At 42.1% G+C, this 72,089-nt stretch overlaps 1 long non-coding RNA gene across 1 annotated transcript; it reads right to left on the reverse strand.

The window, feature by feature from the left end:
* Window positions 1–15,722: 15,722 nt before the first annotated feature.
* LOC122448803 lies at window positions 15,723–44,740 on the reverse strand. The gene is made up of 3 exons (XR_006271761.1): window positions 44,607–44,740; window positions 40,271–40,417; window positions 15,723–16,350 (listed from the first exon to the last, which is right to left on the reverse strand). It is a non-coding gene; the product is annotated as an uncharacterized LOC122448803 (long non-coding RNA).
* Window positions 44,741–72,089: the final 27,349 nt, after the last annotated feature.

Here is a 72,089-nt window from a genome sequence, read left to right on the forward strand (position 1 = left end):
TCCTTTGGAAATGGCTGTAACTGACTTGTTCCGTTCTTGGGACGGGAGGGCCAGGAAGCCAATGTGTCATGATGAGTGTGTTCTTAGTTCACCACAAAAGATAAGAGGCTGAAATATAAAGTAGGTCCCGCCAGGCTTAAGTTGATTCTAGGATGACAGGTCTATTACATCAGCTCAGTTAGACAAACAATATAAAACATCGAACAGGAGGGAGAGCGTCCCCGGAAGCACAGGCTAAGGCTCCCATGTTTGGTTAACTCTTCTCAGTTACTGGAGGAGGATGCACCCATGTTTCAGCTCATCTGACTTAAGGTGAATGAGGATGAGTTGGGAAAGAGGAAACATATGATCATGATTGAAATTTTGAAATAGTAAAGTGCTAGACATACAGGCAGAGTTTTAAAAAACCAGAATGTCAAAGCTGCAAGTGAAATTAGAAATAATCTTATTTCACTTTCTATTTCAGAGTTGAAGGAATTACAACCAGAAGAGTCAAATTGCTTCTTTACTGCCCTGCAGTTAGCTAAATTCAGAAATGGCACAAATACTTTCTTGCACTAGTACAGTGCATTTTTTATGGCAGCAAGGCTCCACCTGCAAATATCCATGGGAGTAGAAACAACCTGGAGAAAAGAGAATAGGAAAACAACACCTAGCTACTTATGAAGTAGGAGGCATTTAATAATGAGTCCACTAGAGAAGTCAGTAGCTGTGAGTAACAGAAGTCAACATGCATAGCTAATCTGACAAATTTCCAGAGGGGAAAGTTTTTAGGAAACCACTGTGTGGCTTTGTTTTGTACTCACTTACTCAACCCAGGTGGACTGAATTTGTTCTATAAAACAAGGGGACAAACAAAGATGAATCACTTCACGATGGGTCAAAACCTTAGCACCTTTCATGGACCACAGATTTCCCCACCCCCAGTCACATGAGGCTTGTAACAACATTCTACATCATCCACATTCATAGAGGCATCCATATTCTACATCATCAGAGGAAGAAGACTGTGCGTATACGAGTGCTCAAAGCACCCTGGCTGCTATAAAGTCATTCAGTTAACACTTGGCTCTGACTTCCAAGAAAGCCATGTTGTCCCCTCTGCCTCTGTCATCTGCTGTCTGCTGCTGTGTTCGGATGTCTGGGCTGGAAGCCTCAAGGAGTACCAGCGCTGTCCCCAGGTTCCAAAGTGCCCCAGGGGGATGTCAAGAGCATCCATGGGAAGCCTCCAGGTGGCCCTGCACCAGCCCAGACAAGCTGCTCAAGTGCGCTGGATGTCCGCTCCTGCCTGGCACACAGTACTTCTGTGTAGCTCTGTCCATCTGTCCTTGGCGCAGCCATGCCCACCATGCTGGGTGTGGAAGCCGGGCTCAGGGCTTTTGATACAAATTAAAGCTGTGTCTTGAGCTGTTTGGGCTGCAGTAACAAAGTACCATCCACGGGTGCCTTTCAAACAACAGACACGGGTTCCTCCTGGTTCGGGAGGAAGTTCAAGATCAGGCAGATGCCATGGCCGGTGAGAACTGTGTTCTCACTGTGTCCCCAAGGACTGGAAAGCTCCTGACAACTGGAAGAAGTTCCCTTTGCATGTATGTGTCTGAGCTCAGATGTGACCCCATGAGTCTTAGTAAGGATCGTTAAGTATTGACCATCATAGGGGAACACAAAAGGTAGCCCTCTAGGGACCAGGCATACACCGAATCCTTAGCCAAGGATGGGAGGAGATAGAGATGGCTCTGGAGGTATACACGGTGATGGGAGGTCATCTCGCTCACAGCTTCCCTTTGTGGCAACCTCTAAATTCAAGTCCCTGTGACCTCTCACCCTTTGACTCCAGCATCTTTCCAGTGTGTTTGCACTCAGGACCCTCTATTCTCACAGAGCAAATTCTGAGTACTAGGAACAAAACCAGACACTTGAAAATATGGGGAAATATCATCCAATGCAAAGAAAAAAATACCCAAAGCTTCAGAGGTGGAAATAAGCTTGATGTCCTCTCAAAATATGAGAGCAGAAAAAGAGGAGAAATCAAAGAAGCACACGGGAGCCTGATCCTGTTGGGTGCCTTGGGCCATGGAAAGGAGTTTGGATTTTATTCTTCGTGTGTGTGAAACCATGAGGGAAGTGTACTTGGGAAGGTGCCTACTCTGGCTCAGGTTTTCAAAGAACTCTCTGGTGGCTTCATGGAGAACATGGTCAGGGGAAAGCTATTGTCCCAGCAAGAGGTCGGATTTCATGCGCCCCCCATCAGGGCAAAGCCGCGGATTTACTGTAGTCGCTGTGCATCCTCAACCACTTAGCCTGTGGAAAACTGCTCACATTTGATGCATTTCCTAGCTTCTTCAGGCGTCGCTGATGCCTTGTTTGAGAGCTGGGTGTTGCCCTGGATGCCTTGTGTTCCAACTGCTCAATTCAACATGTACAGGGAGTGTTAGAACACAAGCTCCCGGACAGCAGGGCTGGGGTTCAAGCGCAGAGGCAGAGCTGGAGACGGGGCCCGGGGTCTGGACGGGGTGGTGGGAGGCCATGTGGCTCCCCTGATCTCCTCTCCTGGGCTCCCAGGCTGTTGCCTTTCCTGCGTTTGCTCCCTCCACCACGAGCAGCTTAACATCCCAGCTTCCAGCAAAGGGCCTGGCTTGAAGCGTGACTTCTCAATTGCTGCCCTAGCTGTTCCCAGTACGGTACATGCCTTCCTTCAGAACCCTGATCATCATGAACAGAGTGGAGTTTACTGCCAGTTAAAATTTCAACCAAGTTATGTCCAGGCATTAAACTCATTTTGTTTTTAAAATGTGTGTGCAAATGCTGCTCTCCTCTCTCTCTCATTTGATTTTGATGTATATTTTTGTTGCATCCTGAGGCTCTGTTAAGCCTGTCCTGTGAAATTCTCAGAATCGTTCCCACCTCCTCACTCAATCTAGCAGGTGTGGTCCACCCACATCAGTTAAGGGCCTGAATGATGACTTCTGACCTAGCTATTATCCAAGGCATTGACAGGACCCATGGGAACCCTGGGTTTCCTGAATGTTGTCATTTAGTCACTTTGTCATGTCAGGCTCTTTATGACTCTATGAACTGCAGGTCTCCAGGCTTCCCTGTCCTCCACTATCTACCAGAGTTTGCTCAAACTGATGTTCATTGAGTCAATGATGCCATCCAACCATCTCATCCTCTGTCACCCTCTTCTCTTCTTGCATTCAATCTTTCCCAGAATCAGGGTCTTTTCCAATGAGTCATTTCTTCACATCAGGTGGCCAAAGTATTGGAGCTTCAGCTTCAGCATTCCAATGAATATTCAGGACTGATTTTCTTTAGGATGGACTGGTTGGATCTTCTTGCAGTACAAGGGACTCTCAGGAGTCTTCTCCCGCACCACAGTTCAAAAGCCTCAATTCCTGGGTGCTCAGCCTTCTTTAGGGCCAGCTCTCACATCTGTACATGACTACTTGAAATACCATAGCTCTGACTACACACATCTTTGTCAGCAAAATGACGTCTCTGCTTTTTAAAACGTTGTCTAGGTTTGTCAGAGCTTTCCTGAATGCTCACATCTCCAAAAGTTCATGGTGAAATCTAACCCCCAATGTGATGGTGTCAGATGGGGAGCCTTTTGGGGGTGATGAGGTGGAGCCCCCAGCATGGGATTAGCATCCTTGTAAAGGAGGCCCCAGACAGCTCCAGCCCCCTCCTCCAGGTGAGGACACAGAGAGAAGATACTGTATGAATCAGGAAGCAGATCCTCAGCAGACACTGAGTCTACTGGACCCTTGATCTGAGAAGTAAACATCTGTTGTTGATAAGCCATCTGGTCATGGTGGTTGGTCATTGCAGCCTGAAGGGGCAAGGACAAAACTGAAACACGCCTTCTGCCCAAGGAGGCAGAGTTCTGGCCTGGGGCACTGTGCCCTTCTCCCCCAGGCTTGAGAGCAGCAGTGTCTATGGAGTTGGGGCTGCACCAGCTTAGAGGGTGGGATGTTCAGGGCAGAACAGGTAAGGCAGTACCCTTATGACTGCCTCAACATGACAGCCCTTCTCCAGCCATCCCAGCGCGAAGGAGGGAGAAGGGGTATCCACTCAGGTGTTCTTCTTGGACCTTCTTGTTTAAAAATTTGGCAATGATGTGGCTAGCACAGCAGCAGGAAATTTCAGATCCTGAACCTGAGGCTTTTGAGCTCCTGTTCTTGCTGAGGACAGGAAGGTGACAGGCCCTTTACGCCCTCTTGCAATGAGCTGGGGTTGTGGAGCATGGAGCGGGTATGGGTGGCCTTTCCCAGTGATCCTTGAAGACCCCTCTGCTATTTTCCTCCTAACACACTGCCTCATTTCAGTCTCCTTCTGTCCTTCATGGTCTCATATAGCACCCTGCTTTCTCTGGATTATGAGGTTGGCAAATGCTAATAGAGAACTGCCACCCTTTTCTGTCTTACAAATCCATCGATAAAGATTGCTCACCCTCGCTACCCTCAGTCCCCTTAACAGATTGCCCTGAGTCCTGGATGCTGTCAAGGAGACCCACCTGAGTCCAAAATCCTTAGCAAGAGGGCTGCCTTCTTGCTTCGGGATGTAAACTTCCACGTGTATTAACAATCACTCTGTCCATTCTCTGGAGGAAGGTTACTATATTTCACAAGCTGTTAAAAACCCCGGGTGTCAAAGGCACGCTTTATAGCATCAGCCGAGGCAAACAGATCACTGTCAGGCTTACTGCAATAGCCTCTCTTTATGAGTGATGGATTTTATTTCCAAGTTTATGACAAATATCTGAAACCTCAGGTATCATGTTGTAATCACATTTTATAGACTTTGGTCTTCTCCCGTTCTCCAGAGGGTCACGCACACCTATGCCTGGGATTTAGAGAGGCTGAGACTCAGACCAGGATGCCCTGGGAAGCCTTGAGCATATCGCTCAAGGTCTCTGCTTTGCATCTTTATAAAACCTCCTTTGTACAGATGCAATGAGAATTGATTGAGCATTAATGCTAATGTTCTTTGAAGATGTGGAAGTGCTCTATGTGGCCGTCATTTCAGCAGCTTTGTGAGTTTGGGTCCTTTTTACTGGTTTTCACTGATTGCTCCTTTTCTTTATTTTATTAATTCATGAAAATTAACCCCAACACGAGACTGTTCCTGTTACACTTGCTGGTTTGTAGTACGGTGTCTGTTTGGAAGCTGATGGAACAGGGTGCCAGCGTCACACATGTGGGCTGCACTGCCCCTCTTCGTTCTCTGCTCCTGGAGGGTGAGAGCTCTGTCTGCACCCAGCTGTTTGGAACAGACCCTGAAAAATGGTGGGTCTCAGAAGTGCCGATCGACGCATGTGCCCAGGCAGTTATGTTTGAGCACAACCTGGGTTGTCGAGGAGTTGGTCCATCTCCAACAGGATGTGTTGAAAGACAGTTCAGCCAGCTGTGAAATCAATCACGCTGCATCTCTGAGTGGAGAGATGTCCACCCTGGAGATGGTCTGTCTGGTGGGAGGGCTCAGGGGTCAGAGCACAGTTCAGTGCTCTGTGGCTTCTACCCCACTCTCCCTCTGGAAGGGCAGGCAGTGCTGAGCCCACCAGACAGTCACAGATGCCCCTCAGAAGTTCCACAATGAGCCTCGGAGGATGGGAGACCTCGGTTCTCTGCGTCCACACCAACACAGGGATGAGTCAGGCACAAGGGCAAGTTCATCAGGTTTCTAGACAATGTGCCAACAGCCCCGGAATCCAGTTCCACCCATGCACCTGTTTGCTGCCTTGAGTAAATTCTACAAATCGCCTTACCTCCCTGTCCTCACCAGTGGAACAGAAGAAAATAACCTCTCCCAACTTTGATGTGAGGATGGAATGCACTCACATTCCGAATCACGTGTTGTTAAGAAGAGGCTGGTGAAAAGTTAATTGTTTCAAAGCTGAACCATCTAACGTGAAAAAGGGTATTTAAAAGGCAAAGACATCACCCAAAGGCAAGTAAATTATTAAACTAGATTTCCATGTGTCTCCAAACACAATGTCTCAGGAAAATACCAGCACAGCTATTCGCTGCAACCACCTCTTCACTCAGCGACTGACGCCCTCAGCTCACAGCTTCCTGACTCCATTCCAGAAAAAGCACTCCCCCACCTCGCTGTCGGCACCCTGCGTTCCACACCGTTTGCTTCTGAATTTGATATCTACAGTGTACCTTTAAGTGGGGCAATATGACAACCAAGAGAAGCCATGATGACAAATCGCTGCTCCTACATCTCTCACACATTCAAAGGTATACCTCGTTTGGTTGAACACATTCCAATAGCAAAACTCAAATGAATTTTCAGCGTTTAATCTGGAACCTGCAGCCATTGTAAAACCTGTCATCATCGCTAAAATTAAAAGTGTTACATACTCAGACATGAGGTAATAAAGGCATCAGGATACGGATAAAATGTCTACGAGAAATGAAAACTCACCTCAGCTATTTAATTCCTATTACATTTTGGCCGAGCGGTAGGAATGGAATTTTTAAAAGCCTAAAGCGTTTTCATTCTATTTGCCTCGAGCTCTTCTCCTTGTGGATGTTATACCAACCGAGCTATATTATTTATTTGCTGAGTTTCTGCTCTCTATATGGATTCTACTAACTGGGATATACACGTTGTCACTGTGAGTCAATTAATTGCTTAAGCCTCGTTATTTGTGTCCAACAGGTGAATTAAAAATATTTAAAATGTGGTTCTAGCTTAAAGGAGCTCAACAGTATATTCAGGGAATGAAACAAGCCCATGATTAATAATAAACGGACAGCAATATGCTTACTGGCAATTTAGGTTCACAAATAAAATAAAGTGCTGATGGTGCCAGCCAGACTACTGTCAACTGGAAATTCATTTAACAAAATCCAAAGGGTGATACGTTAAAAAAATGAAATGAGCTGAGTTCAATCACAGTAAGCTTGCACTGCTGAGGTTGATGCTCCTGGTCAAGGAAGGAAGGGCCGGAGTGAAGCCCGAGGTGATGATATGAACTCAAAGCAGGACAGTCATAAGCCCACTGCCCTCTGCATGTCGTCCCACTAGGAACCCCTGACCCCAACTCCCTGACTCCTGGAACATGACCGTGAGATCATGGGAAATAGTTACTGGTCTCTGCCCCTTCCCCCACCCTCACCAGTTCCTGACGCAGGACTCGTGAAACCTTTGGAATCCCTGGGTGATGGGGTATCTTTTCTTCTAATGAGGTGACTCTGGGTGGGCTCCTGGATGAAGGCTGGTCCCCAGGAAGACCCAACTGTGATTAGAAGCTTGGAAGTTTCAGCCCCACCTCCATTCTCTCGAGAAAGGACAAGGGTTAAAAAATGGAGTTAAAGGTAGATCATGCTTACATGACGAAACCTCCATAAAATCCCATAAGTACAGGTTTCGAGAGTGTCTGGGGTAGGCGAGCATGTGGAAGTGCTGGGAGGGTGGTGCCCCCAAAAGCATGGGAGACCGGCCCTGCCCTGCACCCTCCCCGGGCACCTCTTCCATCTGGGTGTTTATCCAAATCTTTGTCCATGTTCTTTCATGAACTAGTGAACATGGGTATTTCCCTCAGTCCCCTGAGGCACTCCTGCAGATTAATCACATCAGGGGAGGCTGTTGTTGGCACCTCCGATCTACAGCCGTTGGTCAGAAGGACAACCTGGCCTTGCGACTAGCATCTAAATAGTGTGAGTGTGTGTGTGTGTGGCGGGGGGGATGGGTTTTCTGTGAGGCTGAGCCCTAACCTGGAGATCTGACACTATCTCCAGATCAACAGTATCAGACTGGGTAGATTGTGGGACACCCAGCTGGTGTGGAGGGAAACCTTCACACACATCTTTGATGACCAGAAACATCAGAAGTGAAGTATTGTGAGTGTTTTGTGTGAAGAATAAAGGAGCCTCATGGGAAAGAAAGACAGGTAGGAAGAGCCAAATTTTCCCTCCATGGGAAGGAAAAAGTTGCTGGGCAACTCAGCCTTGGCTTCCTGATGCTAATTTCATAAAATATCCTTTCACCCAAGCTTACTGAAGAAGAGAATTCACCATGAGGAAGAAACTGGTGTTGAATTGCAGAAAATCAAAGAAAACAAGCTCCATCTCAGTGCTCTCTTTTGAGGTTCACAGAAGGCTCCGGGGACTGGGATGGCTTCACACCCAAGTCTAGGAAACTTACTCTATGGACTTTAACATGGATCTTTTCTTCTGTCTTTTTGCCTCTGTGTACATGTCATTTTCTGCCCCAAGACTTCTCCATCCACCATCCTGCACATGAACAATCCCCACCCAAGTCCCATTTTCCCCAACAATGTCAGCCTAGACATCACACTCTCATGCTGTCTTCTCTGGGCCCTCAGCCCACCCGAGGGCTCCTGCTGACAAGCTGAGGGACCCGGTTCCTGCGAGTGTGGTCTGGGAGCTTGTTAGAGCCCCATCCCAGACTGTCTGAGTCAGAATCTGCGTTCCAACCAGAACCCCTGGGGGGGTCTCTGTGCACAGCAAGGGTTGAGAGGCAGTGGTTTTGAACCCTGGACCCCTTCCTCACAGCATCTGTAGTTATCACCCACTGAGGCCTGTCTGCCTCTCCCTGGCATGCTCAGAGCAGTGATTGCCTCCCTGGTGGCGTCTCACTCCCCCTTGGACAGCGAGTTCTATGCAGGAAGGAACCTATTTGCCCTTGGTGCCTTGGCAGTACATGCCTGATGCCTGGCTGAGTGTGCTGTGCAGTAGATGAATGAATGAATGAAAAGCACTGGGGAAACATCCTATCCCTCTACTGCTGGAGCTGTGGCCCCCTGTGAGGGTGAGCATGACATCATAGGCAAAACAAGAAGCAGCTAAAACAAAACCCACCAGAGGGACAGACGACCACAGGAGCTAGAGAAGTGCAGCAGTCCGCCAGGTCCTTAGTCAAAGGAAGGGACTGACAGTCTTAGGACAGCAAGCACCCAGGTCCTCGGTGGTTTCCCAACCAAATAAAAGTTATGCCTCAAATTACTTCCCAAATTAGATTGAAGCCAGTCGTCTCTCTGCTTATCCCTGGAGCTCACCTCCAGGCAATTTTTTTTCATTTCATCAAAATACTAATGCTAGGGGTGCCCTTTCAGTAATAGAAAGCTTTCTCTTCCCTGCTTGAGGAATTCAGAGGCTGTTTACACTTAATACCTTGGACCATCCAAATAGAAGCAAGGTTTGTTTGATCAAGTAGCTCATAGTGATGCTGCAACAGACAACAGGATAATAAATAAGGGTGCAATCTCTTAAAAGAAGTCAATGTTTGTGCCATTGGCTTGTTAATGAATGCTTCATCTCAAAGGCAAAATCAGGAAAAGAAAGGCCAAAGTCCTGGTTGGAAAATACATACTTGGGAGCACCAGGATGAATGAAATAAGAAAGTAAATAAAGGTACCTTCTTGGGCTATGCATGTGTGCATGCTCAGTTGCTAGTGAGTGAAGTCATTCAGTCGTGTCCGATTCTTTGTGACCCCACGGACTGACTATAGCCTACCAGGCTCCTTGGTCCATGGGACTTCCCAGGCCAGAATACTAGAGTGGGTCGCTATTTCCTTCTCCAGAGGATCTTCCTAACCCAGGAATCAAACCTGTGTCTCCTGTATTGGCAGATGGATTATTTACCACTGAGCCACTTGGGAAGCCCACCTTCTTGGGCTGTAGCTAAACCAAAACATTGTTTTCAAAAAAAGACCAATTATTGTGTGGTTGAAACAACATGGGGGATGTGCTCTGAAACTTAAAACTATTACTGATTAAGCATGATCCTATTTTTTGTGTGTGTGTGGTTTTGTTTTTTTTTTTTTTTTTTTAATCTTAGAGGTGTTAACTATGAAAAAAAATCTACCATAATCTAGTTTTAAGCTAGAAATTGAACCCACAGTTTGCTAAACAAATTCCCGATCACTTGAGGATATTTCACTGTCTAGATAGCTAACAGTTGAGAATCATCTGACAGACGCTCAGAAGTCCCCCTCTTCACCTCTGAAATCTATGAGGAGATCTCATAGTCTACTATTTCTATCTTTGTTCGGTCCTCTCAGCATCATGATAGCTCTTGAGGGCATGGCCAGATCACATCTGCTCATGGGTGTTTGGTTAAATGAAATCATAATCTAAAAAGCAAATACTGAAAACTTGCCATTGAAATCAGACCTTTCTGGTTTCCTCTGACTTAGCAGAGATGAGTTTTCATCCCTAGTCACACACTGAGCCTCTGACACTAAGGGTGCACATGGTGTGGAGAGCTGGGGTGGGGGTGCAGTGGAGATGGGGACCTGCATGTGGTCACCACAGAAAAGCTTTAAAGTTTATTTTTGCAGCTTTCTAGAGTTAGAGTCCTATGGTGCCATCATGAAAGAGGAAATTCTATTCTTTCCATTACATTTTAAAAAAATTGTTAAAAGTACTAAACTGCAGCTCTATTTTTAAAGTAAATATGGACAGCAGTCAGACAAGTGTACGTTGAGATGGATTGCAACCAGGAAAGATCACCAGCGAGAAATTTTTGTAAAGGTACGTGCCATAAACACATGCCCTTTTGTTCGGTGAGATACTCAGATGCCTGAAGCAACAGTTTCAGAGCTTTTTCTTTGCTCAAAATCCTATCAGAAATTTGGCAAGAAAAACTAGCAAGGAATTCAATCCTATTTTTCTCAAGATTCGCATATGCCATCAATTTGGGCCTGAAGTCATGCTCACCCCTGGGTTGTCCCATCAAAGTAGCGTTTTATTAAAAGGACACATTTGTACACCCTTGCATATGCATTCAGTCACTGAGTCCTGTCCAACTCTTTGTGACACTATGGACTGTAGCCCACAAGGTTCCTCTGTCCTTGGGATTTTTCAGGCAAGAATGCTGGAGTGCATTGCCATTTCCTCTTCCAGGGATCTTCCTGACCCAGGAATTGAACCTACATCTCCTGAATCTACAGGCAGATCCTTTACCACTGAGCCACTTGAGAAGCAGATACACACACACGTTAGACCAAAAAGGAAGCCACGGAGAATCCACCTTCCATCCCTGGGGAGAAGAGAGCCTGCTAGTAAGGGGCTCTGGTGGTAGAATTATAACCTCTTTTCAGAAGTACTGGACTGAGAAATAAAGATCTATTAGGAAAGCAATCAGTGAGTCTTATTAGGGATTACTCTGTGTGGTATTTGGCCTCACCAGCATTTTAGTCTGTTTGTAAACAGTATAATGTGGTGTAGCTTTTTTTTGCCAAAGGATGCCAAAGGATGTATTACTTTACATCTGAAAGTAATAAAACACATTTTTTCTTTGCTAAGCTGAGGCAAACACCCTATTTTACTTTTTTATTTTTTTTAAGGAGATCAGTATGAGTGTCATCTATTGATTGTGGCTTAAGGCAGCAGTTTGAAAGTTCTAGCCTGTTCATGAAATGATGAGAGAGCAAAACAAGACAACTCGCAATGTCTATGTCCAGTCGACTTCCTAAATTATCCAGAGACTTAAGTCTGTGCTCATAAAGTGATTACTTGGTACATGAGCATGAGTGTTTGCAAGCAAACCTTCAAGATTGTGCCATTAGGAGGCAAAGTCTCACTGCTGAAAGAACACAGGGTTCAGAGTTGGAGCCCAGTTTCTTCATTCCTGGGTCACCTATTTGGGAGAGGCCAAACCAAGGATCACTGTGAATGGTTGACCAGCATCCTCTTTGTGCCTGTGGGATGTGATTACACCATTTCCCTCCAGGAAGCAGAGCATAACCATTCTATAGCCCCAGTCCTTAAAAATCACAAAAAGACTTTCTAGTCTGAGTGACTAAACTGATAACTTCATTCAATCAATAGATATTGACTACAGTACATACAGCATATATACTCAGGTAATATATGAGAGAAATGCTTTTATTTGCAAAACTCCAAGCTCCCAAACCAGGCTCAGCTGTGTGGCCATGGTTAACATTGTCACAAGCTTACAGTGGAATTTGGTTTGGAAATTCTTACAGTATAATCAGGAATTTACAACTATTCTGCAAACCCCTAGCCACGTGACCCTGTGTGACTGGTGAGGAGATGGTAGTATAGTGTCTTGGATGCTATGTAATTCTCTTTAATTCCTGTCAGCATACAGAGGTGACATATCATAATTCATTTATTTAGTGGGTAAAAGAGAGCAAGAACAAGAAAAAAGTAAACACAAAAGCACATTAATTAAAAAATGAGTTTATTTTTATATAGACACTAGTTTATTTGTATATATAAAACATATCATTAATATATTAATTGCTTAGGAAAAAGATAAATCTATATATGCATAAGAATGAAGACCATCATTATGAAGAATGTCAATACTATATTATAAGTTGCTTCCTTTTTAATCAGAAGTTTGTAGTAAAATATTTGAATCATTAAAATGCTATTGAAGTGGAATCGGAAAAGAATGGTGGATTTTAAGCATTGACTGAAATCTCAGAAACAAGATACAAATGACTCAAATTGCAAAAATTCTTTAAATGTAATTATTACAGAAATGTTCATATTTTCATTAACCAATAATTTGAAAAAGTTGTTTAGCTTAATAAAGCTTCTTACATCTTCCTTGAGAAATGATTTGCTCAACAAGTCCAGAAGATAACACTGTAGTTTTTTAGAAAGTCAGGAAAATTCAACACCAATTCAAAGAAAAAAAATGGAAGAAGCTATTGAATGTCTTTAGGTAGCAATACTTAAAATCAGTTGTGAGTTCTTCAGAAAAACATTCTTGAAGAACATGGATTTTCTGCACAAGATTAGAATTGGACAGTGCAGTCCACTCTGAGTACCGAAATGGTCTCCTCTTGGGCACGCCCATGATCTGGGATTGTTTTCTCAGAATAACAGGAAAGGGAGGAGAGTTGAGCTGAAAAACCCATCTGGTTCTAATTCAACACTCCCAGTAGATTCTTATGCACCAGATCCAAAGAACGAAAGCCAAATTAAAATGGTACTAATTTGAGGGAACCAGTGGAATGGACCCCACTTCCTGTCGTAACGAACGTCCTGTGGTGAAAGGTCTGGCTAGGGTGCCAGTCCAAGGGAGGAGAGACTGTCCTTTGAATGTTCCAGTTTGCCTGAGAATTAGAGTATATCATTCATGACATCTTGTCAAACTTAGATCTAAGCTGGAGTAAATAAAATCCTCGTTGGATGTGGCCATGGGTCTGCCATGCTCCTGGCCAGATGCTCTCCCATCCAGGCCTGAGAACCCACAAGGCTGCCCCTGTGCCTGAGCCGTGTCCTCGCTTTACTGGGGTTCAGGGTAAACAAGACTAACCCATAAACATATCAGAAGGTTAAGATTTCTGGTTGTGAATGCTTTCCTCCCTCCACTCAGATGCTGGCTTAGGCAGCACTCCACAGGGCCACGTGGTGAGGGAAGAGATGCAGTTCTACAGGACAGCTTCTAAGCTTTTGAGCCTAACATAATCTGCTAAGTGTCTTGGCCGATGTATGGGATTTCAAAAGACACATGTTCCCACCTGACATATAGAGTGTGCCTATGTATCTATATGTCATGAGGATTATGTACACTTATTCTCTACTGAATCTTCATGGATTTGTACAGAAACAGAGAACAGTCAAGATTTAACGTAAGCGAGAAAGGAAGCTTGAAATATTGGGGGGGGGGGGATGACAAAACTTGAGTTACATTAGCACAAAAGAGTATTGAATTTCTTTAGTTTCTGCCATTTAAAGGGCAAAGTAAAGGTACTTGACCTGGAGTTCTTCAGTGAACTGTGGAGTAAATTATGCTTTATCATTGGCAAATGAATGTTTAGACTCTATGTTTGAAGAGCATAAACATATATGGGAGAGCAAAGACAACCATGAACAGAGCCAACTACAGACTGGCCCTCTGGGGGTCAGTTCATTTGATGCCACTTCCTACACAACCATATTGGGAAGTCTCAGTTCTGACATGGGCCATTGTTAATAAAGTTGAAATGCTGCCATCCAGGACACAGGATCCAAACAGAACTGACACAGCAAGGCGCAATTAAAACCCAACTTCCCCATTACTGTTTGAGTTTTACTGTCACTTAAGATAATATTCTAACATTATTCTGATTGTAAGAAGACATGATTTACTACAGGAAAATGTGAAAAGAAAGAAAATGGTACAAAAATGAAAAAACATATGCATAATTTTTTTACTAGAACTACCGTTCATGTTTAAATATAGTTCTTTCAATTCTTATATGTATTTCTAAAAATATACAGATATATACATGGATATACTTTTTAAAAAATTCTATCTGTACGAAATCACAGTCTGGTTTTCTACTTTAGTTTTACTTAATGGTATATCACCAATTTCCCTGTAAATTTAGTTTAAAACAATGGCTATATAATATACCATTGTTTGATCACTATTGCACTATAAATTCCTCAGTAAACCCATTGTTTTAAAAAATATACACTGTTTAATTTTTGTCACTATAAATTATCCTACAATGAATATCTCTTTAAATACAGATGTGGATATAAAAGTATATATAGGTGTAGATACATAGATATGGGTATAGCTAAAGATATGGACGTAGATATGTAGATATATAATCCATAGTAAACGTCAGAAAGAAAACCTGGTAGAAATGAACTATGGAAAGTTGTAACAGTTTGGTGTTTGAATGACATGCACATGTGCAGTGAGAGTTTGATTAGAGATGATGGATAGTGGAAGAGAAATAGTTGCAAGAGCGCTCAGAGAAAATATAATCCTCTGACTTTGCTGAGACCCTGCTCTGGAGTTATTTGACTCCATTTGTTGCCAAGACGGGAACATGAACACGAGGATAGCTGCCTGGACAAATGCTTTTTGACAATAAAGTGAAATATCGGTGATCAAGTTTCAGAAATTAACCCAGGGATTAGAAGTATTTCCACACGCATTTAAAAAGTCAGTAAGAATGCAAAAATATCAATACAATTGAGTTTACTTTTCCTTCTTAGTCAACACATTGAGCTGGTGCCACTTTGGTATTTATAAAATATAATATAGACATATTTCAATTTCCTTCAAAAAAAGTTGTACACAAATTCCCCAGTGTATAAAATCTTATTTTTATTGTCAAATGACACTATAATTTTGCATTGTCCTGTTTTTAATTTGTGCCAAATGAAATTATTTTTTGCTTTTCCTTCTGAGTCATTCTTAAATTTGCACAAAAGATTGAATGGTTCTGCATTAAGATAGACTCTGTTACCACTTCAAATTTTATGATGTAGGATGCTTTGTGTACATTTAGCATAAAACAGGAGTAAACTACAGAATTCAATCTTCTGTGTGTACAAAAATGTTTTTATAACACAAGGAATGTCATCTGAAGTAGCATCCTTAGTATAAAAATGTGTTATAATGATTTCTGGCATTTACATAATATTTGCATGAGATAGTGCTAAATACCATATTTCATTTTTTTCTTTCTAAAATTCATATAACAAATAATCCCATTTCCCAAAAGAGCTGCATATTTCTTTCACCTGTAAAGCAGTACTCATCTTTTAAAGAATTGAACTTTTAGTTGATAGAAAAGTCAAATTACTCTTACTTTAATAAAAGTTTAAAAAATATAAGAAAAACCATTCCGTTTTCTTTTTAAATTATGAAAATATGATAACACATTTATAGGAGACCTGGAAAATACAGAACAGAGTTACCTATAGTTCCACTATATTTCAATTATTTTTTTAAGTAGATAAATTAAAAATTTTAGTTGGAGCTTCAATATCAAACACTCAAAAATTAATAGAATGAATATACAGAGACATAGAAGGATATAGTAGACCCGAAAAGCACTATGAACCCATTCAACATAATTAGGACTTATGCAATTTTCACACAACAGTAGGATACAAACGCTATTCAAGTTCCTATAGACTATAAACTAGAAGACCCTGGAACATATCCGGGGACATAAGCCCAGGTGCAAAAATTTTATGGTCTAAAAGTATTGAAATCATACAGAGTCTGTTCTTTTATCACTGTGGAATTATGTTAGAGATCAATATCAACAGATATTTGAAAATAACCCACATATAGAAAAACAATCCCTTACACTCCAAAATAGGCAATGCAGAGAGATTTTCTAATTTTCTTTTTATTTAATCGGATACATATTTGAAAGCAATTCATCAACCCCAATTTTTTTTTTTTTTTTTTTTCGGAAAACTCTCTTATGATTGTGTAAGGCAATGTTCTCTATGTCGGTAACAAATGGCAGTCATGGAGTTTCGGCAGCAGGCGCTTCACTGTCCACGTGAAATGGATGGCTGGTCCCCTTGTAGATTAGCTCGAGTTACACAATGTCACTGCAGAGAACAAGCACAGAATTCCTCCTGTGGTCCCGTCCTGCATAAATATTATAAAGTTAAGTGTGGGAGTGAGACTAGACAAGGATTCAGGAATGGGGTCTTCAGAGAGAAGGGTCGTGGGGACTGTGATCTTCTCGTCAAGATTCCCTGATTGCAAACCCAGATCTGCTGACGGCTCAGGACACTTGTTTTCACTGTAGGACCTGGAGATGCTTGGTTTTAGATGTCAGAGTGTAGAATAATTTGCCATAGATCTGGGGCAAACCCACCTTAAACAAGAGAACAGTGTACCTACAGAGACACACATAGGCACACGATTCACTTGCAATGATTGTGAGAGTTTTTACAGAACGGGGTTAATTGTACTCGGCCAATGATGCCAACATGTGCCTCTAACCACAGGACGTGGGGCGAGCTTGCGCCCCAGCCTGGCCCTCTCTCCTCATAGGAGCACAGTACACTCCACCGGGGGCCACCTGCACACAGCGTGTGCGGCTCCGGGGAGATGACGCTCAAGTGTACACATGTATACACACTCACATACACACACACACAAGCACACACTCAAGTGTACACATGTATACACACACATACACACACACACACACAGGCACACCCAGAGAGTCCAAGGCAAGGCTTTTTATTCCACCTACTTCCAGGTCATTAAGGACACAGTTCTTTTTCACCACCCCATTTGCCTTTCTTATGAAAATATTTTTAAAGAAAAAGTCAAGATGTATCCTTTTCTAAGTCTGCTTTTTCAGAAGTCCAGCTCTCTGTTGACTTTAATCCAGGGGTCCTTCAGAAATGAACAGAGCAGCCTTGGCACCTCTTGCCAGCAGGTCCTGGAGGCCCGCGTCTAGGCAGAGCAACAGCATTCTCTCCTTTGAGAAGGAGAATTCTCTGTGCCCCCGGCATCCATGTGGGAAGAAAAGCAGTGAAAGGTACCCATACACGCTCCAGCAGGCTTTTCACATCAGGTTTCCAAAGTACTGGAGCTTCAGCTTCAGCACCAGTCCCTCCAGTGAATATTCAGGACTGATTTTCTTTAGGATGGACTGGTTTGATCTCCTTGCAGTCCGAGGGACCCTCAAGAGTTTTCTCCAGTTCCATAGTACACAAGCATCAATTCTTCAGCACTCAGCCTTCTTTATGAACCAGCTCTCACATTGGTATATGACTACTACAAAACCCATAGCTTTGACTATATGGAAAATTGGACAATCATTGGCAAAGTGATGAGATAAGTGAGAAGCTTTAAAAAATCCAAAATGAGATAAAATCCAGAATGAGGGAGAATGGGTAGGGGGACATATTTAAAGCACCAGGGTCTATGAACAGAGTGTCCACTACATTTACTTTAGCCACAGGGTGACACGGACCTAAGACTCTTGAGAGTCCCTTGGACTGCAAGGAGATCCAACCAGTCCATCCTAAAGGAGGTCAGTCCTGGGCGTTCATTGGAAGGACTGATGCTGAAGCTGAAACTCTAATACTTTGGCCACCTCATGCAAAGAGTTGACTCATTGGAAAAGACCCTGATGCTAGGAGGGATTGGGGAGAGGAGGAGAAGGGGACGACAGAGGATGACATGGCTGGATGACATCACCGACTCAATGGACATGAGTTCGAGTAAACTCTGGGAGCTGGTGATGGACAGGGAGGCCTAGAGTGCTGCGATTCATGGGGTTGCAAAGAGTCGGACACAACTGAGATACTGAACTGAACTGAACATGGACCTAAGAGAATATTTTAGGAAACAGTCTATTTTTTAGAACAAAAACAGACTTAATTTTATTGATGCTACATTTGTGGCAAGACAACTTTGGGAAAGATGCACGAGGTGACAAAGAGAAAGCCAAAGTACTCATGTTCTAGGTTTCCAGTCTTCTCCCTAGAGAACACTGTCTATGTTGGACAGGGTCAGCTGTTAGGTTGGGGGAGTCAGGGCTCATGTTTCTTATATGTGAGCAGCATGGTGTCCTGATGGTCAGCTGCCAATGGTAACATCCTCCAGGTCCGAAGGGAAGCCCTGTGAATGGCAGGCATTGTCTCAGGCTGACTGCTGTCCTGACTTTCCAGGAGAAGTTATAATGCTGGTCCCTGATACATCACTACAGCAGTTTATTAGGGTACATAAAACTATTTATTAGAGTTCGTAAAAAAAAAAAAAGCAGGTTTTGCTAAAAACACATGCCAAGCTATCATTGGTTTCTGACAGCAATGCCAAAAACAACAGTAATCTCCCAAAAATATGGTTTTTAGATTTGGGGTTGATGCTCAGTTCAGAGCCCGTGAGTGTGGGGCATGGCTGCTGGTTCCACTCCAGTAAGAGTATCAGAATGCTTTCCAGCTGAAAATCGCCACCAGACCAAGGTGGGGACCAGGGACAGGAACGGAGGAGGAGGTGATTCTATTCTAGTGACATGGATATCAAAATCCAAGGGGCTCCAGGCTGGAGTACCTGGGTTTGGTGAGCAGGACAGGTAGCCATGGTGACTAGGGTGATGATGACCAGACAGTCGTAGCTGGGTGATCTCTAGAGGAACGTGTTTCAAGGAGAAGGGAGCGGCTACTCTCTAGCAGCTGGTGAAAGGAGAGATGTCCACTTGATGTGGCAAATATGGAAACTCGGTGAATTTGGGAAGAACCGATTCGGGGTGAGTGACAGGAGCCTCCAGAGGATGGGAAAGGATACAGACTTCTGCCTCATCTCCCAACCAAAACAAATTAAACAGCTGTAAAAGGATTTTATTAGGCACAAAGGAAAAAAAAAACCCTAAAAAAAATCTTGGGTTATTAAACCCAAGATTAAAAGAATAATGTAACTTACAGGTGGTATCTTTAAAAGAAGAAAGAAATGAACTCATATATACAAATAATAGATTGATGGTCCAACCCTGGAGAAAGATGACTGGGCCGCTGTGTGGGATGCTCTAGTGAGATTCCAGGACGGGGGCTGTGGTCCACGAGCAGAGGCCCTGGCACAGACTGAACAAGTGCAGAAGCTGTGAGGAGAGGTTAGGGAATGAAACATCAGAGGATCAGATATAATCACAGAACAAACACAGGTCCTGGGGCAAAAGGAGAGAGTAAGTAAATGGAGGGAATGGGTGTGGACAAAATTTCAAGGAGGTTTTCTTAGAAGGGAGTGGAGGAAGGGGGCGGAGCCTGGGTGAGATGGGGTTGTTGGCTTTGGTTTTATTTGAAAAACACTAAGTTGTGTTTCCCGGCTGTGAGAAGGATCTGCTGGTGGCTGAGGCTGGCATTTCAGGGGAGGAGAGTCCCTAGAGCCATGGATCCTTGAGAGAACAGGGTTTGAGGTGGGGGGTAAGGTCTGGGGGAGGGCACCCCTTGAGCATTGTCCCGGAGAGCGGGGGGCAGGGTGGAAGATGAGCTTGATTTAGAGTCAGAGGAGGGAAGACGCGGGTAGGCATCAAGAGGATGCCATCAGTTCTTTTATTCTCACACTTAATTTTACAGGACCCTGAGCCTCACGGAAGTGATGGAACCTTCCTGAAGTCAGCAGCAGTGGTGGGGAAGAGCAGCAGAGAAAGGGCAGGGCCGGTCTGACCCCGACGGCCTCACTCCTGGGGACTCTCCGGTCACTTCTCTCCTGGACAGAGCTTCCCCCCGAGGATCTCAGGGTCCCTGGGGGAGATGGACATGACTCTGCTTTATGAGAGCACAGGCAGAGAAGCCACAGGACAGGGTTGAGTCTTATTGTTCTCCCTACCTCCCAAGCCAGGATGGCCATGAAAGGAAACCAGCTTTATTTTTAGTAGAATGAGATTTCTAACAGACGTCCAGATCCTTGAAGTCCCTTGGAAATGTTGCTGCTTCTCTGTACACCCGTCAGAGTTCTCTGGTCAAATTCTCATCCCGTCAGAGTTCTCTGGTCAAAACTTGGCAACAGGACGTGACAAAACCCAGGATACATATCACAACACATTTGGCTGTATCTGCACAGCAGATCCCATGTGGCCATGACTTCCTTAGAAATAACGGCACAGACACTGAGATGTGTGTGTGACTAATTTTACAGAGGAGGCATATCCAGAAAAAAAAGCCGTAAATATTTCAGCTTCTGAAAACGCCTTGGCCCTCATAAAGCTATTTCCAGGGAGGGCAAGGCAGGTTCGTGCTCCCTGAGACATTCCTAAATAAGGAATACTCTAAACGGGATTTCTGCAGAACTGGGGTGAATGAGGTGAGTCTGAAGTGGAGGCTGAGAACTCCAAGAGACAGATGATCACAGCTCATTATTTTTGAGTTTTTGGGGTAAGATAACAGAGAGCAATTCCTAAGAACCAGGTTTCCAGCTAGTGTGCATTCCAAATGGAAGAAGAAGCCTATTCTATCTTTCACCAATAATAAAAATAAATGAGTAAGATTAATAGACATGAAAGCCCCCTGGAATCATCTAGAGCAGAAAGACCTGAGTCTAAATAAGTTCAAGTCCTAGGCACATAGCAGAAGAGAGAGAAAGGCTGGCTTCCACCCTGGTTCTGCTTTGCCCTCGTGTCTCTGCATCCTGATAATCAGTGACGGAAACATAGTGTCACCACTGACCTCAGTGACTTTTTAAAATATTTATTTCTTTATTTATGTTGGCATGCTGTATCTTTGTTGCTGCACACGGGCTTTCCCTAATTGCAGTGAGCGAAGGCTACTTTCTAACTGCAGTGTGTGGGCTTCTCATTGTGGTGGCTTCTCTTGTTGTGGAGCACAGGTTCTAGGGCTCACGGGCTTCAGTAATTTCAGCACAAGGGCTCAGTAGCTGTGGCTCAGTAGAGCACAGATGCAATAGTTGTGGTGCACAAGCTTGGTTGCTCCAAGGCACATGGGATCTTCCCAGATGAGGGATTAAACCTGTGTCCCCTGCATTGGCAGGCGGACTTTTTTTACCAACGGACCACCAGGGAAGTCCCTCAGTAGCTTTTGCAATCTAAGAAATAGACTTCTTTAAATTGTTCTGTCAAGACAAGCTCATTTCAAGTGACATCTCTGACATCTCTCCACAGCCACGCTGCTTTGACATGCTCTCTGACTTCTAATTCATCCACTTAACAAGAGACTAGTCAGGTCACTGTCACACCTTACCACTTTCTAGCTTCAGGAGGAAAAAAAAAATTTTTTTTTCATTAAAAACTTGGACTTTATTTTAGATACAAGTCCCAGCCCCATTCTCTTCAGCAAAACTTGAAACACTAAAATCTGGTTTCTGGGCAAAGTCAAACATTTCCTCGCCAAGGACACTTGGTTAACAGGCCTCCGTGAGGTCATGTGTCACTTTGTTGAGTCCCCTCTTCCCTGCAGGCAGTTTCCTGCTGTTTTTCTCAGCTCGCCCAGAGAGCCTGCAGTATCACCCTGTGCAGAGCCAGACATGATACGGTTCAGAAGCAGAGAGAGAGCTGGAGCTGCCTGCTCCACCTGCTCAGCCTCTCGAAAGAGACGAGCAGGCAGATTAAATCAAGCCATGCTGGAAGATCACCTTGGGATCAAAAAAAAAAGATTGTTTATGAACTCATTCTATTTTCACTGCCTAAAGAAAACTTAGAGATTTCTTTAGTCAGACTCTCTTAGTGCTTGTGGCAAATTACAGACAAGATAATTAATCTGTTCCTTGCTGTCTGTGGCCTTCCCCCTCAGTTCAGTTCAGTCGCTCAGTTGTGTCTGACTCTGCGACCCTGTGGACTGCAGCACGCCAGGCCTCCCTGTCCATCACCAGCTCCCCGAGCTTGCTCAAACTCATGTCTGTCAAGTCGGTGATGCCACCCAACCATCTCATCCTCTGTCATCGTCTTCTCCTCCTGCCTTCAGTCTTTCCCAGCATCAGGGTCTTTTCCAATGAGTCAGTTCTTTGCATCAGGTGGCCTTCCCTCTAGAGGGACTCAGAGACATGGCACCTCCAAACATGGGAGAAGTTCTCAGGGTCATGTGAGCAGCCCCTTGGAGCATCACCTACTCAGGACACGCCCACCTGAGGGTCCCAGGGGCTGTATCCAGTCCCACCTCCCCATCATCCCGGGGTCTCACATCCACCCATTTCACAGGTACCATAGGTGAACCTGCTGCCAAATCACTATAGCTAGTGTCACTGCCAAATCGCTATAGCTAGTGTCACTCACACATCCCAGGCCTGTGTGGTCACACCCATCGTTTCACGTTTACAACACTTTCCTGGTTGCTGCATCCCTGGGAGACCCCTGAAGATAATTCACTAGACCATCTGAGGTCCACCAGCAGGACTAGACAGGAGAGGCCCAGAGCTGCTGGAGCCTGCCTCTCACTGTCAGGTTTGCAGGACAGTCCACCCCTGATGCTCGTGTTCACTCGGTGCTTGAGGATGCCAACAGGGAAGGAAGGCAAAGAATTCCAGATGAACAGCTCATGCACAAAGCTCCTGGGCTCACGAATGAGTCTTTACAGTGCTGCTTCTTCATGAAATGTGGTCCTGTGTCAGTTTGGTAGATAAAAGACCAGAGTCGTGAGACGGCTTGCTGTGTCCTGGTGGCAGAGATCACTCTGTGCTGTGGAATGAACCCCGACACTGAGAGGCTTGACAATCTGGGATGAACCCCAAAGTGGAGAGGGTTGACAGTCCTGGCTTCTCTCCTGCTGACCTCAGCTGGTTAATACCATGACTTGAGAAACAGGTCTGATGGAAGCTCCCACGTCCTGCGGCTCCACCTCCTGGACCACAAGTCCCCAAAAGGAGGGTGGCCTAGCTGGCTAAGAAAATGCATGATCAGAGCAAAGCCACCCTTCTGGACTGCAGGCTATAGGTGACTTCATTCCCGGCACATTGGCCAGAGATGGCCACCTGTCCCCACTGAGAGGCAAGTGTTCTGAGAAGTACCAGGAAGTACCTGGACAGCCAGAGGCAGTGAAAAGACATTTAAGGACACCACAGTTCAATGGAAAAGATGCAAGACAACAAGTGTTAAAGCAAAGAGGGGAGCCTCCTTCCAGGGAACTCGCGGATGGACTGATTTATGATTCTTAGGAACCAAAGAAAGGTTATGTCATGGGGCTGAGTACTGGTGCATGACCAGGGCTCTTAAGTCAAAGGAAACCACCTGGGGAACTTCCTCATGTCTTTGCTGTTGGCTATTCAGGGGTGGGGAGGAGGGGAAGGAGACAAGAAACACGGGAAGGGGGCTGTGAGGTAGTCCTCTGAGCTGGCAGTCCTGGGAGCCCTGCTTTCTTGTAGGAGGAGAGCACATTTCAAATTCTAGCCTCTCCCTGGAACAACCATTTACCTCCATTTCTCCCTTGCTCTGTGAATTCTTTACTGATGCAGATGAGACAGTTCATAAAAATGCATCATGGACCCATTTAAACTATATGATTAACTGCTAATATGTGATATTAACTTGGAGGATTTTATGGAGATTAGCATGTATAATTATATCTAATGGTATATGATAATTACCTGTTTGGTTGCATTTTAAAGTATGATGACTTGAGAACATTCATCAATCCATATATGGCTCCAAGACTGATAAAAATTGCAACTCATCTTAATTGTTTTTAAAGTAATCAAACTGACATCTTTGCAGCCTAAAGGAGACTGATTTCATGAAGACCATGTTAATAATATGGGTTTCCCTGGTGGCTCAGACAGTAAAGAATCTGCTCATAATGCAGGAACCTGGGTTCAATCCCTAGGTTGGGAAGATCCCCTGGAGGGGCATGGCTATCCACTCCAGCATTCTTGCCTGGAGAATTCCATGGACAGAGGAGCCTGGCGGGCTACAGTCCTTGGGGTCTCAAAGAGTCAGACACGACTGAGCGACTACCACTGTCATGTAATACAGTGATTGGAAGACTAATTGAAAACTTTTCCTTTTTTTTTCTAAATGGACATTCTGATCAATATCTTTCAAGTGGTCAGTGAAGTGTGAAAGGAATGTTTCTACATTTCAGATTCAACATGCAAAAATTCAGCCAAGGTCCTGATTTGTGTAGGTGGTTGGTGTACGGAGGTCTCCCTGAGGATGATCCTGGAATGGGGCGGGTAGATGTTTGCCCAGAACTTGTCTTCCTACCGGGGCAGAGAGTGGAGGCTTCCCATGTCAGGACGGAAATGCTCACAGCTTTCCTGGTGCCCTCATCTCCCTCTGCTTTTCCTTGGACTCTTCCAGGCCCTCCAGATGCCCTTCTGTCTCCTCCTGCTCAGAGGAACGGATCCAGTTAGACATGTGATTCTCCTGTCACATGACAAAAGCTCTATTTGCCGCTCTACCCAGGCATAGTGCTAGCTGATCTTTAGGTTCACCTTGGGTCTATTTTCTTTTCTTAAATATTTATTTGTTTGGCTGTGCTGGGTCTTAGTTGCAGCATGTGGAATCTAGTTCCTTAATGAGGGATCAAACCCAGTCCTCTTGTATTGGGATCGGAATCTTAGCCATTAGGTCATCAGGGAAGTCCCCCTTGGGCCTATTTTTACATCCCTTTACTCTTGTGTTTTCACTGTGTCCTCCAAATGACTCACCTGGATATGAATCCTAAGTGATATACACAGTGACCTGCAGCTCACCGTACAGCTCAAATCCCCTTCAGCTCTGAATTATGCAGACCTACATGTTGGACCATGAGAACTGGGCAAGACCAAACTCTGTGATGTATTATACATAGCATCTTAAGTCCCAGGTACCCCAGCCCCTGTCACTTTCCCTGCGCTATTCTAGCAGAGAGGACGAGAAGATAGAAGTCAGGAGCCCTCCAGCCCTTTGCCGTGAGGACTCAGGCTGAGAGCCAGAGGAAGTGTGGGCTCCTGAAGGTCTACCCTGTCTCTGCACTCACTTGGGAGATGTGGCCACTTGGATGTGGAGCTGGCAAGCAGTGGGCAGGCCAGGTAGGGTGTGCAGGACAGACACACAGTTGATGTGCAGAGCACCTACAATAGGAAACACACTTCCTGTATCCTACATCAGGTCTCTTGAATTCTGGTGACTTCATGTATATTTCATATCAGCTGACGGGAAAGCTTAAACAGGAAATGCTTGATGTTTTTAGAGTGTTCCCTCATCTTATTCTGAAGCTGTCAATAAAATTATGATTTCAGTGTTGTTACAAAAACTCCACATTTTTTTTTGCATCCTAAGTTAGGCCTCAAACAAATACATCATTTCCCATTTGCATGAAAACTGCTTTACTTAAATGAAGTGAAATATAATAGTATGAAGGCAACTCTGTTGAAAAAAAGTCCATGCTCAACTTTCTAATTATTAACACGATTACTTTTTCCTGCTGCAATTTAAAGATACTAATAAATTATTAAATTTAACTTCAGTTGACTAAAATGCTTAATTAAGAGGCTAGGTAGATTTTATGTACACAATTGAAGTTTCAAATTGAAGACTAATTTTCTAGTTAAGTGAAAGTGTTAGTCACTCAGTCGTGTCTGACTCTTTGCAGTCCCATGGACTGAAGCCCATCAGGCTCCTCTGTCCATGGGATTCTCCAGGCAAGAATACTGGAGTGGGTAGCCATTCCCTTCTTCAAGAGATCATCCTAACCCAGGATTTGAACCTGGGTCTCTTGTATTGGAAGGCAGATTTTTTACCATCTGAGCCACCAGGGAAGCCCAATTTTTTAGTTGACCCCATCGGAAAATGAAGACACTTTATTTTTTATAGTCACTGAATATTCATGAACCTAGAATCTGGGTGGCAATCTCCAAAAGTGAGATACAAATCAAAGACGAATGGGGTGTGACTGCTCTGTTGTGAGCCCTCAGGAAAACATGTAGGCTCCTCATGAGACAAAAGGGAAAAGAAGATGTAAATGGTCAAAGGCAGGACCATTTAATACTAGAAATGTGTTCAATGGATACAGAAGATACCTGTTATGTATCAAACTGAGGATGCTGCCAAGAATCTACAGATAAACCAGGCTATGATGCCTGTCCTCAGGCAGGTTGCAGTCTGGTGAGGAAACTGGATAAGAGTTTCATGCTCTGAAGCCGTGGTGTCACCGTGAGAAGATCGCAGAGCTATGGGTTCAATATGGCTCCCAGCTGGGTGGGAGGGCCCCACGGAGTGAGGACAGCTCTTGATCAGGCCAAGAATTAGGGCGCCTTTTACAGTTTTGCTGGAGGAGGGGCAGGCTGCCTGATGCACAGACAGTCGGGTTGAGTGGAATGGAGATCAGACTGGCAACATGACGAACAAAGTGCAGAAGTGGTAATCCATACAAAGCACCAAAGAGAACAAAGACACGAGTGTTCATGTCACAGATAATAAGACAAGGTGAAAGGTGAGGATGCTGCCTTGTCTTTGAGCTTCTTAGATTTTTACTTTAAAAAAGTGAGAGATTTTTACCTTATTCATAGTTGGTAAATTAGTTAAGTGAAGACAGATGGGGTTCCTAACCAATCTTACTGTAAAATATGAATCATATAGGAATACCGCTAAAGTGAAAGTGCTCAGTCATGTCCGACTCTTTGTGACCCCACGGACTATACAGTCCATGGAATTCTCCAGGCCAGAGTACTGGAGTGGGTAGCCTTTTCCTTCTCCAGGGGATCTTCCCAACCCAGGGATCGAACCCAGGTCTCCTGCATTGCATGTGGATTCTTTACCAACTGAGCTATCAGGGTTATAAGGTATTTAAAACTTCTTTTAAAGTTAATCAAAAAAATATAGCAAGTCAGGAAGATGCAAGAGGTCAGACAGATGAGTGTAGGCAACGTTTCAGAATGAGAAGCCCACGAACGGCACCACCCTGAGGTCACACCAAGTCCAGTGAGTCTGAGGTCAGGTCCCCACAGGGCTGGTGATCACATTGTACTCCACACTCTGAAGAGGAGAACCTACAGAGACATCCATTCGCCTAAAATTAGGGTGCTTGGAATAAGAGCCATGTGATAGTAAATTTCCCCAGAGCCCAGAAGGTGTGAGGAACTTGGAGAGTGTCTGAGAGGAAGAAAAGCAGTGTCTCCTGGGAAACAAGAGCCCTTGAAGGCTCTCGTGTTTTCGTAAACATGCCTTGTGCAAAACAGGGGAATGCAAACCATCCAGACAGTGCGCTAGCAGGCTTCATGTCTGCAGGCTGGACACGTGGGAGTCTTCACCTGTTTTTTTTTTTTTCTTCCCATCTTCTGACCTGCTGTTAATAGTGCAGCTTCTCATTTTCAAGATCTTGTTCCTGCCAGGGCTGAGTTCACTTATGATTTATCTCCACTCTTTCATTTCAGTCCCACCCACTTCAAAGTCTGCTACTGATCTACAAGTCCTTTAAAAATGGATTATTTCTTTGCTTTCAATCAGCTCCTCAGAAGCTGTCCCAGCAGATGATTCTAAGCCATGTTTCAGATGGTCTCCATAGAATGTCTCCTCTGCCACATTTTGTTAAAAGATTGAGCTCCTCCTTCTCAGATAGTAACCGCATAATCCACCTCTCTCGGGGGTTTGCTTCTTAGGAAAAGTCCCAGAAGCATTGGCTCCGCACTTGGAAAGCTCTAAAATCATCCCAGACTGATTGCCTTCACTTAATTCTTCCTGCCTGCTCTGCTTGGAAGATAGATATACGAACCCATTGACTCAGGTGCGGTCTGAGCCAACCAGCGTACTCAGAACATACGTTATTGCCTTAATTTTTAAAAAAATTATTTCATTGAAGTATAGTTGATTTACAATATTATGCTTATTTCCTCTGTACAACAAGGTAATTCGGTTATACATACATATATATATGTGTGTATATATATATATAAATTCTTTTTCATATTTTTCCATTGTAGTTTATCATAGGATATTGAATACAGTTCCCTGTGCTGTACTGTAGGACTTGTTGTGTATCTAGATCTGCTAATTCCAAACTCCCAATCCATCCCTCCCCCTTGACAACCACAAGTCTGTTTCCTATGCCTGTGAGTCTCTTTTCTATTTCATATGTTTGTGTCATATGTAGATTCCACATGCAAGTGATGTACTAAGTTGCTTTAGTCATGTCTGATTCTTTGTGATCCCATGGACAGTAGCCTGCCAGGCTCCTCTGTCCATGGGATTCTCCAAGAGAGAACACTGGAGTGGGTTGTCCTTTCCTTTTCCAGGGGATCATCCCGACCCAGGGATTGAATCCATGTCCCTCAAGTCTCCTGTGTTGGCAAGTAAATTTGTTACCACTGTGCCACCTGGGAAGCCCCCATGCAAAAGTGACATCACATGGTATTTGTCTTTCTCTTTCTGACTTACTTCATTTAGCATGACAGTCTCTAGGCCCATCCATTGTTTTTGCAAATGGCATTATTCCACTCTTTTTTATAAAAGATGTTTCAAAATTGTAAAGTTGGAATCACAGGCAGTAGAGGAAAGTAATCCTAAAGAAGACTGAGAGAAAAACAGGAGTTCTAGAAGGAAAAGAATACATTAATGGACTTTGAAAAGTTTCCCAAATATGCCTCAGATAAGGAAAATAATGAGTTGTAAGAAATAAACAGAAATAAATATGAGAAGACATTAAAGCATCCTAAAGCAATTGATCAAAGGGATTCTAGATGATACTAGAATAACATCTTTAGATAATATATGAGAAATATCCACCATCATTCAAACCCATATTCAAAATGTGAATATGTGGTTATTTGGAAAATATACCCCAGCCTCACACTCCATATGAAAGAATTCTTGCGGAAATGCTGACACCAAATAGCAAATGCATTAGAATAGCGAGCTCTGGGTGGGCAATAGACAGATATTCTACAAGTAGAAATGAAAATAAAAGTTAGAATGACAATCTAGGAAAATGTTAGCTTTAGAATTAAAAGCACAAAGAAATAAAGAGGGACTTTCTGTTTCTCATATGTACCAAATCACACAAACCTAAGCAAATAAAGCAAAAACTAAACTGTTAATATTATAATTTGACTGAGATATTTTAAACTGCTTCTTTGAGATCTGGACAGATTTAAAAGACAAAAATAATTTTATGAAATAACTAAATAATAGTAAAATAAGTATATATGAAATCTCATATTCCTTGAAAAGATTTTTTAAATGCCCATGTTCATGGAATATTTATAAAATAAATTACCTTCTTAGCTTAAAAGAATGCTTAAGTACATAAAAAAAAAACTTTATTGAGTTCATTCTGTGAACATGAACTAACAAGATCAGAAATAATTAATAATATAAAGGGACCAATAATCAGAATCCCTGGGGGATTAAGGAGAACATTCCTAGACAGATAACTCTTGGACAAAGAGAAAATCAAAAGGAAAATTACAAGGATGTAAAAAGTTGTGAAGAGGAACTATCTTCACAGCTAAACCTGTGGGACAGAATGAAAGTAGTTTTCAGAATAAGAAAAAAATTGACATGAAATATCATCATTATTTACAAAGAAAGTTAAAGAATAGAGCTGTGTTCATCCTATGAATATATAAAATAATTTAAACCCAAAACAAAGAGGAAATAAAAATTCATTACAAAAGCTAAAACTAGGCAAAAATTTTAAAGGTAGCAGAAATTTTAAAATTCAAATCTGAGTCAGTTTATTTATATGAATGCCTCATGAGCTTGTTTAAAGCAAAAAGAGAAGGCAAAAAATGCACCAAACTAGGAGAGAGAAACAAGAAATAACTATAACTATAGAGGTAGAAGTGATTAAAGCAGTCATAAAAATATATGTATATATGAAACTTTCTGACAAGACATTTGAAAATTTAGAGGAAATGGATGACTTCCCAGCAAAATATATATTGCCAAAATTCACCCAAAAAGAAAGGAAGGGGAAACTTAAATACATCAGTTACCATAAGAGAGTTTAGAAAAAGACACTTAAAGATCTACCATTGAAAAAGACACTGAGGACAGATGGAGTCCCAGCTGAGTTTTATGTAACATGAATTTATATAACCTTCAAGAGAGAGGCTTCTCAAAGTTAAATTATCCCAGGCCTCAGAACAGAGATGAAAGGCCTCCCAATTCACCTCCCAAAGGCACCATAACTCTTTCAAAATTCTGATAAAGATATAACAATACAGGAAAGTCATAAATGGGTCTGATTTATGAAGACAGGAAAAAAAACTTATTCAAGTATCATAAATGTATTCCTGCATTATTTTCCTAATTTATGAACATTTATTTTAGATGAGCATCTAACCTGTCTCACGACAACAAACAAAATGAAAAGACAATATATACCTATGATGTTAGATGGCAGTAAGTGAAAATGGAGGAGAATTAAACAGAGGATGTAGACAGAGAGGTCTATTTAGATTTGTCAGAGAAGGAAACTCACCAGTTGCTAGTCAAGACCAGACCAGGTGTAGTGGCCAAGGAGATGGGTGGGGAGCCTGACTCAAACAGAGGGTGAAGCCAGGGGGCAACATGGAGACATGGGCCTGGATAGAAACAACCCCTGGGAAGGTTATGAAGACGATGTGGTCAAAGAGGTAACTGGGCATCAGAGGCAATGATGAGTCTGTCTTTTAAGAAGCCCCTGGAGGGACTTCCCTGGCTGGAAATGGCAGTTTTGCAGTCTTGAGCTACCCTCATAACCTAAAGCTGTGACGTTGGAGGAGATTTCCAAGATGGTTTAAATAGGAAAGGGGGAGTCCAAGATAAGAGCTGTCTTAACAGAGCCCTGGAGGTCAGAGACCTGCTCAGAGGGAGATGTGAAATGGAGAAAGGCAATTTAGACTACTCAGGGGAGCTTTACTCTAAGGAATGGAGAAAGTGAGGCAATACTGAGACAGGAAAATAGAGATTTTTATGTTTATGATCAGATATGTTTACATATAGATGGGGAAGATTAATTAATGAGAAGAAAGAGGAAGCATTCCTAGAGCAAGTCCCTGGACCAAATGGGGGTGAGGGGTCTAAGACATGTGCTGGAGGGTAGGCAGCTTGGCTGATCTTGAAGGGAGGATGTGGAGATGCTTGTAGCTGGTCCACGTGAGGGGTGGACACCCTCCTCAGACAGCATCCTGCTCCTGAGAGAGACCCAAAGGGATATGATCCACCAGGGTAAGAATGGAGGAAGAGGGTGGGAGCTTGAAGGGGGGAGGAGAGAGGGAGGGAGAGAGTGACAGGACCCTGGGAATCCAGGATGGCGGTGGTGTGTATGTGTGTGCTCAGCTGTGTCCCACTCCATGGCTCCATGGGCTGTATCCTGCCAGGCTCCTCTGTCTATTGGGTTTCCCAGGTAAGAACACTAGAGTGGGTTGCCATTTCCTTCTCCAGGGGAGCTTCCCCACCCAGAGATCAAACCCACATCTCCTGCATTGGCAGACAGATTCTTTACCACTGAGCCACCTGGAAAGGTAAGGGAGAATTCATCTCAGGTGCATTTGTTATTCTCCAGCCACATTCAGCCAGGCAAGTGTGGGCATGGAGCTGGCACAAAGATGAATCATTGCTTGGTCATGTGGGTTCCATCATGCAGACATAAAGGAGAAAATTTATATAGTGTTAAAACATGTTAAATAACATTTCTCTTTAACCATTCCTCTTTGACTTTGTTTAAAAAAGAAGAAAAGAGTATATGTTAACTGTTTAAATACAATAATAACTATTTACACAAGACAGTCAGAATTACTATTTTAAAGGGTAAAATGCAGAATCTGTTTTAATTAAAGTTAGACATTAGAGATGTATCCTTACTATTACAATTATAATTAAATATTGTCTTCAAGGATCTAGTCACTGTAATTAAAGTGTTTAATAACTCGTGTGGCATTTTGAAAAGATAAAAATACCTCCTTTTTTATGAGATGATTCTGTAACTAGAAAATCCAAAAAGCTCTTTCTAAACAATTGGAATTAGTAGAAGAATTCAGTAAGGTGAATTAATATAAGATAAAATATAAAAGCCATTAGGATTTTTTTAGTTTAATAATGAGAACTTAGAGGAAATCAACAAACTAACTATTCACAAGCAGCATGATCTACTACCAGACAGCGTGAGAGTCCAGAGAGGACCATCCCTGCTCAGAAACGCTGGGAAACCTGGATGCTGAGGGTGCAGCTGGACCACAGAAAGCTCCGTCCACTGGTCCACCCTCAGCTCAGGGGAATTCTGGAGGAATTCAGAGCTACTGGTCAGAAGGGACCAGAACAACACCTGGACCAACACAGCCCAGCTCCTGGGGCTGAGGATAACTCAGCCTCCCATCTCAAAAGCTCAGCAGGAGGGGCACGCCAGGTCCCAGTCTGACTCTCCACACCTAATAGCAAGCATTCAGTTAAAAGTAATGGGGAAAAGGCAAGGAAAAAAGACATACACCATCTTCATGAGACAACAGGGCCAGCAGAATCAGACTCCAGTGGCCCCACTGTTGTCACCCTCAGACAGTATCTTTAAATAACGGTGACTCGTGAGTTACAGGCTCTGGTGGGAAAGACAGACCATGGACGTGAAGAGATGGTGGATTTCAGCAGAGATGGAAATTGTAAGAAAGGGTCAAATACCATGCTGACCCAACAAATGCGAGTTCCAGGATACCACAGGTGAAGAATGCACTTAACAGACTTGTCGGTGAACTCAGTGGTACCAAGGAAAGGATCCTTGGACCTGAAGCAACATGGCAATGGACATTAGCCGGACTGAATACACAGATGCAGAGAATAACAGTGAAAATCCAGTTGATATCATTTAATAATTGTTCTTCAACAATCCACCTGCAAGGTTGTCCATGCCCGTCAGTGTCTCACTGGACACTCCTTGCCTTTCCACCTATGCCTGAGTGTAGCTGCAGAAAACAAGAACTGATGCCTTTCAGCAGGAACACTTGAAGGATCTGCTTTAACCTAAAACAGCTAGAAGTCACTCAATATAGAGCCTGCCTACTTGTATCTGCCAAGGCAGGCAACAATGCATACAATTTCCTGCCCCCCCCCCCAAAGCCAGGGCATTTACACAAATATATTAAGTTTTATTCTTATTACTCACATTCTCACCACACATAGACCCCACTTTTCTCACCAGCACGCAGACCCTGTCTTGCTCCAGCCTTAGGCAACGTAAGCCTCCATTTTGTTGATTATAAGAAGGAAATGGCAGTAAATATAAGACAATGTGAGTAACGAACCTAAACAATGCTCAGGACCACATAGAATCCTAATTAATGGACCCTCTTGCTTTAGCTTGGACTGAAGTTATTTTTACTATGTGTTCTCAAATGATAAAGGTGCCCCAGCATCACAGATTGTTCCCAAGTTACAGAGCCTCGTTCCTTGGAGAGCAAGATGAACACCACCTGTCTGACCTGGTGCAGGTGAGTCCTCCCACCAGCAGGAAGTCACAACAGGTCCTGTGAGGTTGGCTGTCAGCCCTCCAGTCCCTGGATTTTCCTACTGAATACATGCGACCTTCTAAAAGCCTCTGTACTCACTCCTATAAGAGAGCTTGTAAGAGGAAGTGGAAATTTCCAAATACATTTTTCATAAGTAAATCATGCTAGCACTTACAGATAAATTGGGGGAAAGTATATACCAGTCCACTTCTTATAGTGATACTATCCCATTAAGCTTCTGTGAAGACAGAATACAGAAAAATTTTAATAACATCACCAAATATGAAAGTTCTGATCTGATTCCCTCTTGTTCTTTGTCCTCGTTGTACATTAAATATACAATATTGTGTTTAAAAATGATCCAGGGCAAATGGCAGCGTGTTAATGATCGGACATATCAGAATGAGTCATGTAAATATGAAAGTAATAATTAATTTCAACCACAGAAGAGCAGATTAATCACTTGTGCAAACTTAAAATCACACGTAATTTGTCAATGTTTATGTCAGGAAAGCTCTAGAGTAGCTTCGGATCCACACACCTGCATTAAAATTACTTAATGATATTTCAAATGATATTAATCAAATATGATGAATAGAAAAGAGAATAGAGTTGGGGCCCATACGGCAGTTTTAATAGCTGAGATGGCTCCAAGCACTTGGCAAATGAATGATCAAGGTGAGCAGTGTCTGGTAAACACTGTGAGGTCACTGGCCCGTGGTAGCCCATAGTCACCCTTGCATCCCAGAGCTCATCTTCCTACTTCAATGTAGCCTCTTAATGTCAGCATCTTTAACAGGCATGGAAGAAGCAGAGGAAGTCTTATAAACACATCATTATGAAAAGGAGCTATGATGGAGCAAAAAAACTCAGACTGGTCCGTCTAGCCAGCATGGAACCCCCACTCCATCTCTCCAGAGTGATGGGGAATGTGTGGCCTCACCAAGCTCTTACTCTTCTTTCCTGTTCATCTCATCCAAATCAGTTGGTTTCTCATGGCATTGCCATTTCTTTCTTTAGAACGGGGTCCCCAACCTCCAGGATCGAGTGCCTGATGATCTGAGGTGGAGCTGATGCAATAATAATAGAAATAAAATGCACAATAAATGTAACACACTTGAATCATCTTGAAACCATGCCTCAGCTCCCATCTGTGGAAAAATTGTCTTCCACGAAAAGGTTGCGAACCACTGATTTAGAAAATAATTTTAGAATTTTAATTGCCGTTGAGCACAAGCAAATAATTTTAGTGAAATTTGCTATAGTATATAGCTCTCATGCTGAAAAGTGGACAAGTCATAAAAATGTGTACAACTGACATACATGAAGTGAAAAATTCTCCCGAAGCAAATGCATCCACGTCACCCCCATGCAGATCAGGAAATAAAACAGCACCATCAACCCCAGGTCCCTGCCCTCCCCCAAAGGCTTCTGCTCTCTGGACTTTAACACATACAGAGATGAGTCTCTGCATTTCAAAATTGTTAGGAAGCTTTCCCAGTGTTTGAACAGACCACAATCCTTTTATCCCTCCTACTCTTTACATGTGTTGGTTGGTTGGCCCTTGGAGTTGTCATGAAGAGTTCTGATATAAAGATTCTTGGATGTATCTCTGGGTGAATGTATGTCCTCATTTTGGTGGGATATGTTCCTAGGAGCAGAATTGCTGGTGACACCCTCGGTTTCTGTCCTGTTTCAGAATGCAACCACAGAGCAGTTTCGCCCGTGGGTATTTCCTTCCACCAGCAGTGCCTGAGAGTCCAAGCTGGTCTGCCTGCTGGCCAACCTGCATTTCAGCCATTTCAGTTGGCTGGTGCCTAGTGGGATCTCGTTGGCTGTAAGTTGCATTTCTTTGTGATTAATGAGGTGGACACTTTTTCATATATTTATTGGCTGTTTGTAGAACCTCTTTTGTGAAGTGGCTGTTCAGTTCTCTGGAGTGTATTTCCATGGGATTGTCTGTCTTTTTTTATTGATTTGTAGAACTTCTTTATATATTCTGGACATAAATCCTTGGTGTCATTTGAATTGCAAATATCTTCTCCCAGTCTGTGGCTTGCTCTTTCACTCTGCTAATGGCATCTTTTGATGAAAGTTCTTAATCATAGGAGGGCCAGTTTACAAATTTTCCCTTTATATTCAGATCTTTCTTTTAAGAACTCTTTGCTCACTCCCAAGGGCATGAAGATATCCTCACATTTTCTTTTAGGGTTTTTTGTTTTGTTTTGTTTTGTTTTCACATTTGTATCTGTAACCCACTGGAATTCATTTTTGTGAATGATATGAAATAGAGTCAAAATAATTTTTATTTCAGGGAAACAATGGAGAATAAACCACAGTGACTGACTTCAGAGACCTTGCTGTCTAATGAGGGAAGTGGACAATGGGGCAATTACTTACAATATAGTAGGTATTTCTAAATAATACTGTAATGAGAAAAGGAAATGTTTGCTTTCAAACTGAATTTTGAGATTGCACACATGGGCCTGAGGAAAACAACTTCTTTGGTCTGGCTGGTAACGAGTGGCAGGTTTCCTGGCTTAGGCACTGTGGACATTTTAAAGAAAGGAGAGCAATGTCATTGAGCACAGCCATTGATGCAGCAGTCCTGCCTTCTCCCGAGGGTGAATCCAGGCATGGATGTCCTGGGACAGTAGAAGGAGTTGTTCCAATAGAGATGGTGCTGGAGAAACATGGCATTGAAAATGCCTCCTATTTCCTTGACAAAGCAAGAATCATTATGTCACAGGGTTATCAAGTCCATCCAGGTTCAGAATCAATCATATTTGATATTTTGAAACTTCTCTAAAATGTGGCCACATGCCAAATTTAAAACATTTGAACTACCAAATAGCTTTGTGAGAAAACATCTTTGCCATCGTTGTGTAGTTTCTGAATTTTTCAGCAGTGAGTTATTTCTCCTGACCATCTGATGATTTATTTTTTTTTTTCATTCATCTGATGATTTAGTCCTTGCTTTTTCACAATGTTTTCATCGTAGGGTTGAAAAAAAAAGTACTTGTCTTTTCAGTCCAAATAACAATTAAACTCCTTGAAGGAGGGACATAGACCACTTATCTTTGCCTTCTTCCATTCTTAGACCCTATAATAGATGGTTAATGAATATTTGTGCCTTATTATTTGAAAACACTGAACTCATTTTTGCCCACCAGGCCCCCAAATGTGGCATATTGTGTAACTGATATCCAACTAAGGCTGGTCCACAGATGAGTTGTGATCAGTCTGGTTGATGTCCAAACTCGTTCTGTGGAAAACCTCCTTGTAAGTGGCCTTAAAGGAGCCTGTATAGTTACGTGTGCCATCATCAATATATGACACTCACAGGCCAATGATGTGATATGTCATGCAAAAGAAGAAAGGTCTAAATTGTGGGGAAATACCTGAACGTGATAGGATCCTTTCCTGGAAGGAAATAGAGAGGACAGAGCAGGCAGTTTCATTAAGGCCAAAATGAAAAGGTGCTAGAGTCTTAAAAGCATGGCAATTTTTTCCTTTCACTTTTGAACATAAAATGGGCTAATGTGTTGAAGAAAGTATCAGGTTATTTAGTGTTATCATGAAATGGAAGTGGAGGGGCATTCATCCTCATAGTGTGTGTGTGTGTGTCTGTTTCTGTGTGCCTATGTGTATACACATGTCTGTGTTACTGTTTGTGCACGTGTGTGCTTGTTTCTGTCTGCATATGTGTCTATTTGTTGCTGTGTTGTCTCTCTGTGTCTGTTGCCGTGTTTGTGTGTCTGCATGTTGCTATGTCTATGCCTGTCTATGTGTGTCTATGTGTGTATATGTCCATCTGCATTGCTGTGTTTGTGTGTCTGTCTGTCTATATGTGTCTGTGTGTCTCTGTTTGTATGTCTTAGTTCAGTGAAAATCTTTTTATTTTGTTAAGACACACATACTTCACTTTTCCTTTCACAACATCTGAACATTTTAACTGGTGTCTAATTTCATTGTTGAAAGTGAAACTGTTCTACTACTATCTGATACTAGGTGTTAGTTACTCTCATTCTTGGAATTATTTAAAATTCCACTGAAGGTACAAACTTGAACTGAGATTTTTTTTTTTTAGGAACTTAAGCACACAGAATTGAGATCTGAAATCTGCTAGTTTGTGCAGATACACCCCAAGACAGGAAGTGGGGGTTTGGGTTGCCTTAGTGTAGGGGAAATGACTCGTGTCACGCTGGTATGTATTTAGTGTCCTAAATTAGTTTCCTGTTGGTTTAAAGCCTAATATTGATACGGTTATATGAAACTTTATTATACTAAACTGCAATTTGCCTGTTTCCTTTTTCTACCCGTCATTCAATCAACGCACTTTAAGTACCTGTTAAGACATACTTAGTACATAAATTAAAGTCTTATAAAATCTGAGCTGACTTTATAGAACATGCTCATGTGGAAAATGTTGCACCATCAGCTAAGTAAGAACAAAGGTCTCAAAACCACTGGGTTTGGAGACAAAGCACAAAGAACTTCGGGATGACATTGCAAATGAGCCCATTTGACCCTCCTAGAAAATGAATATATATTTACACCAAAAGGTATTTCAGAAGTAAAATTATTTTTATGCTCTGCATTTCTTTACTTATTGTCATATACTTATATGTCATATGTCAAAATCATAAGGCAATTTAATACTGCCTAAAAATAAATCTCAGAGTGAAAGCTATAGTTAAGTATTCTTACTGGAAACGGAGGAAAAAAACTGAGAGACTCCACATATGTATACACATAGAGGGAGAACATTTAAAAGTTCTTGACTTATTTGCACTAAATGTCCGTGAAATCTTCTTGACATTTCTCCTGAGGTCCCTTCACAAGAGAGCATCTGAGAAACAAAGATGAAGAAAATAAGAGGCCCTGCCTATCTGGCTGCTCTGCTGCTGGGTGAGGTGATTCGATGACCCAAAGTTGACCACGGGAAAGCTCCCCGCAGATGGAGGGTGTGGACCAGCATTTGATGTGCAAGTGGGCTCTGGCTTTCAGGCACCTTCGTGACGGTAGTTGCTTTACAAAATGCAATGGCCAGCAATTTTCACCTGAGAGTGAACAATTGCAAACCTAACTTAAGAAGCAAAATTATCCCTTGGAAAATTGGAAAGCGTTATTTCTGGGTGTGTCTGTGAGGGTGTTTTGGGGAGAGATTAGCGTTTGGATCCATAGACTTAAGGGAGGAAGAGGACACTCCCCAATGTGCTAGGTGTGACCCAAACACAGAGCAATAAGGCAGAGGATGGCCAGCTTGCTGTCTGCTGGGACTGGACATCCATCTTCTCCTGCTCCGGACAGCAAGGTCCAGTTTTCCAGGTCGTGGGCCTCAGGCTGGAAGTTACACGGCCACATTCCAGGTCTGTAGACCTTCCGACTTGGACTCCAGCTTACAGATGGTGGGTAGTGGGACTTCCAAAATGACATGAGCTAGTTCCCATAATAAATATCCTCTTATGTTTCTCTATCCTACTGGTTCTGTTTTTCTAGGGAACCCTGATCATACATTCAGACTGTTAGCAGAATTCCTCTCTTTCCTGCTGTATGTCCCTGGCTTCTAACTTCCTACCAGGTAGAAGCTGCCCTCAAGTCCTAGAGGGACAGCCCCTGTCCCCAGCTGTTTGGTAGCACTCTTCTCCAAGGTGGTCTCACTCTGGTCCAAGACCAAGTCCTGAAGAACAAGACACCCCACCATCTTGGCCACACACAGTAACCTAATCGAGAAAGTGGCATTCATCATCTGCGCCATTCTCTCCTGGCTACAGACATGTCACAGGTCCCGCCCACACACAGACAAGGGGACAGAACTCCACATTGCATGACTCACTGGGGTCACCTAACACTTTGTTACTCAGTGTTCAAGAGCACTGGATAAACTACAGGGGGTTGTGAGCCCCACACTGCAGAGCTGCAGTTGAATTCTGCCTTTAGATCATTTTGAAGTCAAAGCACCAAAATACATGTTTCAAGTTTTCCATTCAGATTCTATAATATTTGTTTTCTGAATCATAATCCAACTGCTTCCTTATTGGATTACTATCATCTCATTAAAACCCACAAATTCGACAATGCTCTCCCTTTGTACTTCATGAAGTAAGCTGCTCCAAAAATAACAATAAACACAGGGAGCTCACCGAGGTGGTGGTAGCATGTTGGGTTACTAATTTGTTTCCCCTTATTATGCATAGGGAGAGTTTTATTTCTGTGATGGATGGCTTTAGAGAAGGCGTCTCCATCATGGAAACAAACTTACCTTTGATGATCTTCACTCAGTGGCACATGGCTATAGATTTATCTTTGATCAGAACTTTATGATCCAAGGCTTCCCTGGTGGCTCAGACAGTAAAGAATCCACCTGCAATGTGGGACACCTGGGTTCGATCCCGGGTGGGGAAGATCCACTGGAGAAGCAAATAGCTACCCACTCCAGCATTCTTGCCTAGAGAATTCTATGGACGGAGGAACCTGGTGGGCTACAGTCCATGGGGTCACAAAGAGTTGGACACCACTGAGCAACTACACACTTTATGATCCAAAGCAATAATTCCACACTTGTGTTCCTCAAAGTAAGAGTGGTACATCTGAGATAAAGGGGTTTAGAGATGGAGGATGGGAAGTGTATTCAAATCAAAAAGAATTGTGAAATGCTGAGTTTTAGGAAAACCCCAACAAAACATGATTCTGTTACACTACATACCTGTTAGAAGGGCCAGAATCTGGTCCCCACCTCCTTGCTGGCATCAGCTGGCGGCAGTTCTCAACTCTGGAGCCCCCAAATCCCATCCTGGGTGCTCCTCTCCATCTTCATGTTCAGCCTCAAGGAAATCCCCTCGTGATCTCTCTCCTGCCACAAATATTTATTTAAAGAAGCCCAGTTCTTTCCAAAGCTTCACTTGCTTAGATGAGGTTCACCCAAGATAATCCTCTGTCTTAAAATCAAGGTGCGTAGAACCTAACCCAATCACGGGAGAGCTAGCCCATCATTTTCACAATCCTGGTGATTCTATGATGTTTAGATCAGCAGGGAGGAGGCTTGGGACATCTTAGAATTCTGCCTACCACAGTAGTCCAGGAAATACGGTCTTCATTCCGGGTGGCTTAAAGGGGACTCAGAGTGTTTTGAAGAGCCAGCAGCCTCTGCCAGAGAGATTATTCCTGTGCCTGGCTTCATTCATCATTAAGGTTTGAAAGGAACAGTGGCTGTCTCTGCTGCTCTCAGTGAAACATTTGATTAAAACAGAGAAGAGGCCAAGAAACACTGTCTTCCACTAATCACTGAGTTGTCTTTCCCAGAACCAGTAAGGGTTCAGATGGCTCTTTGACAGGCCCACAACTGTGCAGCCATCTTATCATTTGAAATATTCTCTTCTGAATGTTCTGCTCCTGAGACATGTCACTCCCTCCGTTCCCTCACGCTGGGTTTTAACTTAAGAGAGCATCTAAAGTACATACCGGCTGTACTTTAGAGGAAACTTAGGGTTTTAATGCATGTTAGACAAGGAAATGACTTGATCCTTTCTGAGAGAACAGTCATGTTTCCCATAGAACATTGTTAACTCTATTTTTCCAAAGACTGCCACAGCAACATCTCCTGTCCTCCCGTGTCTTGTGACTTCAACTCCCCTCCCATTCAGAGGTGAAGCCTATTTCTCCAGCATTGAGTCTAGAGGGACCTGAGTCACTGAGTCGATATACTAGCTTTGAGAGCAGAAAAGGCCTGTTAGGGACCTGCCTTCCGGGATCCTGGTCACACATGTGATGTCCCACTGTATGAGGCTACCATGTTGTGAGGAAGCCCAACTATTCACTGGGAGGCTCTGAGGCTGCAAGGGGCCAGGTTGCCAGCCTGAGCCCTGCCCCTTCTCCGTGTGGTCCAGCACCCACTGCCCTGGGGCTGCAAATATGTGAGGACACAGGCCAGACAAGCCCTTCCTAGACTGCTGCAGGCCCCTCCATTGTGGAGGTGGTGGGGTGTTACCAAGAGGAGCTAACCAGAACATTCCACTGGTCAGAACTGACAAACTGATTTCTCTAGACATAACATAGAGAAGCTTGTCTGCTGTAAGGATTTTCAGGACAAAATACAGAATGCATTTGCTATTTTAGTCAAAGACACACTGGGGATCTGAACATGGTCTGCAGACTCCCACAGCACAAAAGAAGACACAAAAAATCTAACCATCATTTCACATTTACATTTAACAGTATCAGCTCTGAGTCACAATGGGAGGTGAGATCACTGTTGCAATGTTATGTAAATGTATAAATGGACATTTGTGTATATGAAAATTATTTGTGATTTTGAATTCTAAGTATAAAAACTTGTAAAAGGCAGGATAATGATCATCTAAAATTTTAAGAAGTAATAAATAAAATTATAGTAGATCAGGAATTTTTGAGACAAACTTATATTCATTTATTTTTTCTAGCTTATTAGGCCTCCAGGAGTTTTGGAGTCAAAAGCAATTCAAATTTGTAGAGTAATGCTCTTAGCCTCTTATTCCTTGATAAATGTTATATTTTAAACATTTTTAATAAGGTGAAATTGTTGCTATTAATACCTTCCAAGTGGTAATCAGAGACAATAGAGTTTTCCTAAGTATCAACAACTTAAACTAATGTTTAAGTGTTAATGTGAACAAACCAAAGCTCCCTTGAATGTGTGGATAGACTTTCTCAGGAAAGTCTGATGAGCTTGAAATTCCAGTCTTAGATAAGAATGTCAGAAGGTCCTCTCCACACAGTGAAAGGGATTTTGTCTAAAATGAGTTATTAACAAGATGAAAGATATTGTTCTTAACATCTATTTTTAGCAGCTTTGTCTGAAAAGACCTTAAGCATATGACTCATGACAAAGTTTAATCCGTTTTCAAATATCGCAAGTGCGGACTTCATGCATTTTAAACCCGGGGCACTTGGAGCCTGGAGCCTCTCTGCCAGGAAGTGGAGCCTCAGCTGGATCCCGCGAGTACTTCTTTTACAAAGTTCCCATACTAATGCAAATATTTACTTCCTTTTGATTCATCACCACTAAGGTTATGGGAAATAGAGTTCAGCAGCCACATTAAATGCAGATGGAAGAAAGAGGGTGGGAGAAAGGAGTGAACCGAAGTCTATCTCTGCAAGAAAGGACGTCCTGGTTACCATTCCAGGCAGTGCTGGATGGTAATTTGATACCATTTTTCACACTAATCCTTTGCTTCTGTAACTCTGCCAGAATAGATGTAAATACTCCAATTCTTGCAGCTGTACTTCTCAATAATTTTTATTCCTATCTTAACATAGGGAAAAATCATTCTCTTAGACTAACTGAGTGACTAGAAAAAAAATAAATTGATTAAATAAAATTTCTGGAATCGAGTGTTTTTAAAACATTTTTTGTTATTTCCAATGTATGAAGATATAAAAACAGTCAATAATTTTGGGGGGCAATTCCCTTATGGAGCATTATATTGATGTATGTAATATAAACTACTGTAATCTATTTAATTATTAATTAATATAAATGAAGTCTTTAAAGTACTGGAAACATGATTTGAAATTCCTGGGTATATATCCAAAAAACAACAAAAAACAAAAACACTAATTCATAAAGACACATGCAGTTCAATGTTCATAGCAGCACTGTTCAACTGTTTACAATTGATTCCTTCAGGTTGGGCCACAAGGAGTATGAGTCAGAAGTTGCCCGCTCATCTGTTTGTTAGGTTTAGTTTCATGGTGCTTCCTTGGGTGCACCTACCCTTGGGCAGAGCCTGTACATCCTCCAGTTTCCTCCAGGACCCAACAATTCTTACCATCTTGTACATGACTGGGATCGTTTTATATTATTGCTATTGATATTTCCATTTACAATCCTAGATGAAATGCAATAGTTCTTACTTTCTCAACTGAGATGAAATGCAATAGTTCTTACTTTCTCAACTGATGGACATTGTGATGACAGAATTCTAGATTCCAATGATGAACCCCCAGAACTTTGACACAACTTCCACCAACTTCACTGTTGCTATTAAGAAACCAGCCCCCAGTGCCAGTATGTTTTTCTTTCCAAGTAATGCAAATTCATCCTCCCTCTCTCTGGAGGCTTTAAATATGCCCTTTATCCTCTGCATGCTAAAAATTCAGAAAGCTATGTCTACATGTCAATTCTTTTTCATGGTCTCGTCAGCACAATTTAGTTTAGAGGCTCTCCTTTCTTCAGTTCCAGCAAATTCTGCTCTATTTTGTTAGCTCACCACTTCCTGGATTCTCTCCTTTTTTGGAGTAGATTCCTACTGACTCATTGATTGACCTTTTAGTTTCATTTCCTCTTTATCTCTTTGTCCAAAATCTGACAGATTTCTTTGTCTAGTTCTTTAATCTCTTCAATGGAATTTTATTTTCCTATTTCTGAAGTACTTTCTACTAAAAATTCCAAAAATGTGAACAAAAACTGTTTCTGGCTCATTGATGTCTTCAGTCTCACCCATAAAACAAGAAAAGCTAAACAAACTGAAAATCAACCACTCTTCTTAAATCCATCAGAGAGCTGAGTCACAGGACAAACCACTGGCCCCCCCAAAATGAATGTACAGAAGGTAGTTAGGGAGAATCACTCTCAGATCCCCATGAGCAGAAACTTCTTCAAGAACCAGTAACAACTATTGCTTTTAAATTTAAAAAAAAAAAAAAAGAATTTTGGGGGGATTTTTAAATCCCTTCTAAAGTCTTTTCTTACTTCATAGAATCATTATCTTATTGAATCTTTCTAAAGATATCACTAATAGAAGATGATTTTTAAAATCTTTTCTGTGTCCTTGACTTTTTACGTGACATATACAATTGGTAACAGTATTTATTCATCCCAGAAAATTTTTGAGGGGCGCTCCAGGTGTTCCTCTGGTGACCCTTGCTTGTCTGCCTACACTTGGGAATCGAAGGACTAGTTCATGATAGAATGGAGGCTGCTCAGAGTTTCTTCTGTAGCCTTTGACATGTATCTCTACAGAGTCCTCCCTCATGAGGGCAGATTGACTGTGATGTCTGCTCACCTGGGGAAGCTGTGATGACTGGAGGGTTCAGCATAGGATGGCCACTTGGGAAGCAGGCTGTACATCTGGACCCACTCGTCTCCATCCTTGAGAAAAGGAGAAAGGCTTGACCCTAGGGTGTCAACACCAGCAACTGCAGCCCTCACCCTTCCCAAGTTCAGTGAGCATGCATCTCATTTGGCCCCGAAGAAAGTGCCACCCAGGAAGGCAGTGTGTGTGTGTGTGTGTGTGTGTGTCTGTGTCTGTGTCTGTGTGTGTCTGTGTGTGTCTGCAGTGACTTGCAGAGCTCTTCCACTGACAGTTTTGCAATTCCTGATGTTAATCTCTGCCCCATTTCCCACTCTCAGTTCCCACACATTTAAGCAACAACAGGAGGGTCTCAGGGACCCTTCAGAAAGGAGCAACTTGCCCCTCCCCTCATGCTGTTTCCCTTGTGTAGTCCAGCCTGGAGTTAGCTCTGCTTTTTTTTATGCATGGGTCTGAATAGTTTCCACATTCTACATGTTTATCAATATTACTGATTGGCTGTTGGCTCACCTTTTCTCCTCTCAGACATTTTATGAATATTCTTCACCGGGCTTCTTTATTGTTACTCTAAAGAGTTTTCAGGAAGGAGAGGGAATAATTCCATGTCCCCCTCCTGCCAAATGGAACACAGAGAAAGTCATGCAGACCTTGCACAGCATTCTGTGTTCAGTCTCTTTCAGGACTCTTAATGACAGCATAATATTTCATTGAGAACCTGCCCACCATTATTTGTTTTCTGATTTTTTTATATGTATCCACTTCTCACTTTTTATACTTAGAAAATATGCTACAATAAATATGATCTGTTCCTGTAGCTTTTGCCTTCATTTCAGTTGTTTTCTTTGGATCAATTCCCAGAAATAGGATTACTGAGTCAAAGGACATATTTATTTTTATGACTCAAGTGGTTTTCCAGAAGAATGATGCCAATTTACAATGACATCAACAGTACATGAAAATAATAGTTCCACCATTTTCACCTCTAGTCACTGAAACTTTTAAATATTTGCTTTCTTGTGTCTTCGATATGTTTAAAAAATTTTGATTGGTTTGTTAAGTCTTTATTACTTTTGCCTGGCTCGTTAGCAAAACAAATGGCTTTTAAAAAGTAACCCCTATGATTTCTTTTCTTAGTGAAAGCATAGACTTTTTTCAGATTCTTTTGATTTTAATGTGCTGTGCATGTGTGCTAAGTCACAGTAGCCCACCAAGCTACACTGTCCATGGGATTATCCTGGTAAGAATACCAGAGTGGGTTGCCATGACCTCCACTAGGGCATCTTCCCAATCCAGGGGTTGGCAGGCAGATTCTTTACCACTAGTACCACCTGGGAAGCCCCTTAATGTGCTAACTTTTAGCCAATAAATTCAGTAAAATTAAGTCCTGCACTTTACTCAATAATTTCTTCTTTCTCTACCTCTAAAAAAATCTAGTGAAAGTCACTCAGAAAGATCTGCTATCCACTTTAGGGTTCCATTTTCACTAGAAATATATTACTTTTTCAAGTAAAATAAGCTTTCCTCTTGTCTGTGTAATTATAAAACAACAGATACAAAATATGAACAAGCCAATTGGTTTTAAAAGCTAATAAATTTCTTTAAAAAAATTTTATGGCATCGAAAAACATTATTTGGACGAAGAAATAATTGGTTAAACAAAATGTTTCTTCTGGCATTACATGTGAATACTAGATATTGTTTTCAAGACAACGTAAGACAGATTCTATTGTCTATTACCTAGATTTCACTTAATACCAGATTAGAAACAACAAACTAAAAAAGCCACTTGAGACTAAAACAATCATGTTAGAAGGGCACTTAGAATGGAAGGGTCAGGAAGAGAAAAAAAATAATAATTTCAAATCATATTGTATAGATAGCAACAACAAAACCCTGGCTTTTAAGTAATAATCAACTGAGTCATTCAAAAGCTTAAAATCTGTTCAAATCCCACTTAGAGAAAATTATTTTTAACATGTTTAAGAAAATTACTTTTATTTTATAATTCTTAAAGTGAAAGAGTGGTCAACATGAAAATTATTTGTATGGAACATATATAACATGGATATAAATGAGAAACTTCTTAAGTAAATTCTGTTTAAAAATGTCATTTTATAGAGTTAAAATGTTGGGAATCTTTTGACTGTTTGCCACAAGATGAGTGTGTCAGGACTCAATGCTGAATGGGATTGTTTTCTTTAAATTAGTTTATGTATTTATTTACTTTTGCTTGCACTGGATCTTTGTTGCTGTGCAAAGGCTTTCTCTAGTTGCAGTGAACAGGGGCCACTCTCCAGTGATGGCATGCGTGCTTCTCATTGCAGGGGCTTCTCTTGTGTGGCACGGGCTTTAGGTGCACAGACTTCAGTAGTTGTGGTGCACAGGCTTAGTTGCCCTGCAGCAGGTGGGATCTTTCCGCACCAGGGATCGAACTTATGTCCTCTACATTGACAGGTGGGTTCTTATCCACTGGACCACTGGGGAAGTTCTTATTCTTTTTTTATTGAAATATAGTTGATTTATAATTTTGTGTTAGTATAGCAAAATGATTCTGTTATACATATATATATCTATTCTTTTACATGTTCTTTTCCATGATAGTTTATCACAGGATACTGGAGTTTTATTTTTTTTTTTAGACTTGACAAAATATATTTAGTCTATATGCTGACTGGAATTCTACCCAGATGTATCCGACGATAAATTTGGAGGGAATAATTAGTAAATAATATACTGTAAATTAATAAATGCTGAATTTGTCCTCAGAGGAATAGGTACTTTTTATACATGATGATAGAAAATATAAATAAAAAGAGTGTCAAGAGCTGTTATGGGCTGAATGTCTGTGTCTGCCCCAAATCCAGATGTTGAAATCCCAGGACCCAGAATGGTGTCAGGAGGCAGTGACTTTAGGAGGTGATGAGTTCATGAGGGTGGAGCCCTTGCAATGGGATTGGCACTCTTAGAAGAAGAAACACGGGAGAGCTTGTTTCCACCTCTGCCCCGGGAACCAGGTAGCAGGTCCTCACCAGACACCAGGTCTACAGGCACATTGATCTTTGATCATAGTTGAGAGAAATACATTCCTATTGTTTAAGCCCCCAAGTCCACAGTATTCTGCTATAGCAACCCAAACCAAGACAAAAGCTGAGAGGTAAACATTGACTCCAACAAACAGGAAACTGTCCAGAGAGTGTGTTAGATCTTCAGATACCTGCCTCGCCAGGCGCCTTAGTGCATTTTATTTCTGAAAACCATATTTTAAAAAGAAAGACTACAGTATACTTCAATTAACTAGAAAATGCTAACCACATGATTTCAGTTTATAGTAGAGGAATGATATGTGAAAATAATTCAGTGTGCACCCTGTCCAAGAAATACACATTTTTTTGTTGTTGTTGGTCAACATCTTTAAAATTTCTGCTTTTCCACAAATATGCTGGTCACTATGTCTCCAAGCACATCAACACTAATATAAAGATCATATCCATCATCTATGAAAATTATACAAATGAAAATTAAGTTCTATCTGTGGGTGAAATTAAAATCCTTGTCATTGTAAGGATGCTGAAATGGAATACTTATAAGCTGATGAAAACAGGAACAAGAGGACAAAATTAGACCTCAGGCCGATGTGTTTACCCATAACCTATATCAAATAGAAGTGAAGAAAAATTCTGTGATGAAACCCCAACTTAGCAAAGGCTCTCATAAAAATCAAGGGAGATACCAAGATGGTTAAATTCCATCACCAGGGTTCAAGGTGCACGCTGACATGTAGATCATGTCAGGGGAGTCGCAGAGTCCAGGATGGTCCCCAAGGCTGCCTGCACCTCCCCTGATGACAACAGCTGCCCTCAAGAGTTAAGAACAATAACAGACACGCTTCCCTTATTTTATGGAAAAAGGGTGAGAAAGGAAAGGAAAGGGCTCTCCATCGTGCTCAAAAAGAAACACAGCTGCATCCTCTTCTGACATCGCTGAAGACCAACAATCGGTCAAACAAAGCCTTCTTCTGGTCTATACCTGATTTCCAAGACAGCCTTATGAGGCAGGGACAGTTACTGACCCATTTTTCAGATGAGGAAAATGAGAGCCGAATCATTAAAGAGATTTGTTCAAAGGTGCGATTTGTCCTGACAAATGACAAAGATGATTCAAAACACAGCAAGACTGTCAAAGCCAATGTTCTTAACTATTAAGCTGCGTTGCTGCCCCAATGCATTTGACAGCGTCTGCGTTAGGCAGTCAACTCCTGTTAACAACTAAATAATTGATAAAAGTGAATGAAGATCAGTCATGAATGAATATTCTTTAAACTCTCCAAGGACAAAAGAGATTTCATGCCAGAGGAGACACAGCCTTCCTTCTCATGTTTTTCGAGCAGTGCTTCCTGCTCGAAGAGAGCTTCCTGGATGCAGTCCTTGTTGGGGGCAGATGCTAAGATTCTAACAGGGTGGTTTTTTCCCTTTCATCAAACATAGATACTGTACACTTAAGAATTATGTGAAAATCTGCAATTATTCTATTGGCTCCGCGTCTCCTCTGCCCCAAGACAGAGCAGTGAAACCCTGTTAGAATATAGAATTTTAAAGAAAAATAAGACATTGTCTCTTCCTGCCAGAACTTTGTTGTCCAGCTCACAGCTGTTCTTAGCGAAGCAGTTTCTCAACCCTGAGGGCACACCAAATGATGAGAACAGTTGTGCATCACACAGGTCCCCAGCATGTCCTAGATGAGGGAAATTGGCATCATGTAGAAGCTACAAATTGAAATCTCATAAAACAATCAACCTGGGTGCTGTGTCAGCCACTCTCCTGAATCACAGCCATGTCCACAGATTTCAAAATCCCAACAGTTTCCCCCAACTAGAAAAAAACAAAATCTCAAGGTATTATTCAATTATTCAATACTATCTTTGACGTTTATGAAAATGAACATTTATTTTGCTGCTTATTTTCTCACTGATGAAGTCTTAAATCACCCATTGTCTGAAAATTATCCTAATGAACAGGTTCTGAAAGGAAATTTTCATGGTAAGCCAGCCCGGCTCCTTTAACAATTGAATGAATAAAGACATTCACTTAGACCTTGATGAGTCAACCCTTTTGCAGACAATGTGTAACTAAAGTATTTCTAAATGCTCCCCCATATCCGGTCAGCCTCATCCACGTCCACTTCTGCCTGAACTCTGCTGGAACAGCAGATCCTTAGCGACCTCTGTTTCTTTTCTCTGAGATCCAGATGTTCCTCACAGCATCCGGGAGTGTTTCGGATGCCGTTCTCATGTATTCAAATCAACTTTAACAATTTTTTCCCCTAAAAGAAAATAGCCATGCATTCCTGTTTTATCTATTAACAGCAAGGATAGTGTGTGATAAAAGCATATTTACTGGTGAAAATGGATGAACATTCTTTACTTGAAAGTACTAATTGCTGCATACTATAACGTCTCCAGTTCATATTTGGGGGCCTGGTTTATACTAAGGTAGAGGGGGCAGAGAGCTGCGGTGTGGACCTAGTTGTGCCTCTATGTGGGTATTTAAGAAATTGGACTTGGTGAGCCAGAAAATCTACCTTCAAATTTATTCTAACACTGGCTTTCTGATTATATTCTCTTTTTGGAACTCATTGTGCAGGTGAGGAGAAAGGAAGGCATCTCTGAATATGTATCAACACATTAACTCTAGGCTAAGAAGGCACCTCGTCTTTCTACAACAGTTGATAGTTTTTCACTTTTTAGATTCCTTCCCCAGCTCCGACATCTTGTGTAAATCCATGTGCCAGTCAGAGAGGAGTCCAGACTGTCCTTTGTGTAATGTATTGAATAGGTTGGTCCCAATTTGAAACACATGTCATAGTCACTGTCCTCTTAGCACTAATATTCTTACGCTTCCTCTGCCTTTTTCAATAAATATTCTGAAGACTATTAACTTCTGTCTTGCTCTCCACTAAAAAAAGGTATTTCACAATACACACAAAGTCAGGTAATTGATTCCAAACGGAACTCAAAGGTTAGAGTTGCAATTTCCTCTAAAGGAAACACCCACGTTTAGAATCTTTAGTAGCTGTCTTTACATTATTAACAGCCCTACTTATATCTGACAGACAAGTAATAATGTGGCCATCTATCTCCAAGACAGCAGAGCTGAATATATTTCTAACTTTATAAATGAATTTTAAAAGCCCTACAGACACATTGCATTAAAGTAAAGAATGGAAATTTGGTAAATGGAGTCTTTGGGTTTTATTGATGAATAAATCTTTACTTTTCTACAACAGCTAATAAGGATCTTGAAGTTTAAATAAATAAAATAAACATTCCCTGTATATTCGAGGCAGTGCTCTTTGGGGCCAGCGTGGTGTGGAATACTTTTCCTATGATGGCCCTTAACACATCCTCAAAGCTGGGCAAAGGCATCCCATAATGTTCTGTAGGAAAAGCAGCAGTCCTGGGAGAGTCCTGGTCTTCCACAAATGAAACCCGAGATGGATTCTCCATGATCCAATAGAGATCCTTCTTGCTACTAAAGATGTCCAAGGTAAGCAGAATAATATATTTCAGGATCTCATTTCAGCCAGATCAAGTTCAAAAGAGTACCTCTGGTGGTTTAGTGAGCTAGAATAAACAGTTTTGATGAAAAACAATTCTTTCCTAATATGGTACAGAAATTATCTTTTTTAAAGAAGGAATTCTTTTTCTCCCAAGAAACAGCTTTTACTATTTTTTTTTTTTTTTACCCTAAGTTGAGAGCATCCAAGTATTTTTGGACATTTGCATGGAGAACATTCCCAAGATTTGCTCAACAAATGAATAAATTGAATAAATAAATAATAAATGATGGCTCAACACTTAAGGGAATCTGTGAATTTTAGTAAAAATATGTGGTCCTACTAAGGATGTTTAGCTTAGCAGTGTCCAGAAAAGTGCTTATTTTTTGACAAGTGTCAGTTACCTGGTGAGATTTATTAAAACTTCTAAAGTATATGTGATGAGGCAAGAAGTAGATAGAAATTAACCCTGGTAGAATTTCTGGCATTGAAACCAACTTAGAAAAGACTACATTGTCTGGCACACCCACTTCCACAAGCACAGAGATCTATAATAAATCAATGAACTGTCAGGTAAACATACAGAGTAGACACATTCCCAAGAGCCAAGCTCTCAACTTGCTGGAAACTGCTCCTCAAGACATGACTGCCTTCTGAGGGCAAGACAACTTCTGACAAAGCAATTGATGATGGATATTCTGACCTCAGGAAAGTTATGATACATCAGAAGGATGAATATTAACCTTAATTCCTCTGAAGTCATTTATTCACTCATCAGTTCTGTCATAACATGTGCTAAGTCCCTGGGGTTCTGGAGCCTTGAGACACAAGGATAGAGAAAATCCCAGCCCTGCTATCTGAAGCTCAGCTTGTTTTGTTGTTGTTGTTTCAGTTTTTGGTTTTTGGTGCATGACATATGGGATCTTAGTTCCTGGGCCAGGGATTGAACCCTTGCTCCCTGCAATCTTAACCACTGGAACTCCAGGGAAGTTCCTGAAGCTCAGACTTATGAAACACACACGCTGAAATATCAATTCATCAATTTTCTTTCCCTCTTCAACATCTTTATAGATTAACAGGAATACAGAAGATTTTTTCTGACAACAGTACATCACTCTGTTTAGTCAATAAACAATGAACAGCTTGTATGTGCTAAGCATAATGGCTTTACCAATGTGAATGCTTGAGCAACAAAAAATATGCAGCCTGACCACCAAGAAATCATTATCTAATTGAGATTTTAAAAAAAAAAAGTGTGCCTTATGGAAAAAAATGGAGGAAAGGCAGAAACAAATTAACTAGTGATAAATCAATTCTACTATGAAGCAATAAACTGAACAGGAAAGCTGACTGTTGGTAAAAGATTTGGGTAACCAGTCAAACTGGGCAAAATGTTAACTCAGGTTCACTGGAGGCACTGCAGTAAGCTAGGAATCTGAATTTCAGTCAAGAATGCAAGTAAAATTCCCTCCTCGGCCAATATTTTCTTTGCTTGATATTTCTGAGCCCCAAATGTGTCTGGAAATGTACTGAGTACACGTTCCAGGTCTTATAAGAATGAGTGGAAAGGGACTGGGCTTGGCCACCTAGTACTGCCCTGTGAACCAAGTGCTATGGACACTGCTTCACCGATTAAGAAAGTGATCCTCAGACAAGGCATGTCACTTGTTCAAAATCCCTCAGGGAATAGCTGGGTGAACTCGAATTAAACCCAGGCCTGTGTGTCAGACTTTCTGAAGCACCCTGTTGTCTACCCCTCTTGCTGAGCTGACTGTACTTCAGACACACGGAGAAATAAACTGTAAAATGAAATAAGTCCCCAGGTCAAAGGGTGGGAATAAGGAAACGTCAAGAAAGAGATTGCAGAGTAGGCCATGGCACATTGCTGCGTGTCGTGGCAGGAAGTCACTCCCGAGCGTGGTAACCCACGGTGCCCAGCCCTGCCATGCTCTGTGGCCCCGCCATGCCCGGCAGGACAGGTCGTCAGGGTGACTCAGAGCCTGGGGACAGGCTGGCACAGATCTCCAGGTGGGGTTACTAAAAAGACAGGGATCCCTGGAAGTCACTGTTGTTAAGAAGGGTTTCTTGGTAGTTGCTTTTTTTCCTCCTTGTCTGTGAAAGGTGCAGAGAATTTAGGTAAGAAATGAGCAGAGAGGTGAATTCAAAGCACAAGGCACAAATGACTCAGGGATCAGAGGACATGACAGGAAAGTGAGAGACGCGACAAAATCTCTCTCTTCCTGTTGAGGGTTGAGCAATGGCCGGGTCATCTCCACCAACTTCTCACCATAAGAAGTTACCATAAAAAAAAAAAAAAAAAGTATCCTTCCATTTTTCAACCAGTTAGGAAACTCTTGTTAGCATCCTGCATCTTTGATTATTTAATTCCATGTAATATATTGGAATGATATTTTAAAATTACTTCAAATAGCAACCCCATACTATTTATTTAAAGTCCATTTTCAAAATTCCTTTGAAGGTAATTACAGGAAATTATCAGCCTTTGTATCTCGCTGGCTGACACATCATATAAATCATCCAATGTGTCACTTCTGATCAAGCCCACGTAATCAAGTTACATGACAGGAACCGACGGTCATAAATAGACATGATAACCTAATTTGGAATGCTCAGACAAATGCAATTCCCTTTAAACTTTAGTTCAAAAACCCTGGTGAAACTCCACAGAGGATTGGCATATCGATGTAGCTTTGAAGAATATTTGTAGCGTTTTCTTCTTTCAAACCTGGAATCTATCTCAGTTTCATACTTCAGATGTAAGCTCATAAAAATGTGTAATATAAAATAATTATAGCAAACGTTAAAAAGAAAGAAATGATGTGATTATCTGACTCAATCGATTTTTACCTGGTTGACTCAGTAATGAGTCTTTTTGAGGTGTAGGGTATAAACATGAGTCTCTTCCCTTGGCAGAGAGTAAAAGCTTGCCAATGACTCTATATTGAGAAAAACCAGAGGCATTTAATGGAGAGAAGAAGGAGACACTCAGGGACTTCCTTGGTGGTCCAGTGGTTAAGAATCTGCCTTCCAATGCAGGTTCAATCTCTGGTTGGGGAACTCAGCTCCACATACTGCAACTAAAAGAAAACCTGCACATGGCTAGTAAAAGCAGGCACAGTCATAAGAAAAAAGAAAGATACATTCAAATTTGTGCCTAACTAAGTGTATTATCAAACTTTGATTTTCACAAGCAAAATGAATACCACAGAAGCAAGCAGCTGAATCTCTTGGACCACCTAGCATCTTATTAGGAAACCTTGACATGCTGAAGGTGGGATGGGAGTGGGTGTTCTCAGTTCTTAATGCTGGAGGTTGGCACCTTCAAGGTACATGTTAGAAGCTGTAAATGTGATAAAGATGGTAGGCTTGGGCCAGCCCAGCTCTGCTCGTTTGGGTTGCATTGGGCAGATCACTCGAGGAGGCTGGATGTCATAGCAGAGCCCAGAATGACTCAGGTGTGTGGGTCCCTGCTCCTATCTTTCACTTGTTGTATGCAACCGGCCCAGCAGAATGATGCAGTCGTGTGCCTGTCCTATTTCTGCTCTCACTTGCTTGTGGTCCGATCTGTTTCATCGCTGCATATGAAAGTGGTGAGGTTTCATACACAATGAAGGACACACCCATTCTACAGGCTAATTTATCTGGATATATACACAAGAATGCACTGACTGTGATACCATACTGTGTTGTAGTAGAAGAAATGTTGTAATCATGTTTTTAAGAACATCACATCTTTTGTGTGTGAATCTGACACCAAATGACTTCCTTCTATTTTTCCGTCTGCACAACTTAAAAAACAAAATATAGCTCAGCTCAGTGGGCTTCCCAAGTGGTCAAGAATCCACCTGCAATGCAGGAGATACAGGAGGAGCAGGTTCAATCCCTGGGTCAGGAAGATCCCCTGGAGGAGGGCACAGCAACCCACTCCAATATTCTTGTCTGGAGAATCCCGTGTACAGAGGAGCCTGGTGGATATGGTCCATGGGATTGCAAAGAGTCAGACATGACTGAAGCCACTGAGCATGCTCACACACAGCCTAGCTCAGTACCTCCCAAGAATAATGCAGAAGGAGTATGAGGTGAGGAATTTAGGTAGAATGTTTGTTACCCACAAAACTTCCTGTGTTCCTCCCAACTAGTGCAGTTTTTATCCAAAAAAGGGAGATTATGAGTGTTAATAATGCTCTTCTTAGGAGTACTGGCAGGAGGTTTTCTTCCAATAGTTCATTTAATACAAATAATCCCTTCCCCTAACACACACAGAAAGAATGAGATTAGTTATTTCTAAAATTTACACCCAAGTTATTTTCTTACAAGTCTGATACAGGATGATTTAGCTTTGAAAAAAGCTAATAAAATTTATCTGTTAGAGGATCACAAAACTGACAATCTAATGAATTATATTCATGTGCCTGGTGAAATCTTCCATTAATAAAAAAAAAAAAGGATAGCCATTATGTGGACTAGACAAGAAGAAACCAGGAAACAAAACTATTGTGGTATTTGAATAACTGTGCCAGAGAGTAAGATAATAAATCTAGCTGACCTTAATCCTCTTGAAAGTAAAAAAGGTGTTCTGTTGTAAAACAGATGTAGCGAATGTCTATTCATGGCCTGGAGAAAGTACCTCTCAAGAACACCCATTTGATGTCATCATTTAATGTTACTTTGGATTTGTAGTAAATGCAACAAGACAAGAAAAATTAAATGTAAATAAAAGAAAGGAGATATTATAAATATATTTTGATGTCCATCTTTCCAACATCTCTTTTGTAAGACATCTGACCCACTTATACCCTCACTGCTCAGCCTGCTCATGACACACGACAATGAATGATGCAGAGGGGATTCAGCATTCTCGCTCCCAAGTCTGTGTTTTTTAACTGTCTGCAGAGCCACTGCTTCCTTACTGATATTGTGATAATCTGTCTACAGAAATGAAGAGAGTAAAAAAGAAAACTATTACAATTGCTGTCATTTCTTGATTCTAAAGTGTAATAATTTGGACTATTTAAAATCACTTTAGTTATAGTAATTTACCTAAAAAATAAAAGGCTGAAATAATTTTATACTTTTTTCTAGGAGGCAGTAAGACAATTTTTATTCATACAATTACATACTGACTCCTTTTGTAAGACTTAATCTGTATTTAAGCTTAGTGATCTTCATTTCATAGTTTAGATTTTCTTCTGAATGATATTCGGCCATTATGTGTGTCTTCAAGTAGACTCATTGGTTTTGATGACCTGCCCTCATAATTTTTAGGTTTGTCACTATAATTTCAAGGATTGCAGAGAAGATTGAAGTTTTTCTGTAGTATCAGTTTGGTCAAAACTGTGGTTTTATTTATTTTTTTCATAACTGACTTGCATAGAGTCAATGAACTTCTTCTTGGAAGACATATTGAAACTTTAGACAGGTATTTAGTACCTAGTGATAATCTCTCACACATGATGCACGAATCTGTTACAACAACCTCTCTAAATTTAAAAATTGTATGATCTATTGGAAACATTTAAAAATTAGTACCACATTAAAATGGTACATGGAAGCACTGTCTGTATACACAATGCGTTTTTGTTTCAATACTCAGTCAAGTGTAATCACTTCTCAGGCAACTGACAATTCCTGACCCAAATTTAAATTTCAGCTGCATCCAGTACTATTGATGCAAATAGCCCATGTGATAGCCAAATGGACTGATGTTGTCTAAGCCCAGATGAGAGCAAGCTGCCAGCAAGGACCGCACTTTCTCCTCCAGTGATAGCTATAGAGACTGCCTGGTGGTTGACATGGATTATAAACCAGAGATGCTAAACCATGATGAAATCATGCACTTGAAAACAGTAGAAATGGTGATGAGAGAGTTCAGTTACAAAATCGCTCAGCTGCAAAATAGATACAGAAAAATCAATATTTTTCCTATATGTTGGCAACAAAAAGTCATTTTGTTTTTCCTTTGTGGCCTTTGGGAAATGTGTTGGAAATGATTAGACTGTTATAATGTTATGACATTACAGTGATAGCCTCAAGATTACAAAAGAATACCTTGCAATATAGCTATCACAACTTTCTTAAATGGTAAGATGAGGACCATGCTCCAAAGACCCTTCCTACTGCCAGGAATCATGGTAAATGCTCCATATATGCCATCTTATTTAATCCCCACTAGAACCCATGTAGTAGATACACCATTTATGAGAAAAATGCAAAAACTGAGGCTTAGAAGTTAATAAATTAAAAACAATCATGTTAAGAGGCAAAAACAGATATTTTGTATGGGTCACTGGGTCTTGAACCTCAAATCTACATCTCTCTAATTCTCAAGTACCAACAAATTCCCGATAATTATGTTGTTTCAAGAAAATTATTTTATCTCAGAGAAAGTGCCCAGAGTAATTTGTTTTCAAACATTAAAAAAGGCTTCTATTACTTGCTGGATTTTTTTTTTCATTTGATTGGACATTTTAACCATGACAGAAAAATAAAAATATATGGAATTTTATTTTAGTATTTTTCAAATATTCCAATGAAAAACATTCTAACCATTAGAACTTTCTGACACTGTAAGCCAGAATCGAAATCTCTGAGGAATTTTCACATTTTTCTGTCTGCAGCCTTAAAAAGGATCCAAGTTGGTCCACCCATCTCAGATCTCTGTGGCAACATGTAACCAAGACACCAAGCAACACCATATGGCAGGAATCCAGAGAAAATGAAGTCTGCAACTCAAGAAAATGCATACTTTTGAAACAGAAAACAAACAAGGTGATGAACAAAAAATCCTCTTAAATTGGAGAGGTTCTAGGGACTGTCTGCCCTTCTCTCTGTCTTTATTACGTCTTCATCCTTCTCACCTGAAGGACGCTCCCTTTTTTCCACTCACTTCATCTGAACAGATGATCCTACCGGGTCCAGCCTAGAGAGCTTCTGAACATCTGTCCATCACTTTGAGGATAAAACTCTCTCACAGGATGCAACAGCCAAGTCGCTCGGCCTCATTCCATGGCCCACTGCCTGACTTCCCCTCTCGTCTCCCTTCCCTTCTCCAGCCTGGGGACGTGTCTGCTGTGTCATGTCTCTGGGCTTTGCAGATGCTTTTCCTTCACCCAGAATATTCCTGTTTCTCCCTGAAGGCTGAGGAGGTTCTTTGTCTCATTCTTTTTTTTTTTGTCTCATTCTTTATGACAGTTGAAGTGTCTTGATTCTTTCCAAGACTCCTTTGAAATTATGTTCTTTCCCCCTCATTGTACCTGATACTTGCTTACAAGCTGCACTGCTGTGTATTATAACGATTTTTAAAGGTTTGCTTCCTTTCCTAGGATGTATGCTTATTGGAAGCAGGAACCGTGTCTTATCTGTATTTATAATCTCAGCATCTAACGCAGTACCTGGTACATAAGAGATAATTCATGAATGTTTATTTAAAGAATGAGTGAGTGAGTAACAGAGGCAGAGACCCCTCGCTTCTGGTTTTCCCCCAAAGCCTGTCTTCCTTTCATCCAGAGTAAGGGAATTTGGGGGAGATAAAGCCCTCCTCACCTGGAGTCTCAGTGCCAGCCTACTTCAACTGGACCTGTGGGGGCATCATCTCCAACTTCAAACCAACCACCTGTCTGAAACTCTGCCCCTTCCCCTTTGCACACACTGAAGCCACTTAGAAGAGGTGTCCCCCCGGCCCCCGTGGATTCAGGAGCAAAATTCCATGCCCAGACTCCACCCTTCTCAACATGGCTATGAAGTGGAGAGACTTCTTTCATGAGACACTGTGTGTGAGGCTTCGTCATTATTGCAGGGAGTCCATCTCCCATTGGACACAGGAGGGGGCTCCGTGACACTCTTGACAAGTTTGTATTGAATTTACACTGACATTCCCCACCTCACAAAGTGGCCTCCCTATTGCTGGAAACTCTGAATACCAGAAAGCATTCATTTATGGTAAAATTACGCTTCCTTATCATTTCTACCCATTGGTTCCATTCTGCTGTCTAGAGTTGCATGAATGATTTTCATTGTAGGAAGAACGCTGTCCTCTTCCTAAGTCTCCACTCTTCTAGACATTATGATCCTGGTCCTTTGGGCTGCTTCTCCAATGGCAGTTTTCCCAGAGCACTTTTACATGGTTCACCAGGATTTTTTTCAAGGTTTGCTGTTTGGTAATAGCTATCATTAAAGGCTGCTTTCTGGAAATAACATAAATGTGGCTTGAGTTGGGCACAAGAACGGAAAGTACCCTGCACATATATAACCCTTTACATTTTTTCATTCGTGCAAGAAGAATTTATGGTATGCTGATTAAGTGCTTGGCATTCCTCTAGATACTAGTGGTGAATAAGACCATCTTTGCCTTCTAAAAGCTCACAGTCACACAGAGAGCAATTTTCCTCCCAGACCACCAGAACTGACAGTTTTGTCTCTGGTCTGGAAGTTCAACGGGGCTGTTTTCCCTTTGTCATATGCTTTTCCTTCATAAACTGAGCAAATTGTGTAAAAACAAATTCATGTCCTGGTTTTCCATAAAGTCTAACTGTTGTTCCAGCCTGTCTCAGGACTGCAGGCAGTAGAGACACAACTGGGCTTGTCCAGAAGAAGAAGCAGGCATTCCAAGGTCAGGACCCAGAGTCCCAGAGCCAAGATGCTTCCTCTGCGCAGCCAACTGCCAGGGGCGCGGGGCACTTCCTCTCCACTCCTCTCCCGCCCTGCTCCATCCTCCTCTCTCAGCATGTACTGTCTTTATAATGAGTCATTATAATTATTCATTATAACTTCATTATAATTCCCACAAGAGCTTGCTTCTCTTCTTTTTACTAACCCTTCCCTTTTCTCTACCAGATGTTTAAAGTATTTCAGATTTTCTTAAAGCAAAATTGGCTTAAGTGTTCTCTCTCTCTGTTATATTAGATCTATAATAGATACATAGATACACAGATATATAGACAGATGAATCCAGCCATACAGTGAGATCTATATATTTTTTCATCAGTAGAGATGTGTGTAGATGTATGTGTGTGCTCAGTTGTGTCCGATTCTTGTCTGTAGCCCACCAGGCTCTTCTGTCCATGGGATTCTCCAGGCAAGAATATTGGAGTGGGTTGCCATTCCTTTCTCCAGGGGATCTTCCTGACCCAGGGATCAAACCTGCATCTTCTACATTGCAGGCAGATTCTTTACCACTGACCCACCTGTGAAAATCTCTCAGTAGAGATACACCTATATAGATATTGGATATCTATCTATGACATACCCATTAAAAAGAGAGACCTATATCTAAGGATATTTTGTAGATAAATATTACATGTGATATACCTGTCTATATCTATCCATATCTGTCTCTATCTAGAGAGAGAGAGAGAGAGGAGTTGATGCATTTAATCATAAGATTCCTAAAAAAGCCATAGACTGGCAGGTTTATATGGGATTAAAAAGTAGAGAAATGGCCACGCCACTTCCAAATGATCTAGAAAGTCTTGGTTGAGAACAGAGCATGTTGAGAAACATGGTAACAATAGAAGGAAGGGCAGTGCAGGTAAGCAAAGCAACCTCAGGACATTTGAGGCTCCAACAAGGGGTAAAAGGATGAGATGAGGCAGGTGAGGAAAGGGAAAAATTAGAGAGAGATGATTAAGGAGGAAAAGGAGGTTATTTGGGGACAGAAAACAGATGGTTTTGAAACAGAAAGTAGGGAATTGTGGAAGTAAAAATAGAAGTTCATGGGAACCTGACGACTGGGGCCAAGGTTGTGCAGCAGAGGGAATGAGGAAGCTTGGACCACGAGACCACCTCGGGCTGAGCAGAAAGGAGAAGGTCAATCTGCAGAGGGAGGTGAGAGGAAGCCCAGGTGTCTTATGGACCTGGAGAGCACCTGCCACAGATGTGAAGTGCCCAAGTGGTCCAGCCATACCAGAGTCAGAAGGAGAGCTGGATCTCCAAATCCATGAAGAGTTTTGCTTAGGGCTTGGCCTCATGGTAAGAAACACCCAGTATGGGAAGTTCACAGGGAAGAAGGTGGGAGCAGGAGAAAGGAGCAGATACATCCACGCTCCTTTCTCCTCCAGTCACCTATGCAGAGTGTCCACTGCTAGCCAGAGGTCAGCCCCCATCCTCCCAGCCCCCTCACCTCCATGCATCTCCCCACTCTCCATACCCGCAGTGTGGAGGGACGCCTCCTTTCCTGGCATGGAATCACACACTGCTGAAAGTTGTGAAATACTATGCACTCATCCTGTTCCACCAATTAGTTAGGAGTGCCAGTGACATTCCTACATTCTTTATGAACATGGCTCAATGTCTAGCACGTGACCAAACCCTAATACACAAAAAATATTTGTCAGATCATCTGAATTGTCCGGTTCCAGGTGTTACATGACTTATAAACATTGGTAAGTCTCAGGCTGTCGTGTGTGGGTGCATTTTTCATTTCCACATATTTTTATATCATCATTAAACCTAATGAAGGAAGTGACATTGTTAAAGGCCTTGATAATAGGAAGAAGGCAAGGGACCAGAGCCCTCCAAGGAATGTTTCAAAGACAGTGATTTCTGTAGATCAAGTTCATGTATTTTGTTGCTGTTGTTTAGTCACTAAGTCATGTCCAACTCTTTTGAAACCTCATGGACTGTAGCCCGCCAGGCTCCTCTGTCCATGGGATTTCCCAGGCTAGTATACTGGCCTGGGTTGCCGTTTCCTTCTCTATGGGATCTTCCTGACTCGGAATGAAAATGAACCCACGTCTCCTGCACTGGCAAGTAGATTCTTTACCACTAAGCCACCAGGGAAGCCCTCATGCATTTTACTGCATAAAATTTAAAGCTACAAGTAAGGCTTCACCTGTACCATCATCTTAAATGAAGATCATGCTTGTCACTAGCCTTGTACTCTGGTCAGAAGGCAAAGTTCAAGAAACACAGAAATGAGGGCTTTGTGGTAACAGAGATCAGGAGACAAACCCCAGCTACACCCCTCCTTGCATGAGGACGGGATAATTACTAATTCCCTCTGATACTAATTACTAACTCGGTTTTAGTGTTTGTCAGGTTGAAAAAGGACTAAAGGACTAACTAACATCAAACTTGTGTCATTATTGCAACTCACTTAACTGGTTTTCTGATAACCATGTAAGAGATCTGTTAAAAAATGGATAATGAAACTTTGAATTGCTACCAAATGCTTAAAATTAACCATATGTTACTCTTAAAACATGATTTTTTTTCATCTTATTTCTTCCTATTTTATTTTTAAAACAAGAATCCATGGCAAGTGTTCCCACAGCACCTGGCATATATAAGATGCTTAATGAGTGTATTATGGTAATCTCTTCCTCTCTAGGTAGTGGAGAAAACTGGATTATTTCTGAAGGTATATTTGAAATCTGTGTTTCCTTCAAGGATATCTGGCCAATAAGACAATTTTAATTTTAATATAATTTCTTATTGAAGCCAATGAATTTTTCTGTCCTTTCTTTTCTTCATGACATGGTGCTAATAGAATAACGAAGAAACATGAGAAAAGAATTCTTAGCTTTGAAAAACATAAGCCCTAAACCCACTAACTTACACAAATCTCTACCTCTTACTTCATTAATGATTCAACAAATGAGCCAAAGGCTAGTAAATTAATTGGGAGAAGTAAAACAACAAATATGAAAGCTAAAGAAATTTAAGAAATTCAAACAAATTTTTCATTGCTTTGTTGTTTAAAAAGTTTTCAAGCAACCAAATATTCAGTGAGGATAAAGTGCAAAGCTGGCATACTGTAACCAATTGGCGAGCCTTAGCTGTCCTAGGAGAATTTCCTTTTGTGATCATAGTATCTCACAATTGCAGTTAGATACGGCAAACTGTCAGCCTGGCCCACATCTATAAAAGTTCTTGAAATGATCAGTGCAGTGTTCAGGAAAAAGCTGAAAGAGAGTGAAAGATGACCATTGCACATGTCCGCACTGATCAGGATACCCATGTTTATCCAAGCCAGTGGCTTCCAAGGTACCAATGATATCAAATACACCAAGAGCTATGAAGAGCTGAGAGGGTGCCAGGCAAGTCAACGACCTCAGACTCCCCCGGCCAGAGCTGAGCTCACCTCAGCCCACAACCACAAACCTCCTGACACCAAACACTTCTCCATGCTCAGCCCTGAGAATTTCCCACAGCAGAGCAAGGAGCATGCCAGGAGCATGCACTTAACATCACACAGCCCATCCTGTTCCCACTCTCCTGTCAAGGCTCTGTGCTTATCTCTTGGCCCTCTGCCTGGAGAATGTTGTGAATTCCCATACAGATGTATCAACACCAGATATCAGCATTTGCTGCTCTGAAGGCACCTGCAATCTGTCAGCTGTCATTCCATGCCACTTTCTCATCTGGACCTCAATGGCAAATGACTGTGACAGCTTTGAAAACTTAGAGCCGGGGTCAATGACAAAACCTGTACCAGCAAAAGTTCATTCTACTTTGACTCATATACATGGATGGGCACCACCTTGGTTTGCTTGCCCCATCACTAGTGTTGATAGTAATAATAACAGTGATACTCCTAAATAGCAGTAACCATGACATCCTTGTCACTACTGTTCCTTAACATCTTTTACCCTGTCTGTAGTGGCTTTGATTCCCATCTCACAGAGGCCATCAAACATGCTCAGAAAAGTCCAGGAAGGATTCGGAGAGACATGCTTGTCTAGACCATGGAAGGTCCTTCTACACGCTCCCTTCTCAGCCAGGTCTTTGATGCACTGATGAGAAGGTTGATTCTAAAAGATCCATTATCATCGTACTCTCCCACATGTAGACTAACAGTAAATAATCAAGGTGTTTAAAAAGTAGGTGAGGAGGCATGTTAACTTTGGCAAATAATTGTTCTGAACCCAAGCCCATGTGACCCAAGGTCTGGGATGGGAAAGCTAGAGTGAAAGATGCACAGAAAACAAAGCTAAACGCTGAAGCAAAGTACCTGGACTGTGTCCCTCAGCATGGACCACAAATGTCAAAATGCGCCTGGCTTTCATCTCTGACTGCTGAGAGCTGGGGGTGGGGGAGGGGCAATTTGTCAAGTTCTATACAATTTTCTCTGTTTTCTAAATTTCTTATAATAAATAAGCACAGGGAAATGATTTTGAAAATAATTTTTAAACTAAAGATAGGTGAAGAGACTCCATTTAAACTAAAGGTTTAATGTGAACATAAAATCTGATATGAAAACTAGAATAATTGATCCATAACTATTTGCACCGTTTTCTAGAAACAGCATAAAATATCTATTCAAAAATGGATAATGAAGCTTCTATTTTATAGCCAAGTGTTTAGAATTAACCAAATACTACTCTTAAAAAAAAATCAACTTTCTAGTCTTAGGTTTCTGTCTGTATTTTCAAAACGAGATTTCTGGCCTTCGTTTTTCTATTATCTACTTAAGTGAAAATAAAATGTTGCTAACCATGATGAAAATACATGCACATTAGATCTTAAAGACAGAAGTCGCGTCACACAACTTCCTTAATGAGAAAATTAGGTCACAGGGGACCAGAGAACTGCCTGATTTTCAAGACAGAGCCCTGCTTCCCTCCATAGCTCTTGATCTAAGTCATGCGACAATTATGGCTCCATATAGTGGGGCTTCTTTCTATGTATGCAGTGTGCTGACAACTGACTCTTTGTGACCTCATGAACTGTAGCCCGCCAGGCTGCTCTGTCCATGGGGATTCTCCAGGCTAAAATACTTGAGTTGGTTGCCATGCCCTCCTCCAGGGGATCTTTCCAGCCCAGGGATCAAACCCAGGTCTCACAAACTGTAGGTGGATTCTTTACCTAGTGTGCCACCAGAGAAGCCCTTCTATGCAGTTGTCATCAATGAAGATCCTTAAGGCTTTGAAACAAGATAGGATCAGCCCTTCATTCAATGCCAGGAATGATGGGCAGGTGGACACACACAGCCACAAATGCACACCCACAACACACATAAAGGTGAAGCACTTCATGTGCTAAGAAGTCTTTATTAAGACTGCATGTTATTTGGAAAGTGGCAATAAATGCAGATTTTCCAGAGGTGTAATTCTAACTAGAGGGAAATTCAACCTTGAAGATGCAGGGAGTATGGAGATGTCCCTTGAAAGACAGGACGCTTTTCTAAAGCAGATAAAAGGCTTCCTGATAAAAACCACTCCTGAGACTGACTCTGCCACCCCATGATCAGTCAGATGCTGAATACACATCCATGCTGGTGGTCTGTCTAGTGGAGAAATCGGACAAAGCCTGGTTCCATCCACAGAGTCGTGTCCTCTGAACATGTCATCTGTCTAAACTTAAATTTCTGAAGAACGAGGGCAAACTGTGTATCTTACTGTTTTATTGTAAAAATGATACATAAGGGGCAAAAACAACTTCTTATGGTCTGAAGTGTTAGTCACTCAGTTGTGTCCTACTCTTTGTGATCTCTTGAACTGTAGCCCACCAGGCTCATCTGTTCTTAGGATTCTCCAGACAAGAATACTGGAATGGGTTGCATTTCCTACTCCAGAGGATCTTCCAGACCCAGGGATCAAACCTGGGTCTCCTGCATTGCAAGTAGATTCTCTATTGTCTGAGCCACTAGGGAAGCCCATGGGCTGAATATGTCCCCTAAAATTCCTACGTGGATGCTCTAACCCCCCATTACCTCAGATGTGATAATGTTTGGAGAAGGGGTGAAAGTTGTTCATTCATTTCTGACTCTTGCGACCCCATGGACAGTAATCCGACAGGCTCCTATGTCTATGGGATTCCCCAGGCAAGCATACTGGGGTGGGTTGCCATGCCCTTCTCCAGGGGATTTTCCAGATCCAGGGATTGAACCCACATCACCAGCACTGCAGGGACTCTTTGCTGTCTGAACCACCAGGGAAGCCCCTTTAAAACTACAATTAAGTTAAAATGAGGTCATGTGGGTGGGGCTGTGATCCTATATGATTGGTGCCCTTATATGAAGAGATCAGGACACAGGAACACACAGGAAGAAAACCACGTGAAGACACAGGAAAAGGCGGCGTCTACACATCCAGGAGAGTGGCCTCAGGAGGAGCCAGCCCTGCCCACACTGAGATCTCAGCCTCTGCTCTCCAGAACTTTGAGAAATAAACATCTGTTGCTGGAGACCCTGTCTGTGGTGTGCATTACATTAGCCCAAGCAGGCTAACTATCACATAGCCTGAAACAAAGTAAGTGCTCAGCATTTACAGACATCACCTTCATATTTACCGTGACCACCTCTACACCAGTGCGCAAGGGCATTGGCCCTGAAATAGATGTTGAATGAGCAGAGCAGAAAGACCCCTGCCACTTGCACCATAACTTATCCACTTCCTGTTTATTCCATCACCTCGAAGGGTGTTACATTTGAAGTTTCCTGTTTTTACAGAAATTTTATTATTATTATTATCTACAGAGGTATTTTTCTTCAACTTTATTTTTCTCTTTTATCGAGGGAGGAAGTAAACTTGAAAAAGGAAGACAAGTATCAATCACAAATTATGCAAGAATCTGAGCTGACAGATAAGCCAATCATTTACATCATAAAAGCATAAACTCAGCACATGAGCTGTTGAGGACTTACTCAGAGCTATCAGGCTTGCTGTCCCAAGACCTGAGTAAATCATTTCCCCATGGTGAACTTTGGCTCCCTCACTTCTAAATCCCTTCAGTCACTGACTCATGACTCAGTGTGTTTAGAACCCCACTTAAAACAGCAAAATTACAATATCAACCAGTATTTCTGATCCCCCAGTGGAGAGGACACCCAGTGATGCCTGGCTGCATCCATTGTCTGGAGAGGAAACTCAGAGACCCGATCAAGTTAATCACGAAGATGGGCTGTCGGCCAGTCTTCTAGCTTATGGTGCTCAAGTAAAGTGTGTTAATTCATGATCAATTTCCAAAATGAAAAGAATATGTCTCTATAGCTGTTCTGAGACCTTTATCGAGGTTTTTTGTAAGACTTCACTCACCATCAGAGTTTCATACAGAAAGATGACTTCTCACTTAGAAAATGTTCTTCCTGAACAACAGACTCTCCCAGTTAAACAGATATAAAATGCATGGAAATATACACAGCTTTACATGTATAAATACATACATCTCTACACATAAACACATGTACAGGTCTATGCACACAGCTGGTATGTAATATACAAAGACTGGTATGACACAAACAGCTAGACATCATCAGCAGCATGAGATAAATTGCATATAAATAAATATATATTAAAATAATACATGGTAAATATACAGATGAATGAATCTGGGTTAAAATCCAGACTTCCCTACTTAATATGTATATGCAAGTAGACAGTTTTCTTACATGTATACTTATCTGTAAGAAGATAATCAATACTGCCAAACTCACAAAGTTTTGTAAAAAAAATAGTTCTATTTGTACAACCATAGTGTTTTTCTTAATAAGCTTATAAAAGCTATTAAAGCTAGAAAGTAAGGAATCCATTCTCTTCCTCTTTGTTCTACAAAATTAGCTCACAATCAAATATCTCAGAAACATTCTTTCTCTTTCTCCGACATCTTCCTCATCCCCACCTCTACCTCCCTTTTGGCGATAGAGTGGTTTTATATGCTGTCAGCATCTAATACGATCGCCACTAGTCAGGTGCAGCTACTTAAACTTTAATTTATTAAATTAAATAAAATGTTGAAATTCAGTTTCTCATTTATGCTGCGTGGCTCATGGCTGCCATGTGGGAAAGTGCAAACACATGCTTTAGGTTGGAGCTTAAGCTGTTCTTACCAAAAGAAGCAGTTTGCAATTCCCCCACCCACTGGAAGACAGGGCTCAGGGCCTGGTGAGTGGATGGTGACAGCATTGGATAGTCTGTAGATGAGGGTGCTGCTGCTGCTAAGTGCAGACATTTTCATGGGTGTGGAAAGCTCTGCCTCACAGCTCTCTTCCAGGTTGTTCTGGATCTGGGGTAGAAATGACTGAATATTAAATAAGTACTTTACAGTGCATGAAAAACTGAATTACTCCCGAAACTATGAGACATGCTTCTTAGATTCTGGCTGGTGTCACCTTGGTAGTTGTAACAGTGAATCTGTGTCTGAGGCCTATTAATATTAAAACACTTCAAATTCAGTTCAGATCAAACCTGAGATGTGCATTCCAGGACATACACTCCAGTCTGGAGTCTATGACTGGACGTGCAGAAGCCAGGACACGTGAAGCGGTGCTACTGCTCCACCAGCCAGGAGGTACCACATTCCTTCCTGAGCAGCACAGTCCGACCTGGAGCCTGATTCTGAAACATGTCCGGGGCAAACAGGACAAGCAGGGGATGGGAACAGGCCACCAGGGACGGCTAGAGAAAATCTGAACTTTTGATCTAGGAAAGAGAAGATTTAGAGGGCCATAACCTGTGCCTTCAGAGAACAGATGGGTCATTACGGCCACTATGAGACAGGGTTGATCTGCGGCCACAAACTGGAGGTAATGGCTCAGGTTGTAAAAAAGAGATTTTCTGACCAATACAAGAAAGTACTTTCTGTCATGGGTAGAGTTATCAGAAATTGAAGTTAAACTCCTCTAGAAGGCCCCGCTTCTTGTCAGGAACACTTCGGTTGGGGTGGACGGTCAGCTGTTAGGCAAGAGTTATAAGACGTCTGAGCCTCAGATTTATTCTCGTGAAGACTAAGAACTCCAGTACCAGTTCCAGGCCTCCGGGAGTCTATATCCTCTGGGAAAACTCTCAGTATGTCTAAACACTAAACCTCTTCACATCGCTGAGACCTTCTGTTTTCTCCTAAGCAGCCCAAAGCCTAAAAGAATAAGTAAATATCTTTGTAACACATGAAGTTGCTAAGGGCCTAGGCTTGTCCCAAGAGCACAGCCACGGCTCAGGAAGGAATTATCCATGAAGGGCCATCGTCTCAGGGAAATTTGTATCAGTGACAGTAGTTCCTTCTTTGTGCTCAGTCCTGTCTGACTCTTCTTGGCCCCATAGACTGTAGCCTGCCAGGCTCCTGTGTCCATGGGATTCTCCAGACAAGAATACTGGAGTGGGTTACCAATACCTGGTGGAGGTTACCATCCTCCGCCGGGGATCTTCCTGACCCAGAATCGACCCAGAATTGAACCCGGGTCTCCTGCATTGGCAGGCAGATTCTTTACTACTAGCACCACCTCAGAAGCCCAGTTCCTTCTTTAATCACCCTAAATAAATGGAGGGGGAGGAAAGGGGAGGGAAACAAAATACCATATACAGCCAGAGAAAATGGAAAATAAACACAGAAAGTAGCTCTAAAATCAGAGAGGTTTTTAAGATGGAAAACCCGAACAAACAGCTTCTTGCTGAATGCACTTGGGTTACTTTTCATTTGCCTCAGAGTAACGTTCAGACATTTTCACCCACCTCCCACTACCCGGCCCTTCATGACCTGGCCCAGTTGCTTCTCCAGCCCACTTTCTTCTTGCCCATGAAGCACTAACTGTTTCAGTTTCTGCTCTATGGGCCTAGACCTGTCTGGTCTCCTGACCTGGAGCATATCAGTGCCTCTGCCAGGAACTCACTCCCCGACTTGCTCTCACCCACGGCGTCCACAAGCTTTAGGTTGGAGCTTAAGCTGTTCTTACCAAAAGAAATAGTTTGCAATTCCCCCACCCACTGGAAGACAGGGCTCAGGGCCTGGTGAGTGGATGGTGACAGCACTGGATAGTCTGTAGATGAGGCTGCTGCTGCTGCTAAGTTGCTTCAGTTGTGTCCGATTCTGTGAGATCACATAGACGGCAGCCTACCAGGCTCCGCCATCCCTGGGATTCTCCAGGCAAGAACAGTGGGTGGGTTGCCATTTCCTTTTCCAATGCATGAAAGTGAAAAGTGAAAGTGAAGTTGATCAGTCATGTCTGACTCTTCCGCAACCAGCCTACCAGGCTCCTCCTTCCATGGGATTTTCCAGGCAAGAGTACTGGAGTGGGTTGCCATTGCCTTCTCAGAGTAGATGAGGCTGGACAGGATGAAGGCTCGTGTGTCAAAGCCTCAAACCAAAACACCCCCAGGAGCCATCCAGCTTGTTACTAGAATGGCAAACTGGGGTACAACTTGCTATGGAAACCCAGCTACTTACACACGCAACCACCTGGTTGGATCTCAAGTACATCTTTAAAAAGAAAGGAGCTGGACAAAAATATCCATACTGCAGGATTCTGTTTATATGAAATTCGAATGCAGGAGAAACTAAGGTGATAAAATCAGATTTTGAGGGGGTGTGTTGGAGGTGTTTGGAAGGGACGCAGGAGAAAGCTTTCTGGGAAAATGAAACTTTCGCCTTATTTCAGGCTTTGAATTATGCAATTGTCAAAACTCATCTAATAAGACACTTAGAAAAAAAATTAATATTGATTTTTACACTACTTGTGTTTCTCTATGCTTCCCCACCCACCCCAGCCTCATTATGCATTTGCTCTCCATGGCAGCTTCTGGAATCTTCCGTAGCTGTGGCTTTTGTGAGTCGCTCTTCCTGGCAATGTGTCCTCCAAAGCTGAGTGTCCTCTCCATTGGCTTCTGGTGCAGCTCCCAAGCTGACCACACCCATCGGGGCTCAAAACTGATCTGCTTTGCTGTGGGTTGAATGTTCATGCTCCCCTCCAAATCCATGTGTTCAAAGCTAACCCTAAGGTGATGGTGTCAGGAGGTGAGGTCTTTGGGAGGTGATGAAGCCACGAGGGTGGAGCCCCCATGATGGGATTAGTGGCCTTATAAAGGAGACCCCATAGAGCCCCCTCACCGCTTCTTCCAGGTGAGGATGCAGTGAGAAGATGCTGGCCTTTATTCTTCCCATAATTACAAAGTCCATTGTGCCCAGTAATTCCACAGTAGCCCCAGGTCTGGCCTTGAATTGCCCCTAGGGTCCATCCATCAACTCATTCAGGAGTGAGAGACTGAGGACCAAAAAGCAGATTGTTTGCTCATGGTCACATGATAAAGTGGGCTCTTAGAAGCCATGTGACTGCAGGAAAGCCTCTTGCTCTGGTTCTCCCAATGCTCGTCTGCAGGATGGTTTGAGATGAGCATTTGGCTATGAGGTATGCATGACACACACACGCCAGGCCCTGAAGACCCACTAGTTCCCTTCCATGGCTGTTTCATCCTTGCTGTCAGTGAGAGTCTCAGCAAGAAAGGAAGAAAAGCGAACAGATACCTGTCTGTCAAGGACAGGACACTCCTATAGTAAGAAATAGTTTAAAATGGTTTTAGCATAATTTCTACAGCTAACATTTTTATGTTCCTACTCTATGCCACTTAATGTTCTAAATACTTTACATATATTAATGTGCGTAAGTCTCACAGAAATACTCTAAGGCGGGTACTCTCACTACCTCCCTTGTGCACCTGAAGAAACCGGAGCCCAGAGAAGTAAAGTAACTAGCCCAAAGTCACACAGGAGGAGCTGTGCTGAATTCAAATTCAGGTAGTCGGGAGCCTAAAGTTCTCAACATATTTTCGTGCTGTCTTGAGACAAACCACGTAATTTATTTCAAGTTGTTTTTATCTTTTTAAAAAAGTCATGACTGCATCAAAATTGCTTCTGGTGCTTTATAGATTATTATTCAGTGATTGTAGGTTTTTACTTTCCTTGTGAGGCATTTGTATTTCTTTGTCATTGATGAAGTTCTCCTGATTATAAATACTGTTAATGGGTCCAGTGAAGGAGGTGAATTTGACCTCCCCCAGGACACAAAGGTTCTGTGGACCCTCCATATTTTTTACGTGTCTTTTGTGATGGGAACAAAGGAGTCTGGGGATTGCAGTGATACGATTATCACAGGAAAACTCATTGAAGGAGTCAGAGGTAAAAGAAAAGCAAATGAAATCGTCCGTCAGTGATGGGAATAGGACTGAGTTACCCACTGTC

The sequence above is a fragment of the Cervus canadensis genome, chromosome 10, assembly GCF_019320065.1.
Source record: "Cervus canadensis isolate Bull #8, Minnesota chromosome 10, ASM1932006v1, whole genome shotgun sequence".
NCBI classification, from domain to species: domain Eukaryota; kingdom Metazoa; phylum Chordata; class Mammalia; order Artiodactyla; family Cervidae; genus Cervus; species Cervus canadensis.